This window comes from Bos indicus x Bos taurus, chromosome 13 (assembly GCF_003369695.1).
Source record: "Bos indicus x Bos taurus breed Angus x Brahman F1 hybrid chromosome 13, Bos_hybrid_MaternalHap_v2.0, whole genome shotgun sequence".
Taxonomy (NCBI): Eukaryota; Metazoa; Chordata; class Mammalia; order Artiodactyla; family Bovidae; genus Bos; species Bos indicus x Bos taurus.
Window position 1 is genome coordinate 21,700,564 of NC_040088.1, and position 55,134 is coordinate 21,755,697.

The 55,134-nt window shown below is 46.7% G+C and overlaps 2 protein-coding genes across 8 annotated transcripts; one reads left to right on the top strand and one right to left on the bottom strand.

Moving 5' to 3' along the window:
• Nucleotides 1-635: 635 nt before the first annotated feature.
• On the bottom strand, nucleotides 636-40,547 carry POFUT1 (protein O-fucosyltransferase 1). 6 transcript variants are annotated; one of them, XM_027558835.1, is made up of 8 exons: nucleotides 40,302-40,520; nucleotides 38,391-38,512; nucleotides 33,402-33,584; nucleotides 32,136-32,248; nucleotides 24,604-24,796; nucleotides 22,964-23,206; nucleotides 1,744-1,833; nucleotides 636-1,054 (listed from the first exon to the last, which is right to left on the bottom strand). In XM_027558835.1, the coding sequence occupies exons 1-7, from the start codon at nucleotides 40,432-40,434 to the stop codon at nucleotides 1,765-1,767; spliced, it is 1,056 nt and encodes a 351-aa protein (XP_027414636.1). In that variant the 5' UTR covers nucleotides 40,435-40,520; the 3' UTR covers nucleotides 636-1,054; nucleotides 1,744-1,764. The 6 variants fall into 6 exon arrangements, with proteins under 6 accessions (XP_027414636.1, XP_027414635.1, XP_027414633.1 ...); XM_027558834.1 differs by lacking the exon at nucleotides 636-1,054 and having other exon boundaries at nucleotides 1,730-1,833; nucleotides 22,964-23,242; nucleotides 40,302-40,522; XM_027558832.1 differs by lacking the exons at nucleotides 636-1,054; nucleotides 1,744-1,833 and adding an exon at nucleotides 14,761-19,816 and having other exon boundaries at nucleotides 22,964-23,242; nucleotides 40,302-40,518.
• A 77-nt stretch (nucleotides 40,548-40,624) lies between these two features.
• Nucleotides 40,625-54,845, top strand: PLAGL2 (PLAG1 like zinc finger 2). 2 transcript variants are annotated; one of them, XM_027558830.1, is made up of 3 exons: nucleotides 40,626-40,735; nucleotides 45,970-46,342; nucleotides 49,666-54,845. In XM_027558830.1, the coding sequence occupies exons 2-3, from the start codon at nucleotides 46,083-46,085 to the stop codon at nucleotides 50,894-50,896; spliced, it is 1,491 nt and encodes a 496-aa protein (XP_027414631.1). In that variant the 5' UTR covers nucleotides 40,626-40,735; nucleotides 45,970-46,082; the 3' UTR covers nucleotides 50,897-54,845. The 2 variants fall into 2 exon arrangements, with proteins under 2 accessions (XP_027414632.1, XP_027414631.1); XM_027558831.1 differs by lacking the exon at nucleotides 45,970-46,342 and having other exon boundaries at nucleotides 40,625-40,735.
• Nucleotides 54,846-55,134: the final 289 nt, after the last annotated feature.

Genomic DNA, 55,134 nt, shown 5'->3' on the forward strand with positions numbered 1-55,134 from the left:
ATCCATCAAATATTTACAACGGTCATTACCTTTTGATATTGGCATTATAGTTTATTCTTATTTTCTTCTTAACACTTTTTGTATTTTCTAAATTTTATGTAGTAAGCAGAACTATATTTATTGTGAATAATAAGTAGCTACCATTACACACTTATTAGAATGGCCAACATCCAGAAGAGCGACAACACCAAATGTGGGTGAAAACATGAAGCAGTGGGAGCTCTCATTCACTGCTGGTGGGAAAGCAGAATGGGGCTTCCTAGGTGGCCAACGGTAAAGCATTTGCCTCCCAGTGCAGGAGATGCAGGTTCAATCCCTGGATCAGGAAGGTCGCCTGGAGGAGGAATTGGCAACTCACTCCAGGATTCTTGCCTGGAAAATCCCGCGGACAGAGGAGACTAGCGGGCAAGAGTCCCTAGGGTCGCAAAGAGTCTGACATAACTGAGCATGCATGCTTACGTTTACAGGAATGCAAAATGAATGGTACAGCCACTTTGGAAGGCAGTTTGGCAGTTTCGGTGTTTTTTTTTTTTTTACAAAACTAAACATACATTTAACATACAATCCAGCAAGTATGCTCCTTGGTATTTATCCAAAGGAGGCAAAAAAACTGTCCACACAAAAACCCGCATACAGATATTTATAGCAGCTTTATTAATAATTACCAAACTCGGAAGCCACACTGAAGATGTCATTCAGTAGGTGAATGGATAAATAAACTGGAATATCCAGATAATGGAATATTATTATTCATTGCTAAAAAGAAATGAGCTATCAACCCATGAAAAGCCACGAGAAGACTTAAATGTGTACTACTAGGGTAGGCTGCAGTCCATGGGGTCTCGAAGAGTTGGACACGACTGAGCGACTTCACTTTTACTTTTCACTTTCATGCACGGGAGAAGGAAATGGCAACCTGCTCCAGTGTTCTTGCCTGGAGAATCCCAGGGATGGGGAAGCCTGGTGGTCTGCCATCTCTGGGGTCGCACAGAGTCAGACACAACTGAAGCGACAGCAGCAGCAGCAGCAGGGGAAAGAAGTCAATCTGAAAAGGCTACACAATGTATGATCGCAACTATGTGACATTCTGAAAAAGTGTGGAGACAGTTAAAAGATCAATGGCTGCCAGGGGTTAGCGGTGAGGGATGAAAATGTAGAGCACGGAGTATTTTAAAAGCAGCGAAAATAACTCTACATGATACTATACTGCTGGATATATGTCATTATGGACTTGCCAGGTGGCACTACTGGTAAAGAACCCACTTGCCAATGCAGGAGACATAAGAGACGGGGGTCCGATCCCTGGGTCAGGAGGATCCCCTGGAGAAAGGAAACCCAAGGATAGAGGAGCCTGGCTGGCTACCATCCATAGGATCGCAAAGAGTTGGACACAACTGAAGTGACTTAGCATGCAAGCACACATATGTCATTATATATTGTTCAAAACCATAGAATGTACAAAAGCAAATACTACTGTAAACTATGGACTTTCTGTGATAATGATGGGTCAAAGTAGGTTCATCAGTTGTAACAAATGTACCACTCTGGTGAAGGATGCTGATAATGGGGGCAGTTATGCATGTGGGGGACAGGAGTCAACTTTGTTGTGAACCTAGAATCTGGCTTTTAAAAAACTCTCTTAAAAAATAAACGAACTAAGTATCGGTTGCGGTTTTGATGAAGGATATCATTGGAAACCACCATTCTGATCCTGGTGATTACAATTCCTGGGGTGACCATTACCTGTAGTGTGATGAAGGTCCATCACTTCCCTTTCCTGTCCCCGAGCAGCAAGGACATCTCTGATGCCTTCGGAACAGCAAAACTCAGGCTCTGCACAAAGATAGCATCCAACATAGCAATGGCCAACCCATCAGAAAACATTTACTGAAGCGACTGTGGGCAGGGCATCACTTTAGGAACAACAGGACACCTAAGGATGACTAAGACATAGCGTTTGCACTAAGCTGGGACTCCAGAAGCATGGGGAATCTTGGCTCTACCAATTCTGTGTGACCTTGAATAAGTTGCTTTCCTTCTCTGAGCTTCAGTTTCTTCACCTACAACCTGGGTGTGACTCCTGCTGGATGACCTCGCAGAATTCCTATGGGAGAGTCGCTAATGAAATGCTAAAGTATGGGGCTTTCCTTGTGGTCCAGTGGCTAAGACTCTGACTCCCAATGCAAGGGCCTGGGTTCAATCCCTGGTCAGGGAAGTAGATCCTACATGCCACTGCTGAAGATCCTGCATGCCACAACAAAGATCGCAGACCCCGCATGCTGCAGCTAGGACCCGGTGCAGCCAAATAAATTAATTATTTTTATTTTAAAACAGAAACACTGAAGTGAGATGCTCCATTACTTAATGGCTTACGGGAGATGCAGGTAAGGGGGAATCTCCAGGTTTGGAGGCAGGCAGATCTAGGTTTGGATCTCAGCCCTGCCACTGACGGCTGTGAGGCCTTGGACAAGACACTTGATTGCTCACAGCCACTGAGTGAGGAACTGTGAGGAACACAGGCCCAAGGAGCATGGTGTGATATCAAAGCCCATGAACTGAGAATTCAGACCCGGATGCAAGACCCAACTCTGCCATTTATCAGCTACATGTGATCTTCTGGCTATTTCCAAGGAGAATCAGAAGTAAAGAAATTCAAAGGCACATTCCTGACCAGTAGGAAAGTGAGATCAGGGGGTGAAAAGAAAGGAAGCACTTGGGTTAAGAACGGAGACAGATAATCCACAGGTACAAGGTGGTGGCTGAGGGTAAGAAGACCAAGGGGAAGCCCAGGGGAGAGCTGAAAGGATATTTAAGGAGCATTTACAGTAAGTCAAGTATTTCAATCCTTACAATCACCTATTCTGAAGGCACTTTTATCATCCTCACCTTACAGGTGGGAAAACTGGCCAAGGTTACATTTTTGTCCCATGAACCCAGAGCCCACACTCTTTCCTCTGCCTACAGTCAGGTGGTCCCAGCTCATCATCCCTGTACTTCCCTCAAGTTTTCTGCAAATACTGGATGTGTCTCCAGACTAAAAAATAGCCTATTTTCCTCCTCCCCTGAGGCTTCCAGACTTGTGGAGAGCAGACACAAACTCATAGTGATTTGAGATGAAGCCTGGGGAGGCCCATTCAGCCCATTACTGCCTGCAAAGTGATGCGTCTCGGTTACTCAGTCCCTACACCTGCAGATCTGCCTGGCCTGTCTCTGACTCTCCGGAGGCTCCCCTTCTCTCAGGGACAGAGCTTGGGGGCCCCAACAACCTCACTGTTGGCCATATTTCCCACGTTTCTCTGGCCTGTCCCCATGAGCCCACAGCCCTCTTTGTGCCTTTTTTCCAGAGGTCCTTCCCCCCTCAAATTCCCTCTCCCCTGGACCCCTCTTTCTTCTCATACATGACAGATCTCTGTTCATCACCCCTCACCCACCCCCATTCCACTCCAAAATAGGATCCTGCAAGCTTCCTCTTTCAGCTCAGTTTTGTCTCAGTCTTGCACAAAGGGAAATGTTATATGTGCTGGCACCTAAGAGGAGAATGTGAACTGTACTTCTAACAATTAAAACCAAGTAAGTAAGTGCTAGTCACTCAGTCATGTTGAATTCTTTGAGACCCATGGACTGTAGGCCACGAGGCTCCTCTGTCCATTGACCTCTCCAGGCAAGAATACTGGAGTGGGTAGCCACTGTCTTCTGCAAGGGATCTTCCCAATCCAGGAATTGAACCTGGGTCTCCTGTATTGCAGGCAGATTCTTTACCATATGTGCTGACATCTAAGAGGGAAATGTGAACTGCACTTCTAACAATTAAAACCAAAGTCCCCCTTTAAAGGGCCTCCTAGGTGGCGTTAGTGGTAAAGAACCGCCTACCAATGCAGGAGGCATAAGAGATAGCAGGTTTGATTCCTGGGTGAGGAAGATCCTCTGGAGGAGGGAATGGCAGCTGACTCCAATATTCCTGCCTGGAGGATCCCATGAAAGAGGAAACTGGTGGGCTACAGTCCATAGTGTAGCAAAGAGTCAGACACAACTGAAGTGACTTAGCATGCACACACACCTCCTTTAAAACCTTGGAACTTACCTTAACCATCCTTATCAAAAATTACCTTTACAGGGAGAGCTAGAAACAGTTTATAGAAGCCCAAGAGAGGCTTTCATAACAATTTATTTATTTATTACATTTATTTAGCACAGCATATTCATTTTAAAATATTTGTTTCTATTTATTGTTTATCCCTAGGTTGGGAAGACCCCCTGGAGAAGGGAAAGGCTACCCACTCCAGTATTCTGGCCTGGAGAATTCCATGGACTGTATAGTCCATGGGGTTGCAAACAGTCAGGCACCACTGAGTGACTTTCACTTACTTACTATAAATTATTTATTTATTGATTTAGTGTTTCCTAATGCCAGGCACTGTTGTGAATACTTTACAGCCTATCTTTTCCCATATCTACATCTTTAAGAGGTGGAAACTATTATGATCTCCATTCACAGATGAGAACTGAGATTTCAAATCATTACCCAGTAAGAGGCAGAGCCAGAATCAGTCTGTTCTAATCCAGTTTCAAAGCCCATGACTTTGGTGTCTCTGGGCCCACAAACGGGTGGACTGGGGGAGCATCTGACTACAGTCATATTTTACCTGGTATGCTATATATTTTAAAAACAGAGAGGGCTTTCCTGGTGGCTCAGTGGTAAAGAATCCGCCTGCCAGTGCAGGAGACATGGATTGGATCCTTGATCCGGGAAGATCCCACATGCTGTGGAGCAACTAAGGTCATACGCCTCAGTTATTGAACCTGTGCTCTAGAGCCATGAAGCCACAACGGCTGAGCCCATGTGCTGCAGCTACTGAAGCCCACACGCCCTCTGCCCACATGCAGAGTCCATGCTCTGCAATAAGGGAGGCCACTGCAATGAGAAGCCCGCACACCACATCTAGGGAGTGGCCCTGCTTTCCCCAACTACAAAGTCTTCACAGCAATGAAGACTCAGCACAACCAAAAATAAATAAATAAATACAAATAGAAATTTTAAAAACTAGAGAATCAATTGCCAACATTTAAAAACTAGCAGATTTCTCCTATCAATTGGAATTTTCAACTTCTCTTGAAATATCCAAGGAATTCCCTGGTGGTCCAGTGGTTAGGACTCTCTCTCACTGACAAGGCCCTGGGTTCCATCCCTGGTCTGGGAACTAAAATCCCACAAGTCATGAGGCTTGTGGCCAAAAAAAAAAAAAAATTCCTAAGACTCAGCCACACTGTCTGGGTTCCCACATGGCAATAATTGGCTGGGGGCAGTAGCAACAGCCCCTGTTAAACAGAATGTGTGCATTCCACTTTGCCATTGGCTCCCTGATCCCTTGCAGACCTACCTCATTTTTAAAAAAGTTTCTTTGGCTGTGCCGCATGACATGTGGGATCTTAATTCCCTGACCAGGGATCGAACCTGTACCCTCTGCACTGGAAGCACAGAGTCTTAACCACTGTATTGCCAGGGAAATTCCATTTATTTTCTTTGACTTCCTGGCCTTTGGAAGCATGTGAGTTTGTGACTCCTGGGTCTACAATTTCTGATAGCTGTAGTTTCCTTGCAATGTGATGAGTTCCCCATCACTGGAGATGTGCATACTGACGTTTAGTGCAGGTGCTGGAAAGAGATTGCAAGAGCTAAATGGGATCAGATAGCATATATAATCCTTTCCAGCCCTGCAATGCCAAATATTTACTTAAGGCTACAGCATGTATTGTCAAGCACTAACTTCCCCTCTGATCTCAACTTACTGTTTCAACCTTTCCTTCTCTTTACCTTGGTTTCTTGATCTATTTATATATTTTAATCATATGATTATGCTGTATGAATTCTGGTAAGCTTCCTCAAATCCTTTTTGGAACAAGGCATGGGGAACAAATAAATCCTGACATAAATATTTACATAAAGGGCTTGGTTCCAGATACTGAAAAGAAAAAAGAGAACTGTAAGTTGTAACAGCCAAGGTATCTTAGTTTCCCTGAGATGCTTGGGCTCAAAATGATAAAGGACCTAGGAGTCTGGGGTGTAGCAGCTGAATGAGCATGAGGCAAGGTGGTCTCAACCTAATGTCTCAGGAAATGAAGCCTCAATGCTTTATCACCCATTATTTATTTAAAATAGATTTTAAAATTACAAAACTAATTATGGCAGTTTTTTAAAAAATTGCTTCAGATTCCTTAACATTTCTCCCATGGAGAGGGAGTATCTATGTTTTCTTTCCTTGAATCTGAGTGGGCTCGTGGCTGATTTAACCAATATGCTATGCTTAGTTGCTCAGTCATGTCCGACTCTTTGCAATCCCATGGACTGCAGCCCACCAGGCCCCTCTGTCCATGGGATTATCCAGGAAAGAATACTGGAGTGGGTTGCCACTCCCTTCTCCAGGGGATCTTCCCCACCCAGAGATCGAACCCAGGTTTCCCATGTTGCAGGCAGATTCTTTACCATCTGAGCTACCAGGGAAGAAAGATGGTACAGATGATCTTATGTGAAAAGCAGAAATAGAGACACAGACACAGAGAACAACAGTATGGACACCAAGAGGGGAAAGGGAGGAGGGATGGATTGGGAAATCGGGACTGACACATGTTCTGCTGCTGCTGCTAAGTCGCTTCAGTTGTGTCCGACTCGTAGCGACCCCATGGACTGCAGCCCACCAGGCTCCTCCGTCCATGGGATTTTCCAGGCAAGAGTACTGGAGTGGGGTGCCATTGCCTTCTCCGGACATATGTTCACTACTATGTATAAAATGGTAACTAACGAGAGCCTACTGTATAGATCAGGGAACTCTACTCAGCACTCTGTAGTGACTATATGGGAAGGGAATCTGAAAAAGAGGAGATATACGTGTATGGATGGCTGATTCACTTTGCTATACAGTAGAAACTAACGCAACATTGTAAAGCAACTATACTCCAATAGAAATTAATTAAAAAGAAAAGTAGCCTCATGGAAATACCTACATGGGGAATAACTAAAGCCTCCTGCCACCATCAGTGAGGAACTGAGGCCTCCTTTCTGCAGCCACGTGAATGCCCATCTCGGAAGGAGACTCTCCAGCCTTGATCAGGCCTTCAGACAATTACAGCCAAGGATGACTTCTTGACTATAACTTGATGAGCCAGAACCACTCAGCTAAGCTGATGCCAGATTCCTGTCTCTCAGAAATTGGGAGAGGCGATAAATGCTTATTGTTTTCACCTGCTGAGTTTCAGGGTTCATTCATTCACATCAACAGATAACTAGTAGTACCCAAGGTTCAAAATTTTTAAACATACGAAAGAAGATATAGCAAAAGCTCTTTGTCACTCCTACCTCTAAACACCTGGTCCCCCATCTTCTCCCACCTCCCCCAGCTAATTTACAGAAAGCCCTTGGGAAATGTTAGGTTTATTATCTGGAATACAGAAGCCGATACCCTTGGCTCCTCTTATAGATTATCTGACTGAAGATAGGCTGCAGCAATATGGCATTCCCCTTCCAAGCTACAAAGCCATGCCCTTCTTTCTGCACAGGAACTGGGCCTTTTCAGCCCTGATGCCACCTTTCCCTGCCATAGCCTCGATCTCCCACGAGCATCCCCACATCCTCTCTCAAGTGTGAGGGTGGGGGATTCCCCTCCTTGCACACCAGTGGAAAACATTGGTGTGAAAGACATACGTCTTTTTCTTTGACCCACAGAAATCAGAAATCAAACCACACATCTCCCAACACAGTCCCAGCCTGGTCCCCAGCCTTCTTTCCAAGGTGTCCAGTCTTTATCCTGCCCCAGCCTTATATCCTCACCCCAGACTTCCCAGTCTGCTCTTCTGACCTCCCAAGATACTGCTCATGCCAATCCTTCTTCCCCGAATGCTCTGCTCCCAACCTACCCTTTTGAAAAAAGCCACTTCTCTCTCTGTGTAAAAGCTTCCCCAGATATCCTCAAATGCCTCCTTGCTTCCAATCTGGCCCCCATCCATCCGTTGTCCACTTGACAGCCAGGAGACTGACGTAAGACCTGAGGTGGTGCTTCCACTTCTGGCAAGATGGAGAAACAGTCTCCACCCTGCCTCTGTTGCTGAATGCAGTTCCACACATTGGACAGGGGCAACAAGCAGCTCTTGAGAGTTCAGAGAAGTCAGCAGTAGAAGGCAGATCAGGGAAGAGAGCAATTCAAGGATCACCAGTCCGGCAGTGAGTTTACGTGTTTTTTTTCAACTTAAGTGTATGTATTTTATTTATTTTATTTTGATTTATTTGGCTGTGCCAGGTCTTAGTTATGGCATGTAGGATCTAGTTCCCTGACCAGGGTTCGAACCCAGGTCCCCTGCATTGGGAGCTCCAAGCGTTAGCAACTGGACCACCAGGGAAGTACCCATGTGTTTTGTTTTTTCCCTCTGGTATTCCTTGGGCTGTCTCAATGCACTCAAAAGGACCAGGACGGGGGCACAGGGAGATCCTTCTTTTCGTCCTTTCCTCCTTTCTCGCGTGTCCTCCCCCCCAGGCCATCCGTGGTGGCACAGGTGGTGGCAGGTGCCTCTGGGAGCCTCAAAGGATGAGGAAGGAAACGTTCCTCTCTAACTGGAGGCGCTGTGGTCCAGAGTGGGGTGAACCACTACTGATTTGTCCCCTACTTGAGCGCAGTCGAGGGAAATGCGTGTCAGAGTCGGGTAAACAAAGCCCCAGGGAGCCAGAAAGTCCCAGGGGTAGAGCAGGGAGGCAGGAGTTTGGAATAGTGACCCCATAAAGTTATCTGTGAACTTCTGGTCTCACCCACTAGCTGCATATGAGTGGATCTCACTTAAACAGCTCTGCACAGACTTTGAGAACTGAATCACGAGTGAGTCCGCTTGAGACCCAAGTTCCGAAAGCCCATAAGTGGTCCACAGAGCGGATGCGCATGGCACCAAAGAGAGTTTGAAAACAGGACTGACATCGGAACCAAAATCCACAGAAGGCAGGAGTTGAACCCACTTTGCCAGTTGCCTGCTAAGACATAACGATCGATATTCTCTGTGCGATTTAAGTGAGATTAAAGGCTATTAATGTAGGACAGGAAGGCCTGGCGTGCTGCGATTCATGGGGTCTCAAAGAGTCAGACATGACTGAGTGACTGAACTGAACTGAACATAATAATCAAAACGCCCAGGACAAACTACCCGCAATACAAAGAAGTAGCAAATTTCTACTAGCATGGGAAAGTCGATGAAAAGATGTCAACAGCAAGACGCTGGAATGATCTAAAGACCTTTAAGCAGCTGTTACAAAAATACCCCAAGGAGAAAATGGGGAGTTAATGTTTAATGGGTATGGAGTTTTAATTCGGAAAGAAGAAAAAGTTCTGGTGATGGGTGAGTGGTGACAATTATACAACAGTGTGAGTATACATAATGCCCTGAACTGTATACTTAAACTTGGTTAAAGTGGTAAATCTTATGTATGCTTTACCATTATTTTAAAAAATACTCCATGGAGTAAGGATAAAGATTTTAGCTTTCTTTAACTTTTCATAATAGAATATCTCAAATGGAAAATTTAAAAGTGGAACATACAATAACTGATATTAAAAACTCAATGGAGGGCTTCCCTGGTGGTCCAGTGGTTAAGAATCCACCTGCCAATGCAGGGAACATGGGTTTGATCCCTCATCTGGGAGGATCCCACACGCTGAGGAGCAACTAAGCTCGTGAGCCACAACTATTGAGCCTGTGCTCTAAAGCTAGGGAGCTGCAACTACCGAGGCCTGCCGGCCTAGAGCCTGAGCTCCACAGCAAGAGAAGTCAGAGTAGCCAACACTCTATGCAACTAGAGAAAGCCCACATGCAGAAATAAAGACCAACCACAGCCGAAAATAAAATTAGTTAATTAAAATAAATAAATCTTTTTTAAAAAAAAAAAAGCTCAGTGGATAGGCTAAACAGTAGAATGGAGATAGCACAATCTGTGAACTTGAGGACAGATCAATAGAAATTACCCAATCTGAACACCAGAAAAAAATAAACATGGTCCATGAGACCTATGGTACAGTATCAAAAGGTTAGCATAATGGAAGGATGGGAGAAGGAGTACAGTGCATGAGTGTTTACAGCACTTCATTCACAATCCACTCCCCAACTGGAAATAACCCTTCCATGGATAAATCAGTAAAGAAACCGTGATATATCTTCACAAAGCTCAGCAATGCAAAGCAACGAGTTATGTGATACCTGTAAATGGGCTTCCCAGGGGGTTCAGTGATAAAGAATCTGCCTGCTAATGCAGGAGACACAGGTTCAGTCCTTGGGCTGGGAAGACCCCCAGGAGAAGGAAATGGCAACCCACTCCAATATTTTTGCCTGGGAAATTCCACGGACAGAGGAACCCAGCTGACTATGGTCTACAGGGTTGCACGAGAGTTGGACATGGCTTATCAACTAAACAACAGCCTGTAATCCTAGATGACTCTCAGGGACATTACTGTGGGCGAAAGAAGCCAGTTTCAGAGGTTGGCGTACTACTACATGATGCCATTTATGACATTCTCAAAGGCAAACAATGGTGATGGATCAGTGGTTACCGCAGGTTAAGCGTGGGGAGAGTATCTCACTACAAAGGGAAACTGGAGGGCTTTTTGAAAGATGACGGAACTGTTCTGTATCCTGTTTGTGGTGGTGGTTACGCAAATGTGCACGTGTTAAAATTCATAGAACTATACACCAAAAAAAAAAAATTTTTTTTTACCACATGTTAATTAAAACAAAACAAAAACCTTGTGATAGTCAGTCTCAAGGTGGCCTACGGAGATCCTCACCTCCTTGTATTTATGGGCTGCGCAGTCCCAGGGAAGAGGGTTGGCCCATGGGATCAATAAAAATGGTAGAGGCAACAGTGAATGGCTTCTGAAGCTAAGTCATAAAAGACACTGCAGCTTCTGTCTATGTCACCTGAATCATTCTCTCTGAGGAAAGCAAGCCACAGCACTGTGAAGATAGCCAAGCAAGCCTGTGGAGAGGAGCTGAGCCACCCACAGCCAACCCCAACTTGCCAGTCACGGGAGTGGGTCATATTGGAGATGGACCCTCCAACCACAGTCAAGCCTCCAGGTGAATGCAGCCCTGACCAGTATCTCCTTGCAACCTTATAAGAGATCAGAACTGAACTGCTCAGCCAAGTTGCTCCAAAATTGTTGGCCCACAAAGAAACTGAGAGAGAATATATGATTATTGATGCTTGAAAAGACTATATTTTGGGTGACTTGTTATGTTGTTGTTCAGTAGCTCAGTTGTGTCTGACTCTTTGCAATCCCATGGACTGTAGCACGCCAGGCTTCCCTGTCCTTCACCACCTCCTGGAGCTTGCTTAAACTCATAACCATTGAATTGGTGATGCCATCCAACCATCTCATCCTCTGTCATCTCCTTCTCCTCCTGCCCTCAGTCTTTCCTAGCATGAGGGTCTTTTGCAATGAGTCAGCTCTTCACATCAGGTGGCCAAACAATTAGAGCTTCAGCTTCAGCATCAGTCCTTCCAATGAATATTCAGGATTGATTTTGTAGGACTGACTGGTTTGATCTCCTTGTAGTCCAAGGGACTCTCAAGAGTCTTCTCTAACACCACAGTTCAAATGCAGCAATTCTTTGATGCTCTCAGCCTTCTTTATGGTCCAACTCTCACATTCGTACATGACTCCTGGAAAAACCACAGCTTTGACGAGACAGACTTTTGCTGGCAAAGTAATGTCTCTGCTTTTTAATATGCTGTCGAGGTTTGTCATAGTTTTTCTTCCACGGAGCGTGCGTCTTTTAATTTCATGGCTGCAGTCACCATCCACAATAGGTAATGACAGTCCTGAGATATAGGTCAGATCATGTCTCTCCCCTGCTCAGGACCTCCCAGTGGCTTCTCACATTACTGACATAAAAGCCAGAGATGAGGCCCACTCAGATCTGGTCCGTGCCCTCCTCATACCTCACCCACTTCTCCTCCTTCCTGTCCCTCAAACATGCCGGGCTAGCTTCCACTCCAGTACTTGCTATTCTTTACCCGGAATGCTCTTCCCAAGTATGCATACACTCACTCACCCCCTGCAGGTCTCACTCAAATGCCACGTGGACACAAAGGTCTTCTCTGACCACCCCAGCCACTCTCCTTCCCTCTACCCTAGTTCGTTCTCCTTCATGGTTTTCATGACCTCATACTTTATATACACATTTTTTTTATTATCTGTTTCTCCCCCATTACAAAGCAAGTTCCATGAGAGGAAGGACTCAATGTATAATGGTTCAATGGTTTAATTTGTATTCCCATTTTACAGATGAGAACACTGAGTCCCAGTGATTACACACTAGATTAATATTAAAGATAGTCCGGGCACCCAAGCCTTGGGACACCAAACCTAATGCCTTTTCTAAAGAATCAACCAATCCAAAGTCCTCATTTTCTAGTTCAAGAGGAGACAAGAGTTCAGAGAGGGCTGGGAGGACTTCCCTGGTAGTCCAGTGGCTAAGATTCCATGCTTCCAATGCAGGGGGCCTGAGTTCCTAATGCAGGGAACTAAATCCCACATGCTGTAACTAAGAGTTTACATGCTGCATCTCAAGATTCCATGTGTCTCAACTAAGACCCGGCATGGCCAAATATATATATATATATGTTTTGTTTTTTTTTTTTTAAAGAGAGAGGGCCAGGAATTTTCCTGTCACAAAGAGACAGTTCACTTGTATACCACTGACCAATATGGGCAGGAGTGGGGTCTCCCCCATTGGCTGAGAGCTCAGCTCCTGTTCGTTCACCAGCAATGGTTGGGAGAAGATGGTCTCCCAGTGAGCTAACACAGCACTGAAACACAAAGGACAGAAGTCCAGAAAGTTTCCAGCAGGCGGTGCCTGGTGAGGCTTCTGGAGCCCCAGTAAAGTTTAACCCCCATATCTGGAGCCCTTGCAATAGTTCCAAAACATATTCATGCCCTTTAGCATCTCTCTGGCAGCCCCGTGTCAGCTGCTGGCTCAGAAACCGAGCCTTCGAAAGATGGTTTTGCAATTTGTGAAATAATACTATTATCATGAAGCATCGATGATGTGCCAGGTACTCTGGTAATAGCAGTTCTTTAAATTCTCACAATGATCCTATAAAGTAGGATGAAATTATATCATATATGGGCTCAACAAATTAGGGCAGAAAGAATAAATTTTGCCTTTATACTTTGGGACTTGACTGTAAAGGAAGCTGAGACTCAACTGAAGACATTATTTCCACTTGACAGATGCAAACACTGAGTCTCAGATAGGCCAAGAACTGGCATGAGTCACACAGCAGTTAGTGGCTGAGTTGGGGTTCAAACCCAAATCTCCTGGACTGTGTAGAGCCATCGAAATATACCACCAGAACAGAAATCAAAGTGTCTGGACCCAAGATAAGTGGCTTCTCCCTAAGCCACATCAAAAACCAATGAAGCCAGACAGTGTAGGGAACAGGCACATGCCAGGGAGGATGAATTGGCACAAGCTCTTTGGAGGGCAATGTGGTCATGCCAATCAAAATGACAAATGTGCACTCTCTTTTGACCCACCAATGCCACTGCTAGAAACACATGTGGGAAATGGCACCTGTTCCGTGTTTTTCATTGCGGGCTCCTTTGTGATGCCTCTAAAAGGTTAAATGCCTCTTCCCCTGAGAGCCCCATTGGTCCTATGCTGAGGGGCTTCAGGGCTTGTATAAAGATAAGGCTGAGGAACATCCCAGGTGGTCCAGTGGCTAAGACTCCTTGCTCCCAGCGCAGGGGGCCTGGGTTCAATCCCAGGTCAGGCAACTAGATTCCACACGCCGCAACCAAGAGTCCACATGTCACAGCTAAAGATCCTGAATGCCTCAGCTAAGACCCGACACAGCCAAATAAGTAAAGAAAGAAAGATTGTTTTTTAAAAAATAAAGCTGGCTGTTAATGTACCATTTGCTACAATGGTGCTATTATTAGATTTTTTTCTTTTTTAAGGTAAAGCTGAGTGAGGGTTTCCTAACTTTGATCTTCATAATTCACATCATTTACTTAATATTTTTAATCACATCTGTAATTTAAAACACAAAAATGCAAAGTATCCCCAAAATAAATATACTCAAAGCAAAACAGGGTTACTAAATTCTGGCTAGCTAATGCTGACTCCCAGTCTGCCCTGTTAGCAAGATGGATTAGCAGGTGGTAGAGTAGTTAACGGCTGGCACTAAACTGAGACTTTCTCTTTGACATTGTTAACAGGACTGAGGAATTGCTGAAAAGAATCCTCTCCTCCTGCTAGTGCCCTGGACCTCCTAAACGATCTTATATTCTGTTAACAGAGGGGAAATAGTCCCACTCTGCAGAGAATGAATGTTCACCAGTTTTTTTTAGAGGTGGATCTTCAAAGAGGGATGGGTGTCCTCCTAGGCTTCCCTCTTCTCACTGGGGTGGGCTGAGTCATCGGGAAGGAGAGAGTTTATAGGAAATGCCTTTTGTTCCTTCCCTTCCTGCTCTTTACCTGGTTGGGCTTGGCGTTCTGGGCTGATTATCCATAAAGGATTAGCTGTAAAAACAAAACAAACCTGCTTGTCCTTAAATAATGTTATTTCAAGGCAAAGGTCCCAACCTTGAAATAAATAGGGTTTCAAGTAAGAATCTGAATTAATTCTGACAACATAATCCAGAGAGCAAGACTTGCCTTCAGGTTTTTTCCTGTTAACCCCACTAAGGACAAAGAGAAAACTGAAGAAAAGGATCTTTACTCCCGAGCCAGGGAAGGAATATTGTTTATTATCATCATTAAGCTTCTCTGAAGTGAACAGAACAGCTTTCTTTTACCCTCTATCCCATTTCTCCTTCTTGTCCATTCTCCTCCATGCTTTTAGAGGGTCTGTGATGTATCAGGACAGCATTTCCCAGCTTTGGTTCCTTTGGACACAAGTTTCTCCATTTCTGCCTAATCCACAACCCTCTCTACTGGTAGTTACTTAATTTTCAAAAAGTGTAACTCTCATTGTTTTGCTCATGTAAGTTTGGCTCCATCCTAAAACAATGAACTCCATTAAATGAAGGGCTGTATATAATATTTCCCCCAGTGCAAAATAAAGAGAAAAAAGTCAACGTTACAACACAAACTGAGCATGATGGGGACCTCTCAGAGCCACACCACTGACTATGCCTGCTGGAATTTTCCAGGCGTGCCAGGCCTCAGGGAAGGCCCTCCACAAGTGCTTGCTGGCTGGCTGACCACAGAGCATCACCCCCACGACCTTCTGACCAGTGGTGTTCGTTTTTGCTCCTGGAGAGCTTGTTAAAAGATCACTGGGCTGCATCTACAGAGATTCTGATTCAGCAGGTTCAGAGTGGGGCCTAGGAGTCTATAGTTCAAACAAGTTGCCCCAGGGGATGTCGACACTGCACGTCCAAGGAATATAATTTAAGTAAGTCTCGGGCTACTGGGCATCAAAATCTCTTGAAGGTGCATCTGAAGATGCAGATTCCTGGGCACTACACACCAGACATTCTGATTCCTCAGGCCTAGGTGGGTCCCTGGAATCTACCATATTAACCAGCTCTCCAAGGATCCTCCAGAGACCACCAGTGAAGTCAGGGACAACTTATCCTCCTTGTTTCTTGGGCCATAGACCTCAGCGCATTCTGGACTTCCTCTTCCCTCCTAATTCCACTGCAGCGTGTCAGCAAATCCTGCTGGCTCTTCCTTCAAAAGTTTCCAGTATGTGGACTTGGGAATGAGACAGTAAATGAAACAAGACTGGTGAAATGCTGAGGGTTGTTGAAACTGAAAGTTAATTTTATTACAATTTTTATGTATATTTGAATTTTTTCCCAAAAGGCAGCTTTATTTTTTTAATTTTATTTTTTGGCCACATCATGTAGCTTGCAAGATTTTAGTTCCCCAATCAGGGATTGAACCCAGGTCCTCAGCAGTGAGACAGTAAAGTCCTAACTAATGGACTGCCAGGGAATTCCCAAAAAGTAGCTTTTAAGTGTTGATCTAACAAATCCACTTCTAGGAATTTATCTTAATAAAAATGTTAGATAACAGAAAAAAAAAACTTACAAATATTTTCCAAATAATAATAGTAAAAAACTTGAAATATACTAAGTTCTCATAATAAAACAACAATAAACTACGAGACATAATAAACTATGGGACACCCCTCAGTGGAATTTTATATCGTTAAAAACACTTATTCAGACCATGTACCAATATAGAAAACATGATACACTATTAAGTAAAAAAAACCAGGACATTAAATTGTATATACTGCATGATTAAAACTATGTAAAGACTTACATTTTTTACAAAACATTGAAACTTTAAAGTCATTTTATACATCCAGAGTCTGACCAGTTTCCACCACAATCAATGCCATGACCTCTGCCTGAGCCCAATCGTTTCTCTTGCAGGCATCCCTGTGACACCTCTATCGTGGTCTCCCTGCTTCTATTCTTCCTCCTTCCCATCTCCTCTCCACATGGCAGCCAACAAATAGGTAAATCAGACCATGACTCTCCTTAGTTCAGACCCCACAAGGCTTCCCACATTTGTCCAAATAAAAGCCAAGGCTTGATCTTAACTAGGCTGAAGGACGGGTCATGTCACCTGTTCTCATCTACTCTGTTCCCTGCATCACTTCTGCCACTCCAGTCACACTGACCTCCTTGCTAGTTTTCATTCCAGCTTCAGGACCTTTGCACTTGCTGTTGCGCTGCCTCCAAAACGCTGAATGAGCATGGCCCCCTCCACAGCAGCTCTTTAGAGAGGCCTTCCCCGAGCTCATCTAAACCAGCACTGCTCCCACTCTGCATCCACCATGCCTTTTTAGTTTTCTTATAGCACTTAACACCTCCCACGATATATCTGCTTATTATGCCTTCTATTTATTAGAACGCAAATTCCCTGAGAACAAAGAATTTATGTCTGATCCTCTACTAAATCCCTAGTACCCAGCACAGAGCCTGGCAACTGGTCAATAAACACCTGTTGAATGAAAGCATGTTGAATTAAGTAACCACCCAAGAAAACTCTAAGTTTCATGTGGGCTTTCTCTTTCCTGGGGGATCCTCCCTCTCTGAAAGCTTCTGGCAGTGGCAGACCCACGGCTGAAGCCCACTGGGGACAAAAGGAGGCTGACCATTTCTCCATTCAAGGTCTCCATGGTGCACACACAGAGTAAACCAGGTCTTGTGAACCAGAGGAGCAGAGCAGGCTGGCTAACAGCATTGGCCTTTGGAGGTCAAATCTGGGCTGACCACTACCAGTTGTGTGGCCCTGAGGAAACTGAGAATTTTCCAAGTGTTAATCCTGCCTTGTACAGAAAGAGTAAGTTTCTACTTCCCAGGGCTAAGGTGGGGGTTAAACCAGGGAACACCCATAAAACACTTAGCAAGCACAGTGGCCGGCAGAGAGGAGGCGTGGGACCAGAGGCAGTCACACTAACCAACAGCCACGTACGGGCCTTTGTCTCCTTCAAGTTTACAATGGGCCCTTATCCTCCTTTTATCTGACTGGGGCCATTCAACCCCGTCGTCGTCGGTTTTATCACCATTTTATAGGTGGGGAAACTGGGTCAAAGGAATAAAGTGCTCGCCTACAAAACACACCGAATCAGACTACAGGTCTAGCGCCCTCACCTCCAGGAACACAAGCTACTATGATGGCTGATGCTCATCAGGAGGATTTGGGCAGCCTATTTGAGCCCCAGACTCTCAAGCGTGTGCAGCAAATGACATCAGTCAGAGAGCCACACCTTACCAACTGCCCAATAGAGGCAGGGGCTCGCTCCAATGTCCCTCAGTGAGGCTGATGCACAAGTCTGAGCAGATAAACTATCTCTGAGTCCACCCAGGATTTAAAATATTTTCCCCAGATGGGAAATACAAATGTCCTTTCTGTATTAAGAGTTTGATGGCAGCTCTAAGCAGCAAATGCCATCTTCACTGTTTGAGATCCTTGTTGCCATTCAGCCTCTGATCCAGTATGCCCTGAAAAAAAGGCATCTCTTCCTAAAGGCTACCCACGGGACACAGCTGTGAAGCTCTGGGACTGGCTTTCATCAGTCTCCCCCACTTTCCCAGGATTGAAGGCCAAGGGAGGTCACATGGTGGGGAAGTACTCAGCAGGTAACAGACATGAATTCTAGAACCACCCAAGAGAACTGTAAGGTTCAGGTGGGTTTTCTGTTTCTTGCAGGATTCTCCCTCCCTGCAGGCCCCTGGCAGTGGCAAACCCATGAGTAGAGCCCAGTGGGGACAAAAGGTGGCTGACCATTTCTCCATCTGAGGCCTCCACGGTGCACACACAGAGTAAACTGGGTCTTGTGAACTGGAGGAGTAGAGCAGGCTGGCTACCAGCACTGGTCCTTTGGAGGTCAAATGCCATGGCCCTTTGGAGGTCAAATCTGGATTGACCACTTCTGGCTGTGTGACCCTGAGGAAACTGAGAATTTCCTCAAGACCGAAAAATCACAGAGTCTCGGGGTCATGAATTTTTACCACTACAGCATTTGAGAGACAAAGAAACTCACAACCGTAACACTTTAGGTCTCATGGGCTTGGCTGAGACTACACTGGATGGGATGGAGCAGACAACCCCAGGAATGCAATGCGATGGCTCCTGGGTACTGAGCATCTTCCATCTGGTCAGGGGCTTAGTGACCACTCCCCTGCAAGGATACAGTCAGAAGGCTCCCGCTGCAGGAGGAAGGCTGGGGGGACAGGCCTGGAACCAATTTAATGACAAAGTTCTACAACCAGGCCCTTTGGAACAGGAGATAACGAGACCTCAAAAGGATCCCAGCAGGCCAGCAAGCCCTGGCCCTGGTGATGTGTTATGAGACACTGATGGTGCCACGTTTGGGGCAAGCCACCAACCGCCAAGAGACTCTGAGAGCAATACCATGACAGCCTGGCTTGATGGCAGGTGCTCCCTGCTGGGAACGAGCTGTGTGAGCAGCACTTAGCCGTCTGCGGCGTACTGACAACACTGTGGTCAGTAACTTCTTTGTGCATAGTGTTTATGACGGAGAAGACTATGCCCCAAACCCTGGAGATGGCCTAGGAAGTGGCGGCTGACAGTGGCTCAGGCCAGGCAGTGGGGATGAGCCTGAGGGCCGCTTTCGGGAGTCATGTGGAAAAGCAGTCAATACACTCAGCCACCCCTAGCCTTATCCACATTCTGTTAAGGTCATTTTAGGTACCTACATTAATGAACTTCACTGATTTTTTTTAAGATAAGGGAGAGTTATAGGGGAGTCATGATCTTGTATCAAAACTATAAAAATCTCTTTTTCTATATATAAAATCTCTCTGAAGAGAATTGAGCATCTCAGCCTCCTCAGAGCAGAGCAGACCAAAAGACAGAGCTTGGACTACTTTGCTGGTGTGAGAAATTCCCAGGAGAAGCAATAGGGAGCATATGAGAAAGGGAGATATCTGGCCACTAGGAGCTTGGAAGTCCCGTGTCCTGGGAGATGGACTGTCTTCCTCCTCCAGGAGGTCCCTGGTACTTTTCTCTGGTCTCTGATCCTTGAGGAATCAACCGTGGGAGCACCTCTAGCTGCCAGGCCTGGCTGGAGGGAACAGCTCAGACTGGTGGTGTGCTCCAGCTAGGATCAGAATTCATCCCGCAGCTGAGGGGGCCTGTCCATGCCAAAGAAGGAGGATGGTCTCCCATGGAGGTCCCGTTCCCGCTTTACGAAGGCAGTGAAGGAGGAGACACAGTTGCCAATAAAGTGGTCAGCTTGGCCGAGGATGTACAGGTCGATCTGGGCCACCTCAGGCTTCAGACTCACCACCTTCACCTGCAGGAGGAAGGGCAGGGCGTTTTAGCCAGGGTTTAGGACAAAGTGGCCAGATCCGCCAAGGCCTGCAGCCACCCCTCACCTTCTTTCTCTGTGCTGAAGTCACAGACATAGAAGGAGGCGTACAAAGCGTTAACACGTAGGGTTGGGGTGCCTGAGAGAAGTGCTGCCTAGCAGATGGTGACCCTAACCCTAAGCTCCACACGCACACCACTCATTCACACTCTGCCTTTGCTCATTGGTGTCTTCTGCCAGGAATGCCTATCCCCACCCATTGTAGTCCTGACCATACTCTCAAGGCTCAGTTCAAGGTCTGACTTTTTCATAAAGCCCTTGCCTCAAGGTTTTGGCTTCTCCAACCAAACCACAATCTGACCAAAGAGCACCCCACCCAACTGGTCCTGCTGCCTGGATGCCTCTGAGACTAAAGTCCTGTCCAATCTATCCCTGAGATATTCCTCAAAGGTGAACCTTTTTCTTGATGGACTACCACTCCCTGGCTGGTCACCATAATCTTTTCTTCTACTGGTCTGCTTACCAAAGGAAAAGTGAAAGTGAAAGTTGCTCGGTCATGTCCAACTCTTTGCGACCCCATGAACTATACAGTCCACAGAATTCTCCAGGCCAGAATACTAGAGTGGGTAGCCTTTCCATTCTCTTGGGGATCTTCCCAACCCAGGAATCAAACCCAGGTCTCCCGCATTGCAGGTGGATTCTTTACCAGCTGAGCCACAAGGGGAGCCCAAGAATACTGGAGTGGGTATCCCTTCTCCAGCGAACCTTCCTGACACAGGAATCCTACCAGGGTCTCATGCATTGCAGGTGGATTCTTTACCAATTGAGCTACGAGGGAAGCCCAGATATCATAGGAAAGCAGCCAAAAAACACTTTCACAGATTCCCCTACTCCCTTATTCCTCCCTCCCTCTATCCCAAGCTGAGCACCCTTAACTGGTGCCCTACTGCTCTGCAGATAAAGACTACAGATCTTGAATGTGGCCAAAGGCCTGTTCAGCTGCCTCTCCACCTTGAGCTCCAGCCACTTCACACCAGGCTCCCTTCTATCTCAGGATCTTTACACATGCTCCTCCCTCTGTTGGGGGTGCTTGTCTCTTTGCCTGGTTAACTCCTACTTAACTCTGACTCTGCAGCTCAAGTCTCATCTCCTTAGGGAAGCCCTCCTTGGCCCCCTCAGTCTAGTCCAGGCTCCTCTGCTCTGCATGTGCACAGAACCACGCTCCTTTCCTTTGTGGCACACATCTCCTTCGTGTGTAGCTTTCACTCAGCGATTCTCTGCTTAACGCCCATTTCCTGTACCTGGCTGGGGCTGTGTTGGTTTGCTGGTCACTTCTGACGGGGGTCTGTCTCAATATGCATCTGGGGACTGGACAAGTGAGTGAACGAGCCCCCATACCCAAGCCGGGCCCTCTCCTGTGGCATACCTTACAATTCTCTGCAAGTCTCTTTTCCTGAGTTTAGACTGTGAGCCCTGGAGGGCAGCACTACATCTTATTTATCAGTATCCCCGGCTCAGCACTGCCCCAGCTTAATGGATGAGCAAGGATTAGTTCAGGAGAGAGGGTAGGCTGAGCCCATGAAAGGAGGTGGGGAGTGGAGAAGGGCAAGAACAGTGGCACAGGAACAGGAAGTAGAAATGGCAAGAGGTTCAAGGTGTAGCAAGTATACCAACTCTAAAAACTCACAAAAAACTCCCTGGGACTCTCCAAGTCCTTCCATTTAGTTCAGAGGTAGGGGGTGTGGGCAGAGCTGGGGCTGAAAGTGCTTTGCTGTCACACAGAGACTTCTGATGTAACAAAAATCATCATCTTGCTATTCAGATGGTAGCAGAAAAATAATACCAGCTTAATCATGGCCAAAATCCCCTGAACAATTCCACCCACGCCCTGAAACTTACCCGCTCTGTGTCATGCCCACTAAAATTAGCCCTGAGACCTCCTGGGTAAATTCTATCCTTTCTTGGGACTTTGGTTTCCTCAGTTTTAAAATGCAGAGGTTGGGTCGGAGGTGCTCCAAGGTCTCCAGCTCTGATATTCTTCTATAAAGTGGGTGGGTGGGGACCAGAATGCTGTGACTTGGCACTTCCTCTACAAGGCACTTCCTCGACAAGCCCGTAAAAGAGGGAAAGGGAGCCCCTCGACATAAAGCCAAGGGTACCCACTGTTAGAAAGCGGATGTCTGTCTTTTAAGGTCTGCACAAGCATTTAGGGGCTTTATGCACTCCAAGGTCTTACTGAATGTTCACTATTAACTCCACCGTTTTACCAATACATAATTACTTATTACCTATTCTTCATTTACACAGTACCAAGCGCATTCTACTACTTACTCCTATGTCAAACCCCTACTATTCACCCCTTCCTTAAGCATTTATGAAGCACAAAAGAGCCTACTTCTACTATCGATGACAGCTAACTTTATCAACAACTTAATTTGTACCAGACCAGTTTTAGCTTCTTGTTTGATCTTCAAAATTACCCCACAGGATAGAACTACTCTCAGTCCCATTTTATTGATGAGGAAACAGAAGCACAGAGAGGTGAAGTAAATTGTGCAAGGCTGCACAGGGAGGAGAGCCCAAGATCCTACGCTCCACAGTCCATGCTCTTAATCCTTCTGTGGCACTGGACCGCCCCCCACCCCCTCTGTCCCCCAGGGCCCACTCAATATCCTTAATCACCAAACATTTACTAAGAGCCTACCATGTGTCAGGCACTGTCCTAGCCACTGGTGAGGGTAAGGCGGGGTCTCAGCCCTGGAGGAGGTCAAAGTATCAGGCTAGACTCTGAAGAACAGAACAGTGAGTCTACCCTGGATCCTGCCTTCAAGGAGCCACAGCTCCTGGGAAGAAATAAGACATGTTTCTACATGAGTCTCACGGTCTAGGTGTCTCGGGAGGAGATGTGATCAAGTGCTGTGAAAGCTCCCAGTAGGGATCCAGTAGCAACAGGAATGAAGGGAAGCCTGCAGAGCCCCAGCGGAAGTATCTGAGCTGGGGTTTAAAGAAGGGCAGAACTAGAGAACAGGATGTTCAAGCAAAAGCCTGGCGGTGGGAGAACAGGGAGCACCTTGGAACTTCCTTTGATTCCCTTCCAGCTGCTCTCCCTCCAGGCCCACACCCCACGTGTACCTTCCCTTTGAAGAGCTGCTGGATCTCGGGCAGGTAACTCTCAGAGTCGGTGGCAATGTAGACCGATTGGGCGTTCAGCGCTGTCACCCAGAGCTTCAGAGCGCGCCTAATTTCCTTCAGGTCAGGGAGGCACATGGTCATGGTGAGCGGGGCGGTGGTGTGGCGGCTGTAGCCCACGCATTGTGGGGAGGCCATGAAGTGGGCGCCAGCGGTTCCATCTTTCAGCATGGCACACGCGTTTTTCTGTGGGGCAGGTGGGGACAGAGCTATAGAGAGCCACTGCCCACAACCCAAGAAGTAAGAGCCCAGGAAAGGGAAAAAGGCAGGTGATACAAGAGTACAACTTTTTTTTGTTTTAAACCACTGAGGAAAAGGGAAATGCATCAGCAGTTAACAGTGCTAAGGGGATATTGGCTTTTCACAATTTTTTTCTTGGTCTTACTGCATTATCTGGGACTTTCAGCAGAATTCTGAACTATGCTGGTGATAATGGGCAGCCTCATCTGATTTCTGACTTCAGTGGGAACACTTCTGATAGCCCCAAGAAGTGCATGTTTGCTGTGGGTTTTGGAGAGATAGCCTTTATCAAGCTAAGCTGGGCCCCTTGTATTCCTGGTTGGTTAAGAGTTGTTTTTCTTCTTTTTTTTAAATCATAAATGAATGCTGACTTTTTATCAAGCGCTTTCTTGGCATCCACTGAGATGACTATATGATTTTTCTTCTTTGGGCATTAATATAATAAATTTCACTACATCACTGGGATAAATTTTACTTGTTTGTGTTGCTTTTGCTTGTTCTTTAATATGCTACTGGATTTTACTCGGTAATATTTTACTTAGATCTGGGCATCTATGTTTACTAGTGAGAATGGACTCTATTTTCCTGAGCTGAGCTTTTAATGAGTTTGGTATTAGCATTATGCTAAATTAAAAAAAAAAAAAGCAGCTTATATTTTCTTATGTCCTAGGAGAGTACAGGTCCTAGCTCCTTTACTTTGTGGAGGGGCAGGAAGGGGGTCATGTGGATGTGACTGCTTCCTCAAATGACACTGAATGAATTTTGATCTAATTTCCATACTTCTGAGTATTTTTCAAGTTTCCATTAATGAGTATTTCTCACACACAGATATATACATATCTTCTTACGTAAACTAAGGAGATCGTCCGTACTGCTCCTGTTATTTTCACAGGGAGGATAACCTGATGAGGTTTCTGCACATTTAAGCAGCTGCTGAATTTGGAAGATGATATCTTCTTTTCTTGGGAGCCCCACCCAACCTCCAGAGCTTGTTTTTCAACAAGGAGTCGACTGGCTAAACACTTAGCTGGGGCAGAAGACTGTGGGCTCTCTCTGGCTTGCTGCCTGACTCAGAGCCTAGCTTGATACCTCAGTTTATCCATCTGTGAAATGAGGAAAAAAGGGCAACTGTTAAAAATGAGAACTACCAAGCAAGCACTCTGAAGCCACAGTTCAGATGTGTCCATGGTGGGACTGTGGGGCACAGCCCCATCAGCTTGGCCGAGTGAGGTCTCTTTGCCCTGGCTAGGACTTGGTGCAATGGGTTCAGCGTTCAGTGTCACAGACATGGGTCCTGCTCATGGATATGTCCAACCCAGCCATGAGAGGAAGGGGGAAGTTACCCAGTCAGAGCCAATGCGCAGGTGAATGCCCACGTAGGGCCGGATGAGGTGGGCGTGGATCTGGGCCTCCCCTGTCCTCACCATCTCGTCTGACCACACCATGTACTTCTGGAGGGGCCTGTGCTCCTCCAGGACAGGGAACTGGGCAGGGGCACCAGGCAGGGCAAGCACTGGATGTTCCTCTGGGGAAAATCTAGGCAGGAGACAAAATGAGAAGAAGTCAGACAGACGATGCACAGAGAGTCTGGTTGCCACCCCCACGGGAAAAAGGATGGCATTGCACCATGTCCCAGAGACCCTGTGGAGGGGCCCCTGTAACATGCAAGAAGCACGAGAGGTTGTGAAACACCAACGGGCTGATAAGAGACCTTGGCAGCGGCAACAGCCACAGTATGCAATACTGTCCCGCCACGAGGAATTTACAACCTTCTTTGCTTGTTTAACAATTAAAAATTTACAGTAGAGCATTCCAGCCCTTTGTATGTCATGCTGGCTTCCAATCTGTGGGGCGGTAATTCACTCCAGGGTGGGGTGTCTAGACTGAGTCTCTGCCCTTTTACTCACACGGTGGGATTAGGAAGTGCAGCTGCTAACAGGTCACACTCACAGAGAGCGTGTACAGTGGATGAGATCATTCACTCAACACTTAACGCATATCTACTGATTGCCTACTACATGCTGAGGCCCAGAGGAGAGTAACACAGGCGTGATCCCTGCTTTCATGAGAGCACCAGAGGTCTGAAGATGCCCCCATCATCCCCTGCCGAAGGCTCTCCCTTCCCCTTGTTCACAGTGCACCTTGTCATTCTTTCACCCATCTTTTCTGCTGGACTCAGGCTTCTGAAGGCAGTATCTCTGTGTGCCCAGAACAGTGTCTAGATACACATAAGAGCTCAGTAAAGATTTGTTGATTGCATGAGTGAAGAGCAAACCTGTGTTCTCTCATTAGCTAAGGCCAGACTATATTCCAGCAACACAAGATGCCCCACTCTTCCATAAACTTGCAAAGTACTTTCCAACTCCAGATCTCTGCAGACTTTTCCCTTCCACCTGGTATGCCTTCCCTCTGCCAGTCAAAATCCTTTCCCTAAAATTATGAAAAAGGTACAGTCACTCTGGAAAACAGTCTGGCAGTTTTTTTTATAAAACTAGACAAGCAATTACCATATGACCCAGCAACTGTATGCTTGGGCATTTATCCCAGAGAAATGGAAGCCTCTATTGACACATGAACACATGTGAATGTTCGCAGCAGCTTTATTCATAATAGTCAAAAACTGGAAACAGCTCAGATGTCGTTCAACAAGTGACTTGTTGAACAAACTGTAGCAAACCCACACCACAGAACACTACTGCAACTTGGATGGATCTCAAGGGAATCCTGAGTGGAAAAAAGCCAATCTTAAAAGGTCACACAGTGAAGGATTCTATTATGTAATATTTGTGAAATGACAAGTAGAGAAAAAAGAAATGGAGATGGGATTACTGGTCACCAGGGACTAGGCTGTGTGTGTGTGTGTGTGTGTGTAGGTGGGTGTGGTTATAAACTGGCCACACAAGGACCTCTGTGATGTTAGAACTGTTCTGTATCTTGACTGTGGTAATGGATATACGAACATACACATGATAAAACTGAATAAAACTAAATATACACACACAGAGAAGTGAGTTCAAGTAAAACTGGGGAAATCCAAATAAGATGGATGGATTGTACCAAGGTCAACATCCTGGTTTTGATACTGTGCTATAGTTTCACAAAATGTTACCATTGGGGAGAACTGGGTAAAGGGCACTGGGGATTTCTCTGTATAATTAATATTTCTTACAAGTGCAAGTGAACCTACAATTACCTCAGTAAAAGTTTTAGTGAAAAATGACTAAATATTTCAGAGCATGCAGGAAAAGAGAAAATGATTTAACAGTCCACATATCTGTGACTCAAATTAGCAAATATTAATACTTTACTTTGTTTCAGATTTTTAAAAATACACACCTAAATAAAAGCTCTATCCTATGGTCTCTTTCCCTCTTCCTCCTCTTTCCAGATACTGCGGTTTTATGAATGGTCGCACTTTCACTATTTGTATAAAAAGGTATCATCCTGTGTGCTCTTTACACAGTGCAATGGTGAAAGTGTGCACTATAGAGCCCAAAGACCTTGTTCTAATGTTGGCTATGTCACTAACTTGGGCAGGTGACTAAAACCATTCTGTGCCTCAGTTTTCTTATCTGTATAATAGAGCTGATAACAGTTCCCACTTCAGAGGGCTGTTGAGAAGATCAAATGGATTAATACAAGCAAAGCATTTAGAACAGTGCTTGGCATGTAAGAAAGCTCTCACAAAATTCTGTCTCTCACCATATCCATCATTGTCATTATACTGCATGTAATCTATTACAACTTTTGAAAAATTTAACTCTCTGTTTCAGAGATTTGGCCATGTTGATGGTGTGGATCACATTAACATCTCCTGAAGTTTTCCATCTGCATGAAGAAATCAGTTTGTCTATCTAGTCCCCTCCTGCTGGTCAGTGAGGCCGTTCCAATCTTTCCCCCATGCAAAAGAGCTGCAATGGACAGGCCACTCTTTATTCACACCTGACCAAACACCACAAACACCTCCAAACTTCCGAGACCAGTTGCCACACCCAAGCCTCAACTCCTAGGAGTGGGTTCCATCCCACTTCTCCTTTGCTGCTTCCTGCACAATGATGTGCTCAGTAACCACATTCCCTGTCCACTGACATGAGACTAGACCCCGAGTACTTTTGTTCACGGTGAAGGCCACATACACGAGTGCAAACCCTGTGCCAAGGAAGCAATGAGCAAGTGTTCATCAACAGCCTGGCTCTATCTAACACATGTCTTGCAGAGTTTAATTTTATATGTACATATACGGGACAGGCAGTGTTCTAGTTCTTTTGTGTACATTAACTCATTTGAGTCTCTTAAGAGCCCCCATGAGGCAAGTACTGCCATTATTCTCACTTCACAGATAAGGAAACTGAGACACAGAACGGTTAAGTAGCATGTCCATGGTCACACAGCTACAAAGTGGCAGAACAGGGATTTGAATCCAGGCAGAATCCTCCAGAACCTTTGTTTTAACTATTGTACCTCACTCCCAGCTCCCCCATCCAGTCAATAAGTTCCTCAAAAGGTGAATCTGTGGCTTATTCTTCTGATTTCCAGTCTCAGTGCAGGCCTTAACGCATAGTAGGTGCAATGAATATACTTAGAATGAATGAATGAGCCAGGGATCTCACCAGAAAGACCAGATCAGGTAGTCAGGAGTTAAAAGAAGAAGTGAACAGTAACTGAGTACCTCCTATGGGCCAGGCCCTTAAGTGACTTTCAGAGGCTACCTTAAAGGACTTCAAATGAAAAACAAAGTTGTGACTTCCTAAGAGTCAGACACGACTGAGCGACTTCACTTTCACTTTTCACTTTCATGCATTGGAGAAGGAAATGGCAACCCACTCCAGTGTTCTTGCCTGGAGAATCCCAGGGACGGGGGAGTCTGGTGGGCTGCTGTCTATGGGGTCGCATAGAGTCGGACACGACTGAAGTGACTTAGCAGCAGCAGCAGCAGCAGGGGGCTGGAACGTTAGGATAAAACCAGGACCTCTGCCCTCCTTGACCTCCTGGAAAGAATCTGCTGCTGACCCTTGGTGAATTCCAAGTCTGGAATATGTGACCCTTTTACCTGGATCTGGATCAGCTCACACAGCCATCTTGGTTGGATCTGGATGCGACATCCTTACTGACATGACAAGCAGTGAGAAGCCAAACTGATGCACTCCTTTGCTCCCAATGAGGAGACTGGTGTTTGGAGTGAAAGTGGGGAATGAGGGTCCTGTTTGGAAAGAAAGCTTGACTAGCTCCATCTTTTCAAATCCCTGGCTGGTGACCCTAAGTCAGGCCCTGAGCCTCGTAGCTGTCCAGCTGAATAAGGGACACTTTCCTACTATGGGGAGCAGTGAGCCTGTGGGGTGTTTTACCATTACACTGACTCCACTGAGACCCCCCTACCAAGCTGGGGTTTCTCCATGCACAGCACCTATGTGTGTGCCCAACAGATACCAGTGAATGGACATTATGCAGGGTACAGAGGATGTAGGCACATGAACGAGGCAGAGTCTAGCTCTCGGTTGTGGCATGAAAAACTGCCTTTCTCTGCAGCTGTCTTCATGACTGGCTCCTTCTCATCCTTAAGGTTTCAGCCCTGCCAATTGCATGTCACCTGTTTATATCCACTCAGGAAGGCTACAGCCAGGGAGAACGATAAGCGACATGCTCAAATACGTGTTGCATTCATGCCAAGAGAATGGTTCAGCCTGATAATTCACAGTCTTCCAACAGTGAAAGTGCAATAAATGTCTATTGAATTAAACCTCCATCAGGGTATTCATAGATTCAGAACCAGCAGAGATGAAAAGATCCTCAGTGGGGAAGAAATAACCTTATTCTCTTCTTCTAGAACCCAACTTTCAAGCTGGACACACAGAAGCCCAAAATACATTTCTCAGTACTTCTTGGGGCTAGGTATGGCTGCACATCTAAGTACTGGCCAATGAGCTGGTGTAAGCAAGCTGTAAGGAGGGCTCCTTAGAAAAGTGAGGAGGGGCCCTTCTTCTGCCCCTTTTGTACCCCCAGCTGCCTGGGGTTTCATCAGTTATCTTGACCCATGAGGTGACACTAAGGATAAAAGCCAGTAACGGAACAGCTAAGCAGAGATGGGAGCCTAATTCCTAGACACAAGGGAGCCGCCACGCAGCCCTGGGTTGCAGTCCTCTTTTACATAAGAAAACAATAAACTTTTGTCTTGCTAGTCTGCTGTTAATTGGGGGTTTCTCTTACAGGTACCTAATTTAAACCTGGTACACCCAGACCTGTGACCACTGAAACTTTTAGCTGATATACAAGAGGGTTACTGATTGGTAGTGGGAGAGGGGAACTGAACAGCTCTAACTTGGCCCCCCCATGGCACAACAAGCGCTTCTCCACAGCTTTAGAATTCAAAGAACAGTTTGAAAACGACTGATCTTAGAACTTTTCTGGTGGTGGAGTGGCTAGGACTCTGCTTCCAATGCAAGAGGCCCAGGTTCAATCCCTGGTCAGGGAACTAGATCCCTCATGCTGCAACGAAAGATCCCACATATGCATGCACACATGCTCAGTCATGTCTGACTCTGTGTGACCCCATGGACTGTAGTCCACCAGGTTCCTCTATCCATGGGGATTCTCCAGGCAAGAATACTGGAATGGGTTGCCACTTTCTCCAGAGGATCTTCCCAACCCAGGGATCGAACCCGAGTCTCCTGCAGTACACATGGATTCTTTACCACTGAGCCTCCAGGGAAGCCCATAAAGATCCTGCATGCTGCAACTAAAACCCAGTACAGCCAAATAAATGAATATATTTTAAAAACCAAAAACAAACAAAAAAACAAATGTCATCTTATTAATTGTTTAAAAAAGAAAGAAAATGATCCATCTTGCTCAATCCCTTCATTTTATAGATTGAGCACTGTGGCCTAAGAAGGGAAGCAACCTACAGTTACCCAGTGAACAGGGAAGCACCTGACTCTTGCCAGTGCTATTCCCCAGACACCCACACTCCTGCAATGGAAGGACAACTTCCGACAGCAAGAAAGTACACCTAAAAAGTTGGCTCAAAGGCAAAAGCTTACCCAAGCCCTTACATTAATTCCTACAACTCAACAAACTCAAACAAGAGGATGGGGCAGCCATGAACAAGTGTTTCAGCAACAGTCTGACTGATGCATCCATGTAGCATTGTCCGTTCTGCAACCAGGATTGTGTGCTTTTTTGGCTTTTTGGAATTTGCTTTTAGAACTGGTGTCATTTCCCCCCAGCATTTTAGAAGCAAATCTCCATCCTCTGAGGACAGTCTGCCTTCTGGCAATAGCTCTGGATTCATTCAGAGCTGAATGGGGAGGACCAAGCAGGTAATTAAATGGAAATCAACAATTTCCTATGCAGGATCAACTATGAGGGGGGTAAGACTCTGCCAGGATTGAGTCTCCTTAGTAGCTCATGAATTAGCTCTGAACACAAGCCCCAAATAGGAACTGGGAGCTGTTTAAGGCACAGCTCTTTTCTCCACAGTGATGAAGAATGCGTGCTCTGGAGTCAGGTGGCCTGGGTTCAAATCACAGCTCTGCCGCATCGAGCCCAGGCAAGTGATTTCACTTCTCTCTGCCTCAATTTCCTTACCTGTGCAGCAGAGATGACAGTAACACTTGTGTCACAGACTTGTGAATGTATTAAATGAGCTATTATCTTGGAAGACTCAGGTAGAGAAGACTTAGTACAACAACTGGCACACAGTATGCACTAAATAAATATTAGTTTTTATTAACTATGAAAGCCTTACACACAGACCCCAGCTGCCCACTCAACAGCTGCATTACTTTGGGCAAGTTATTTAAATAACCTCACCGATCTCGGTTTCCTCACCAGTCAAATGGAAATGGATCATAATACCTTCATGAAACTTTTCAAAGGCTTAAATAAAATAAAGTATGTGAATAACAGTAACAAGTAACATGGACCGGCCCATCTATGTTATGTAACAAGTAACATATGAGACCGGCCTGTCTACCATGTGTCATGTGATTTATACACTAGGAGGCAGATACCATAGTGCTCCTTCCATTAAACCAAGGGGGAAGGAAGCTCAGGTCAGACAGTTTGACCGGCCACTCAGGGTTATCTGATAAAGAAAGGGCTACCTGAGAGCTCAGGGCTGTCTAATGGTAAATCAGTCTTCCTTTGCCTTGCTGGGACCACGCAAAAATTCATAAGCCCCTCATGGCTCCTAACCCAGGTCTGACGTCTAAGCCCCTGCTCTTTCTGGCCATGCTATAGCATCAGTGGCAAGTGTACTATGTTAGTGTCATCATTTTATCTAGACTGCAGGCGGCTGAAGGCTGAGACTGGGTCTTCCTCATTTTTATGTATCACCTCTGGCCTTTGAGCACTATGTCTCATACGTGACAGACGCTCTATAAATATTTCACAGCCTGTGCCTATGCCCTGCTAACCTATTTTTTTTTAAAATAGGGTTTACTGGAATGCAATTAATAAAGCACATCCAATTATTATCAGGATGACATCATTTCTCAGTCTGCACCTGAAGCTGTTCTTCTCTAGAAGAGGCTTCCAATTTTCACCTTGTGAAGAGGAAGGTAACAGGGGAGTGATTCTCACGCCTCAAGGAGGAAATTGAGATGCATGTGACTGCACAATATTCTTTTTATGACATCCTTTATCGGCTGATAAACTCTTGCTCAACCTCGTGGCAGGTCAACGTCCCACCGTGTCAGGCGTTGAGATGGGAACAGATCACATAGAATCCCAAGTTCAACAGACAGAACAGCCGCACCTTTGGTCTCATACATCAGGGTGCAGGGTGTGGTAGAGGGAAGAGGACCAGGAAAGTGCTGAATGCCCGTGGGCCCCCCACTCCTCCCCTAATCCCAGCAAAAATGCCCCCTCCACATACCTCTGGATCCACTGGTCTTTGTAGGAGGCACTGAAGGAAATGCCTGCAAAAAGCTCGGACTTGTTGAAACTCACATGAAACTGATCCCAAAATGGGCCAAAGGGATTTCCTTCCTGGAGAAAGAGAGTAGCCAAACGCTTACTGGGCAAGAAGGAAAGCCAGGTGGGATTGGGGCCAAGGAACTGTGGATGGGGAAACCCTGTACTATCTGACTCGGTCTGAAATGCTCTCATAGGATGGGCAAGTAGGAATGTCACTTCATAATTCCTGGGCTGGGGGCTGAGGAGGCTGGCTCGGCCTCCAGGCTGGTTTTCAGCAGGAAATGTTCACCACAATATCTGAAGGAGTCTTTCCTGCTCACATGCCATGTCCTGCCAATCCTGCAGCATTGGTGGGGGTCTGGGGAGGGAGGTGACCTTGGACTTGGGACCATGGATTAAGAGCTCCAAGAGACTTTCAAGATCAGCTAATCCATGCTCTTATTTTCAAGATGGAAACCAGGGCCCAGACAAGGTAAGACATTGGCTCAAGCTCACAGAGCAAGTGAGGGCAATATTGGGACTGAAAGCAAGGTTTCCTTTCTCAGATTTCGTGGCTTCACCTACCCTACCCAGACTTTAGCAAAACACTGAAAGACATATTGGGGATTGTCTTACTCCCAAAGTGCCAGAAATTTACAAATTTCTGATAAATATGACAGCCTCGCATTTACCTGCTGAGAGGCAAGAAAATATACAAGTTAGGAGGGTGGAAAATGGAGTCATATTACCACAACTTATTTGCTATATGATTTGGGGCAAAATATTGAACCTCTCTTTGCTGCACTCAGTGTCCTCTCTATAAAATGAGGATAATAATAGTATTTTCCTCATGAAACAGTTGAAGGACTAAGTGGGATAATACGTGAAAAGCTCTTAACATGGTACCTAGCATGTTATAAGTGCTGTGTGAGTACTAGCTATCATTACTGATGTGGTACTTTTCAGTTTACAAGCATTCTTATTCCTGGCCCTCATGATACTTCGTGAGCAAGACACAGCAGGGACTGGCGTCTTTATTTTGTAGGTAGAAATAAAGGCTCAGAGGAAGCAAACTCCTCTGCTCAAAGTGACACTGCTGACAAATGCCAGAAATGCGGCTTAAATCTCCATCTTTCTAGTCCAGGCTCTTCTGGTGCCTTCCCCCACATATTGCTATCCTGCAGTGTCTCAGGGCCTAGAGGAACTGGAACAGGCAGAAAGGGCCCCCCTGACCCACAGAACCCACCTTCATGGGGCATGTCTTCTTATCAGGACTTCGCTGGGCTGCCACCTCAAAGCAGTATGCCACCCGCTTCTCAGGGGGCCAGTGGGTGGGTGCCAGCTTCTCCATGAAGTCCTCCAGGCTGATGACTCGATGGTAGGCCTGGAGGGGCTCCAGCTTGAAGTACTTCTGGTAGGACACATGGACCTACAAGAAAAGTGGGGAAAAGCAGGGGGTGGAGGGTCCTCCCCTCAGTATCCTAGTGGCTGCTTCAAAGACATCCATTAAAACCATATATTCTAGGACTTCCCTGGTGGTGCAGTGGATAAGAACCCGCCTGCCAATGCAGGGGATATGGGTTCAATCCCTGGTCCAGGAAGATTCCACATGCCACAGAGCAACTAAGCTGTGTGCACCACTACTGAGCCCACACTCTAGAGCCCGTGAGCCTCGACTACTGAAGCCTGTGCACTTCAGGGCCCAAGAAACGCAACTACTGAGCCTATGCGCCACAACTAATGAAGCCCTCACACCCTAGAGCTGCACACCACAGCTACTGAGCCTGTGTACTGCAATTACTGAAGCCTGTGCGCCTAGAGCCTGTGCGCCGCAACAAGAGAAGCCACCACAATGAGAAGCCCTGTGCACCGCAACTAGGAGTAGCCCATGCTCACAACTAGAGAAAGCCCGCACACAGCAACAGAGACCCAGTGCAACCACAAGTAAATAAGAAAATTTTTAATTAAAAAAAAAACCAACAAATCCATACACTCTATGACCCAGAGATCTTAGACTTCATGTCAGTGACAAACTTTTGACAAATGACACCAAGCTTAGAACAGAGGCTGGGAGAAAACATCTGTAAACTAAAGGACAAATACTAATGTACTTCATGTTCAAAAATGCCTACTGATTTGTAAGAAAGAAGATAAATGACATAAAAGAAAACATGGGCAGGAAAGGAGTGAGCAGCTCACAGCAAAGAGAACCCAAATAGCCAATACACTCAAAAGATGTGCAGGCTCACTAGAATTAGGAAAAGGAAAATGACAATAACTACAAGACACCACTTCTTACTCAAGAGACCAACAAAAGTTTAAAAGCTTAACTCTGGGCTTCTGTGGTGGTCCAACGGTTAAGAGTCCACCTGTCAATGCAAGGGACATGGGTTTGATCCCTGGTCCAGGAAGATCCGACATGCTGCGAACCAACCAAGCCTATGTGCCACACTACTGAGCCGGTGCTCTAGAGCCTGTGAGCCACAACTACTGAGCCCACATGTCGCAAATACTGAAGCTCTCACACCCTAGAGCCACGCTCTGCAACAAGAGAAACCACTGCGATGAGATGCCCGCGCACCACATCCAAGAGTAGCCCCTACTCGCTGCACGCAGCAACGAAGACACAGCGCAGCCAAAAATACATAAAATAAATATTTTTTAAAAGCTTAACTCTAATTATTGGAAAAGATATAGCTGATAGTAGAGGCATACATTTTAAAGCCTCTAAGAGGTTATACATTTAGAGTATAACTTTTTAGAGCATCTATTAAAAATAGAATTTTAAATGCACCCTCTATCTCTAGGTATTTGCCCTAGACAAGTTCTTGCCCTTTGTACCAGGAGAGGGATAAAGGACGCTCAGTGCCATAATGGAAGCAGTACTGGAAAGAACTTGGAAGAAGTTCCACTGAAAGACACTAAGAAAAAAAAAATAAGAAAAAGAAAAAAAAAGATACTTAAGTCCATGATAGTGGTTGCCTCTGAGCGTGGGGGAGGGACTAGGAGTAGCCTCTAACCAGGATAGACTTTATCTTTTAACAACTTTATCTGTAACCTTTTGTTTCTTAACAACAAAAAAAGATGAAGCAAATACAAGAAAATGTTAATGATTATCACTGCTAATGGTGAGTACATGGATGATGATTACATTAATCTCTGCATTTTTCGAGACTTAAGAAAATTTCTTGGAACACTATGAAATACAATTTAGACTTTATCCTACAGGTCAGAGTTCCCAAGCATGTTCCACTAGTTCAGGTGGGTAAAGGGTTCTGCAATAAAAAGCCTCCAGAAATAAACAGGCCCGAGAAAAGCTACGTTAAGCAGGTTTCTTTATGACAGCACTTCTCAGGGCCTTTAATACACTAACGTGGATTTTGAATCTCCAAATTTGGGGGGAATTAAGAACTGAGAACACAATTTCCCAAACTCACTTAACCACTGCACTGGTTCTACATAAGCCACTGGTGTTCCAATGAGCAGACTTTGAGAACCTTACTTATTAGCAATGAGGTCATGCAACGGATTTTAAGCAGAAATAATATGAGATCTGCTTTCCTGAAAGATCTCTCTGGTGACAGAAAAGAGAATGTCCTGATGGTAAGATTAGAGGAGGGAGAGAAAGATTAGGGGGCTACTGCAATGGTCCTTTTATTGTTCAAGTATTCATTCAACACGAGTTGGAGGAGAAGGGGGCAACAGAGGATGAGATGGTCGGATAGCATCGCTGACTCAATGGGCATGAGTTTGAGCAAACTCTGGGAGATAGTGAAGGACAGAGAAGCTTGGTGTGCTGTAGTCCAGGGGGTCGCAAAGAGTCAGACACAACTTGGCGACAAAACAACAACAATTCATTCAACATGTATTTTTGTTGTTTTGTTTCAACATATATATGTACAGTATACTAACGCATATATGGAATTTAGAAAGATGGTAACAATAACCCGGTGTACGAGACAGCAAAAGAGACACTGATGTATAGAACAGTCTTATGGACTCTGTGGGAGAGGGAGAGGGTGGGAAGATTTGGGAGAATGGCAATGAAACATGTAAAATATCATGTAGGAAACGAGTTACCAGTCCAGGTTCAATGCACGATGCTGGATGCTTGGGGCTGGTGCACTGGGACGGCCCAGAGGGATGGTATGGGGAGGGAGGAGGGAGGAGGGTTCGGGATGGGGAACACATGTTTACCTGTGGCGGATTCATTTTGATATTTGGCAAAACTAATACAATTATGTAAAGTTTAAAAATAAAATAAAATTAGAAAAAAAAAAAACATATATGTCTGAGCATCTCTCGTAACTCTGAGAGATGGGGAAGCATGGACAGGTTAGAAAATGTAAAGAAAGGTGAAGTACACAGTAAAGGGAAGCATTTAGGATGACGTCTACGTTCCTGGCTTGGTACCCAGGTGAATGGAGATGACATAAACTAAGGCTAGAAATACAGGCGGGAACAAGGTTTGAGGGGAAGGTGCTGGCTCTGTGGGTCATCCAAGCAGACTCTAGGGCTGAAGAGTTTGAAACACTGGGCCTGTGGTCAGAGAGTCAGGGCCACAGATAAATTTGGAAGGTACATGGAGAATAATGAAAGCTGCAAGAGTCAACAGAAACTTAGAACAAAGCCAATAATGGTAATAAAAGCAACTAATATTTATTGAGTGCTGGATTAGCGCCAGGTGCTATACTCATCATGTTTCATGGACTTGACCCCATAATTGTGAAAGGTAGGTATACAGCCATCCCTAGTTTACTTATGAAGAAACTCGGGTGGACAGAATCTAGATAACTCATCTGAGGTCACACAGCTAACAAGCAAACAGAAACAGGAGACACACCAACATTTAAACAGTGGGTGGGGAAAAAGGAGCCCTTGCTGTAGCACAAAGAGGAAAATGCAGACAGGTCAGGCTAAAGCAGGAACAGGCTGTGTCTTGGAAGCCAGGGGAGTAAGGAAGTTCAAGAAGACAGGCTCATGGGGCCAGGTGCCACCGGGAGGTCAGATGAGATAGAGATCGAGAAATGACCCCTGGGTTTGGCAATTCTGAGGTCTCTAGTGACCTTCTGTGAGAACAGTCCCATTGGGGAAGGAAAGTCCAACTGAAGTAGGTTGAGTAACCTGTAGAACGCAAGAAGAGACTCTGAAAGACTCCTAGCTGAGAAGAAAAGGCAAGTGAACCAGAAGGAGATGAATGGGCCATGTCTGAACTGTAACAGTAAGTGCAAAAAGTCAGAGCATCAGCTGTGCCCAGTTACTGAGGACTCTCTGTGTCATAAGCACTTTACATTGATCGGCTCAGCTGATTCTAAGAGGGAGGGATACCACCATCACTAACTCACTGAGGGAAGGAGCAATAATTATTTCCAGCCTATTTTAAAGATGAGAAAACTGAGGCACAAGGAAGTCAAATACCCTGACCAGGTACACAGCTAGTAACTGGCCAACTCAGGCTGTGACCTCATTACTCTGGCTTTTATCCTCTGTTAAAAATCTCTCTAAAAATGGCATGCACAAGAAAAAATAAAAACTATGCAGAGAAAAGGCTGTAAGAAAGAAATATGGGTATTTTGCATATAACCTTTTGAAGTTTATTAAGAACTTTCAAAATCAATTCACTAAATATTAACTCAGTTCCCACTACCAGACCCCTGGAGTTAAAAGTGAACAAAAACAGACATCAGGCCAGTGGAAGTCATAAAGAATATGCAAGTAATTAAGACAATGCTGGACTTCTCATTCTAAGGGACCCAGTGATGAGGTGGGAGCCAGACTCCTCTAGTTTGTGACCTTGGACATGTTATTAACTAACTTGTGCCTCAGTTTCTCCCTCATAACTGATAATAGCACCCATCACCTGTGACCAATGGGTGGGACCAGACAAGGCTGGAAATGGAGTCTGGAGCTTCCAGTCACAGGCTCTGGAGTCACACAGACATGGGCTTGAATTCCAGTTCTGCTTGTGTGAATGTGCTAAAATACCTAGCCCCTCTAAACCTGTTTCTTAATAGAAATGTGGTGAAAGGAAAATAATTAATCCTCACGCAGTGCTCAGAAAACAGGTGCTGAATAAATGTTAGTGAGTTAGCCAGGGAGTACAGTTCTGGGTGGTGGAGAGGGCAAACTCAGGGGGATGGGAGATAAAACCCTATAGAAGGACTTGGGGTCAAGCAGAGGTGAGCATGACTAGGGAAAGATAGACAAGGGCAAACAGCAGGCAGGAGGTACTCACGTTGGTGAAAGGAGGCTTGTGATGCTGGTACTCAATCCAAGGAGGTACAGCCAGGGTGCGGTTCAACAGCTTTGCAAATGCCAGGGAGCCCAAGAAATGATCAGCCTGGTTCCCAAAACGCCCTGGATGGTATATTGCAGGTGAAGTGAGGACTGGGGCATTGAGGACTTGGGGTATGCAAGATTCAGAAAAGGAGCCAGGGATGGGGAGGACCAGGATACCAAGGAGAGCCAGGGGAGCTGGCAGCATGGGACAAAGTCTGGACTCCTGGGTCTGATGGTCAAGGCCCTTCAGGCCCTGCCTCTTCTGCCTTAGTCATTCCAGGTTCTTGCTGTTTCCCAAACGTGCTCTGCACTTCCCATCCCCACCCCCACGTCTTTGCTCTTGCTATTCCATCAGCCAGAGGTGCCCTTCTATTTCCTCCCCTCTGTACACAACAGGTAACTCCAATGCCTCACTCACTGGGATCCTTTCACGACCCCTCTGCCATATTCAGTCCCCATCCTCCGTCTCCCACCTTGGATAAGCTACTTGTGGTTCTTCCACTCTTCCTAGAATGTCCTTTCCCATTTCCTGGCCTTTGGCCCTTTCCTCAGCCTGTAAGTGCCTCGGGGAGAAGGGCCCTATCTGATTGTTTCTGTCTTCCCCAGCATGGCATCCATTCACTCATTCCACAAAGAATGTTGAGAGGTCACAATGTGTCAGTATCTCTGCTAGGTGCTGAGACACAGGAGTGAGCAAGAAGGTCAAGGTCTCTGCCTTCAAGGCATTCACAGTCCAGGTAGGGTGACAGTGAAGAGAAGTTGCTCAGTCGTGTCTGACTCTTCGCAACCCCATGGACTGTAGCCTACCAGGCTCCTCCATCCATGGAATTTTCCAGGCAAGAGTACTGGAGTGGGGTGCCATTTCCTTCTCCAGGGGATCTTCCCGAACCCGGGTCTTCCGCATTGCAGGCAGACGCTTTACCATCTGAGCCACCAGGGAAGGCAGGGTGACAGTAAAGATAAACAAATATGTTTGGTGATGGAGGAAATGATGAGATTATTTGGGCTGAGGTCACTGAAGTCCTTTCTGACGACACTTATAAGCTGTGGCCTGAGGATGGAAAGACGTTGGTCTGGCACAGAGGCAAGAGGAGGGTGTTCCCAGTTAGGGAATAGTGCAGGCTGCAGGACTAAGCCTGTGTAAGGAACAGAAAGGGATAACTGTGCCTGCAACTGGAACGTCTCCAGAGAAGGGTGTGGTGGAGATGATGCACAGAGGGACAGACCATCATGGTTAGGAGACTGGAGGGTTTTAGGAATGAGTGACTTTAAAATGACACTCCACCACCCCCATTTAAACTGCACCCCTCTGACAGCTTTTAGATTCTCCCTTACTGTGCTCTATTTTAATTTTCCCATAGCACTTACTCTCCTTTAAGATATGCAATTACTTACTGTTTATGCCTATCTTTTATGGTCTGTTTTTCTCAACTAAAATGAAGGCTCTACAAGGGCATAGAGCTTTCTGACTTATCACCACCGTATCCTTAGAGCAGAGAACAGGGCTGGGCACCCAGTAGGTGCCTTTATAAACATGTGTTGAACGAATCGCCCAGAACCAGCATTGGGTCAGTGACATCAAGTCCTACACCACTAAGTCCATTTACTGGACTCGGGGCTGGCTCAGGCTTTGCGCAAGACACGTCGTAACCTCTCCCGGCCTCGGTTTTCTCATCTGCCAACTGGAAGGCTGGACAGAGAAGCCCCTCAGTGTCTTTGCCACAGGGGCAGAAAGCCGAGGAGCAGGCCCTGTCCGGCGTTGGAGTCCGTTCCCGGACCTGTCAAGGCGTCTCTGGGCGCCTCAGAGGAGTGGCTTCTTTCCGGGCCTCGGTTTCCCCACTTGGACAGAAGGCTCGGGAGGCCTTACCCATGCATGGGCAGTAGAGCAGGTAACCGGCCGGATCCCAGGAGCCCACGGGCAGCCCCGGGAGCGGCAAAAGCAGCAGCAGGAGAGACACACGCGGCGGCAAGAGCGACGGTGCCCACGCGGCGGCGCCCATAGCGGGTCCAGTGCCAGAGCGCGCCGCGGCGCGGAGACTGGGAGGGAAGGAAGAGCGCGAGCGTCCGCCCCGCTCCCGGCGATCCCCGCGTGCCGCCCGCGCGCCGCCCCGGCCGCTCTAGCCGGCGGGCGGGCGGGACCATAGAGATCCCGCGGCACCGCCCCCTCCACGGCCCCAGCGCCCGCTCGCGCGGCTCCCACAATGCACCGCACAATGGCCCGACCGCCGCCACTACCGGGGCCTGAGCGGGCCTGGCGGAGCCCGAGCGCGGCCCGGCCCGCAGCGCGGGGCTCGGAGCGCGGTGAGTCCCAGCGATGACCCCGGGGGACAGCGGGGAGCGGGGCGGGAGGCCGTCTCGCTGCGCCCGCGCGCCGGGCACCCGGAGCGGCAGCGCCCCTCATCGTGGGCCCGTCAGCGCGGTCGCCCACACCCCCGACCCGAGGCCCCCTCTACGCCAGCCCGGCCCAGATAGGCCCCGGGGTGACCAAAACTCTCCTCGGACCCGTTACCTGGGTCTTGGGGACTCGAAGAAACCCTCTGGCCCAATCCCCACCGAGACCGAGAGACTCAGCCCTGGAGGTCCCCTACTCCCGACCCCCCCCCCACCCCCACCCCCACCCCCAACCCCCGGCCCAGGCTCCCTGGAGACCCAGATAACGCGCAGCTGACCTTACTAGGGACCCGGGTCTGGGGGACGCAGATAAGCTGCACCTGCTCCCTCCCCTCAGACACGCCTACCCGGACCCACATAACCCCCTTTACTGCTCCATATAGTCCGCTCTTTCCCCTCTATTTCCCAGAACCACATAACCCCTTTTGAGGCTTCCCTCAAATATTTGATCCTGGGGAACCCAGATGAGCTCTACCCATAGTTTTCTCCTCGGCGATCCTACTCCCAGCCTCCAGACAGCTTCCACTCGGTACCATTTTGAGACTCTTCAAATTCAGGGAATTCGTCTTTTATCTTAGCCCCTTTAACCCTCCAGCCGGTGTACACCATCCCCAGCCCGTCTCTCTTTCTTTGCGGTGGGTGTGGTGGGGGTCTCTTTGGGATTCAGATAACTCGCCCCTCCCTCCCTCCCGTTCCTGAGACCTCCTCCAGTCTTCTCCCTGAATTTCTGTCCCTTGTCTGGCAGCCGTCCACCCGCAGCCCTCCCAGTCCCGGGGCGTTTCACACCCCTCCTCCCCGCCACGCAGTGTGGTGGTCTAGAAACTGCTCAGGAGCCAAGCTGTCCCCTGCAAATCCTGTCCCAGGCTATGGCCCCGTCTCGGTGGGGAAAATGGACCTGCAAGGTGCAAGATAAGGGGATATTGGGTGTGGGGAGTTGGTACTTTAACCTATAAGTGTTCCTATCTCCTGGCTTGTGTGTTTTCCCACCTGTCTGCCTGGGACTCGGAAAGAGCCTAGGCTGGGGTTTCTAACCCAACCCCCCAAGGTGAGGCCACCGGATTGGGGTGGGGGTCTAATCAGGTTTCCTCTTGGTGAAAATAGGGCTGTTGTGAGTTGCAGCCATTTGCTCAAGACCTCCTTAGGAGTGGGAGTCATGGGGAATCAGACGGAATCGCGAATCAAAAGGACTCCAAAGAGGGTCCATGTACACTGATAGAACTAGCAGCCCGGGAGTAAATCCACCCCTGTTAATCCTGTTTGATGTCTCTTGGAATGATGCAAGCCATTGAGACTCTCCAGCCTCCCTGTAATTTAATTCTCTCACCACTGGGGAGTGTGTGTGTGTGTGTGTGTGTGTGTGCGCGCGCGCGCGCGCGCGCGTGTGTGTGTGGCGGGGAGGGGGGGCTTGCGAGGCAGCTATACCCATTCCCCCCTTTCCTTCTCGCCCTTCTCCAGCCAGTCAGTATATCTTTCCTTGCCCAGGTCAGGACTTGGTTTTTTGTTTTTTGTTTTTTTAAAATCTCTATTTATAATTTCCCAGTTGTTATTTTGGGTTCTGCTTAGGGGAAGATTCTGTCCACCCCAAGGAAAGTTCCTGGGTGTGTTTCCTCCTCGGCAGGTGTTGAATTGAGTTCTTCAGATCCCCAAGTAGCTCTTGGGCAGGAGGGATAAAAGCTATTTTAGGGTAGTCACTGAAGTGGAGCTGTTAATCCTCTGTGGGTCTCTAGTTAAGAACACTTAGAGATTAACTCTTTCCTTGCTGCATGGGGGCTATTTCTTAACAGTTTGGGGGGAGATTTGGGAGATTTCAACTCTGGTGAAGGTAGGAACATGCAACTCAATACAAAAGCAAAGATAATCGCTGCCTTTTGTTGGGTACTTAGTGGAAGCCAAGCCGAATGCTGAGCCCTTTGCATACCTGACTAAAATAATCCTTAAAACAAACCTGTGAGGTAAGTATTTTTAGTTTTATAGATGAGGAAACAGGCTAATAATGGAGAAAGAACGTAGTTTCTATAGAGATGATGTAACACCATAAAAACTATAGTTTCATCATAGGGCAGCAGACACCATGGCACACAGCAGAAGACAGATGGATGAGGGAGTAATCTGCCTCCTTTAAAGGCTTCCAAGAGGCCTTAGAAAACTTATAACTAGGGAGCCTTAGTAATAGAGATTCCTAAACTGAAGGAACTCAGGCCCAGGATATGGTGCTGGAGAAAGATAACGTAAAGGGGGACTGGCTCCGGGGGATGTGCTGAGGGTTAATTGTGGGGGAAAAGAGGAAGGCTGCATTCTGGGGAGGTGTTGGGAAGGGAAGGAAACTCACTCTGAGGCCTGAGAAGTCACATTAAGGGAGGAAAAAAACGTACTACTCAGGCCCTGTGCCGAAAAGGAGACACGATTTAGACCTCAGAGACTGCATTGTTTGTATTCACACATATTCTGTCAGATGTTTCAAGAGTGTTGTTTCACTGAATCTTCCATGAGAATATTGGTAGGTAAGGAGAACTAATCTCTCTTTTAGAAATTGAGGAAACTGAGGTTCAGAGAAACTAACCTACCCGTGGTTTCACAGTCAGTAAGTGGCAGCTCTTCTGATAGTAAGTCCAAGGTTCTTTCCACAATACCTCCCTCTTGATATCAGGCGCCAGAAGGAATCTTAGGATGAAAATATACCAAGTTATACCAGTAACTGGGAGGGATTGATTGTGTTTGTTTTATGGGAACAGGTTCTGTCAGCTTCTACAGTTGTTAAGGTTAGAGTGTGAGACCAGAAGAACAGCTTTGAAAGAGAAGCAGGATTTTTTTTCACAGTTTTGTGGAGAAGAAATCCAAAGAAATAGGCCTTCGGATAATGTGGGAGAGGCCCAGGAATTTTCCTGGATGAGAGGAGTTTGCAGACAAAGGACAGAGGGAGAAAAACTAGATTTCCTAAAGAGTTCCTAAGGTAACTCTAAAGCCAAAGCCCCAGTACGTGCAGATCAGGGCAAGCACATGGCTGCTGCCTGCCTTCTTTGCTTCTATCAATGCAACCTCGTGAGCTCTTCTTAGCCACCACCAGCCTCTTTCCTAGAAGCCCATTACTCACTCTTTCAGTAGCAGCATACTACACTGCTGTGTCTTGTTTGTGCTTGTTCAGGAGAACAGATGAGGTGGATGTGTGGGAGGTGGGGGACGTACTGTTCTCTTTCTGAGTTTGTGCGGAATTTCCAGGGCTAGGCTTCCCTCTCACGTCGGCCAAGTGATGCGACTTGCTTCCTTCCCTCTGGCTGCCATTCCCAGCTTTCCAGAGGTGGAGGTGCGTGATTTCACGTCGGGGGTGGGGGGCAGAATTTGACTTTGAAGGTGGGGGAAGTTCCTTCCAAACTAGATTTTCAAATTCATGCTCGCTCTCTACCCAATTCCAAGCTGCCTAGTAATCACTGATATTATAAACAGGTAATTCCACCCTTTGGAAGAAGGGAGGACTTAAACAATAAAAGCCAGACATCAGAGGCCTTTGAGGTTTATTGTGAAGTAGGCAAATATGCCATGATTCGAAGGCTCAAGTGGGACTAGTTTTTAGTGTTAGCACGTGAGTCATGCAAAATGTAGCCACCTTTGTGCAGATCTTTCTAGGCACATCTCCACTCGTGATGGGGAAATTGTTTATCATATTACATTGCAGTGTTTCTTCAATAAGAGGAATGGTTCCTGAACAGGACATAGCTCATGTTAATGATGAGCAAAGCTCTCTCGGGCATGAACCCGCTGATCCCATCATCTCGTTCACGGCCAGCCTGTTGGTTGAATGGTCACTGTAAGCAGCAGGTGCTAATGAGCTGAGCAAGCATTCTTTGGCCCACAGCTAGTTTGTGCAGTTGGAGCCCTCCCCAGATTCTCGTGGACAATCCCCACATAGCCGCTTTGCTCCCTTCACATGGAAAAGCCTCATGACCAAATTTTGGCATGAGCTCTTCAAAGGAAATTCCCCTGTTGTAGCAAGTTACATTGAGGTTGGTAACCTGTTTGTGTGATGAGCTTGTGAGTGTGAATGTGGGTCTGCTGTGCCCCCTTTGAGAAATAATGCCCTTTCTCTCTTACTCTGAATTGATGTCAGTAAAGAAGTTGTGTCACCTATGCCCACCTGCTCCCACACAACCCAGTAGAAAGACTTCAAGATATTGGCTCCCCCTTTGGAACTCAGTTTAAACTAGAACTGCCTAAGCATGTTAGCCTGTAAGAATCCACTTGTATACAGTGACTTATGTACTCATCTAAAAGAAAGTTGAAAGTCCTTTTCTAGATGTTAGGTGTATGGAGATGAACGAGATATGATCTGAGCTCTCAAAGTATCTGAGTTCGGTGGTGGAGTCTGAGTTCTAATGCAAGTATGTTACCTGTTCACAATGGAGACATGCATGTGTTCTGTGAGGGTCTGTAGGAGGGGCCGCTCAACACCTTGGTTATTGGACGGGCTTTGCTAAAGAAGTGTGGTTTGGGCCCTGAGACCAAGAAACCCAGAGTAGTGGTGGAGGACAGGATGGGACCAGCACTGGTTTAGTGGAAATGCTGAGTCTGCTGTTGCCTCTTCAGATGAACCTCTTGATGTTGATGCACTGCTGAGAAACACATCTGGCACAGAGGCTGACCCTCCAGGGTGTAAATTTCCTAAGTAAAGGCTGCTTTCTCTTATGATGCCTTTTGGGCATTTTATTGCTCCTTAGCACCTCCACAAGGAGGAGAATTGTAGAAAGTGAGGAGGAGGAGGCGCTGCTGTCTAAATTTAGTGGAAAGGATGTAAAAGCGAAGTTGGAAGGGAAAGGGAGTTTAGGGCTTTTACTTCCTCTGATTATCCTATTTCCTATTAGCCTAGGTGGTACTAGTAATAATAGTTACCATGTAGCACTTACTAGGTGCTCAGCCTTCTGCTGAATGCTTTATATTTTTATCTCATTTAACCCTCACAAGGTCCTTATGATGTGGGAGATTATTAAGCCCATGTTGTAAATGAGGAAACAGCTCAGGGAAGTAAGTAATTGGCTGAAAGTCACATGGCTTCAAAGTGGAAGGGCTGGGATGGAACTGGGGCTCTGTCTGCCTCCAGAGCCCATGTTTTCATGGTATTGGGCTCCCTAACACCAGGTGTTCTGATGTTTCAGGTGAAGAGATTGTTTTCTGAAGGCTGCGTTGGAGGCTGTGACAGAGCACAGAGCCCTGTGGAGCTGATGGGGAGGCTTTCTCAATAACATGGCCCTTCGCCATTAGCCTTGCCATGACCACATATTTCACCAGCGTCCCCCCCTGGATTCAAGATGCAAAGCAGGAGGAGGAAGTGGGCTGGAAACTAGTGCCCAGGCCTCGGGGCCGGGAGGCGGAGAATCAAGTGAAGTGCCAATGTGAAATCTCGGGGACACCCTTCTCAAATGGGGAGAAGCTGAGGCCTCACAGCCTCCCCCATCCAGAGCAGAGACCGTATAGCTGCCCTCAGCTGCACTGTGGCAAGGCTTTTGCCTCCAAGTACAAGCTGTATAGGTAGGTGATGCTCCCATACCTCTTCCTGCCCTGAGGTTCCCAGGGATAAAGCCAGAGAGACTCCACTGAGTGTGGAACTTTATCTGTGGCAGAAGAGTAGAGGTTAATTTGTCCCATAAGCCCATTTGAGATCACTCACTGAAAAATAATGGTGGTATTTTTTATTCAAACACTAGACTCTGATGGGTACAATATCAGATAGCTATGAACAGACTAGATTGAGTTTTTTGTTTTTTTTTTTCAATACAGGCTTACCTCATTTTATTGCACTTCACAGATACTGCATTTTTTTTTTTTTTTTTTTTACAAATTGAAGGTTTGTGGCAACTTTCAGTGAAGAAAGTTGGCCCAGTTTTCCAACTTTCCAACAGCGTTTGCTCACTTCATATCTCCGTGAAGCGTTTTGATAATTCTCACAATATTTCAAACCCTCCACCATCAAAAAGATTACAGCTTGCTGAAGGCTCAGGTGATGACTAGCACTTTTTAGCAATAAGGTATTTTTTTTTCTTTTTTTTTAAATAATTTTTTAAAAAGGTGATATGGACTGTACTTTTAAAGTCTTTATTGAATTTGTTACAACATTGCCTCTGCTCTTTTATGGTTTGGTTTTTTGGCTGAGAGGCTCACGGATTCCTAGCTCAATCAAGTCTGCACCCCCTGCATTGGAAGGCGAAGCCCTAACCACTGGACCACCAGGGAAGTCCCTAGTAAAGTATTTTTAATTAAATATATACATGTTTTTTTAGACATAATGCTATTGCAAACTTAATAGGCCACAGTATAGTACAAACATAACTTTTATATACACTAGGAAACCAAAAAATTCATGTGACTCCTATTACTGTGACTTTTGCTTTGTTGCAATGGGCTGGCACCAAACCTGCAATATCTCCCAAGGTATGCCTGTGCTACTTTCCCTACCTGTGTCAGGTAATGGTGAGAATATTAGCCCCAAATTAGGCATCAGCCTTAGAAGTTTAGAAAGAAAAGGAGACCCTCTGGTCCAATCTGTAAATTGTAAAGTGCAGGCTCAGAGTGGAGAAGTTAACTTACCCAAGGTCGTATTGCTCACATGATTACTTATGACTGTAGAGTCCTCTGGGTTAGAAGATTTCCTGAAACTTGTAAGCTCAAGAACCCCTATCTAAAGTGAAATGGAATGTGAAAGCCCTGGTGTAAAGCAGATATGACAGAGCAGCTCTGAAGGGAGCAGGGCCTACTCAGGAGTAGTTTTGATTTTATCCTTGCCTTTGCATCAGAGGACCATGAGTGTGCCCTTTGCCAGTGATGCAGACTGCCTGCTGCACAGCCATTCATCCCTCGACCATCAGTTACTGAGCTCTTGTCACATACCAGGCACAGTCTTCAGTGACAGGGACAGACAGTTCCTATCGGTGAGCCAGACAGATGCAGGGGTGGGGAGGGGTGTTGCTGACCCTCCTCGAGTTTACTGTCTTAATAGCAGGGACAGACAGCACACAAGTAAATACGTAACAAGATGACCACAGAAAGCCTCTAGTTCCTTGTCTGCAAAACAGTTGATAGGAAGGAACTAAAACAGGTAACAGAGTTGTATGTGACCAGGATTGCCCTCGTGACAGTTCTGTGTCCTCAGCTGTGTGCTCCTGTGTCTTAGGTGGTTATCAGTTGGGGGTATCCATGTAGACTTTCCTAGTGGCAGTCTGAGTGTCAGTGGGAGGCTCCAGGAAAGGTCCTGGGCCAGGAGACAGGAGCCTTGACTCCACCCGGAGTCACCGTAGAGTTTTAGGCAGTTTACTAAACCTCATTGGGCCTTCGTTTTCTCACCTTCAAAATGAGGGAAATAGACTGGATCGCTCAGCATCTTCCTCTTGTATGTTACCATGCCACTTATGTCACAGGAGATTAATAGTAACCTTTATAGGTGTGAGCACTCACAAGAACATGAGGATAGTGGGTATGATTGATACCTTCCAGGTGGAAAGAATCACTGGGTCCTGTGCAGAGACAGCAGTGGCATATCTAAGTGAATCCAGGTCTCGAGAAGGTCTGGGTTTAAGTGCATTGTAAACCCAGAAAATTGTCTGCCACTTACTGGTGGGTGGGGGTGTCCTGTGCGTCAGCTTCTTATGTAAAACACAGGGTTAATGACACAGCTCACATAGGGCTTGTAAACGATGGGACCTCAAAGTCTTGCTGAGCTGATTCTGAATACCATGGAGCTCTGGATTGTAGTTCTGGATTCAGAGCTGGTTTCCAGCCAGATAGGAGCAGAAAGCAGGTAAACCAAGGGGCACTGAGGTCCCATATCACAAACACATCTTTTGAAACGTTTAAATGCTTTATGTGGCAAACAATTTAAATGGTACAAACGGACAGGCAGTGAAAAATTGTCACACTTGAAGCCACTGTTCTCCTCAAAGGCAAGCATTGGGGTCAGTTCTTTGTGTATCCCTCTTGAGACATTCAAACATGTATTCCCTTTCTTTTTTATTTTCACAGGGGATTGTGTTACATACACCGTACTGAACTTCCTTTTTTGACTTGGCTCTCTGTTTCTTGGGAGATTGTTCCAGATCAGGAAGTTTAGATATATTTCATTTTCCCTTTATTGTGTCATTTAAATTTTTATAAATACACTTTTTGTTGCAAAGGAAATACATTCATGTAATTCAAAATTCAAAAGGTATACAATGAAAATTCTTCATCACACCCAGAAAAGCTGCCCTTTCTTCTCCCCATGGGTAGCCAATGTTAGTTTCTTGTGTATCCTTTCAGAAATATTTTAAGCTCATATGAGCAAACATGCATAAATTTTCTCTCTTTTCCAGTGCGTGGTACCATTCCATAGGCACTATGCTGTCTCATAGCTTTTTCCCACTTTATCTAGGAGCTTGTTACCTGTTGTATGTATAAAGCTGTCATTATATTTAAAAGTTAAGGTGGGAATTCCCTGTCGGTCCAGTGGTTAGGACTTCACGCTTTCACTGCTGTGGGGCTGGGTTCCATCCCTGGTCAGGGAACTAAGATCCCATAAGCGGCACAGCCAAAAAAAGTTGAGTCATTTTTATGGACTTAATTACTTATTTAGCCAGTTCCCTACTGATGGACATTTAGATTCTTCCTGATATTTTGCTACTGAATTCAGTGCTGCAGAGAATAGCAGCATATGTGGTTTTGCAGGTGGCAGAGGATAGAATGTAGTTGGCATGGCATTCCATTCCATTGCATGCCTCTACCACAGTTTTTGTGTCTAGTTGCCTGTTCGTGCACAACTCCGTTGTCTAGCCAGCCCTTATGATCTCCTTTCTTTCTCCTCTGTCCTTCATCCCTGTCTGCAGGCACATGGCCACCCACTCAGCCCAGAAACCCCACCAGTGCATGTACTGCGATAAGATGTTTCACCGCAAGGATCATCTGCGGAACCACCTGCAGACCCATGACCCCAACAAGGAGGCCCTCCACTGTTCTGAGTGCGGTAAGAATTACAATACGAAGCTGGGCTACCGGCGCCACCTGGCCATGCATGCCGCCAGCAGCGGTGACCTCAGCTGCAAGGTGTGCCTGCAGACCTTCGAGAGTACCCAGGCCCTGCTGGAGCACCTGAAGGCCCACTCACGCCGGGTAGCGGGTGGTGCCAAGGAGAAGAAGCACCCCTGTGACCACTGTGACCGGCGGTTCTATACTCGTAAGGATGTGCGGCGGCACCTGGTGGTCCACACAGGCCGGAAGGACTTCCTGTGCCAGTACTGTGCCCAGCGATTCGGCCGCAAAGACCACCTGACACGTCATGTCAAGAAGAGCCACTCACAAGAGCTGCTCAAGATCAAGACAGAGCCAGTGGACATGTTAGGCCTACTCAGCTGCAGCTCCACAGTCAATGTGAAGGAAGAGCTGAGTCCCGTGCTGTGCATGGCCTCTCGGGACGTGATGGGGGCCAAGGCCTTCCCTGGCATGTTGCCCATGGGCATGTATGGTGCCCACATCCCTACCATGCCCAGTGCGGGCGTGCCACACTCCCTGGTGCACAACACGTTGCCCATGGGCATGAGCTACCCTCTGGAATCCTCACCTATCTCTTCCCCAGCTCAGCTTCCTCCAAAATACCAGCTTGGATCTACCTCATACTTGCCCGACAAATTGCCCAAAGTGGAGGTGGATAGTTTTCTGGGGGAGCTTTCTGGAAGCCTGTCTCTCTCATCCGCTGAACCCCAGCCCACCTCACCTCAGCCGGCAGCAGCTGCGGCCCTCCTAGATGAAGCACTGCTCACCAAGAGCCCCGCCAACCTCTCCGAGGCTCTCTGCGCTGCTAATGTGGACTTCTCCCACTTGCTGGGCTTTCTTCCTCTCAACCTGCCCCCATGTAACCCATCTGGGGCCACAGGAGGCCTGGTCATGGGCTACTCTCAGGCTGAGGCTCAGCCCCTGCTCACCACTTTGCAAGCTCAGCCTCAGGATTCCCCAGGAGCTGGGGGACCGCTGAACTTTGGGCCATTGCACTCCTTGCCACCTGTCTTTACCTCTGGCCTGAGCACCACGACCTTGCCTCGTTTCCACCAGGCATTCCAGTAGCCGTAAGGAGGCCCTCAACTCAGTCCTGGCTCTGTCAGGGAGCCTCAGTACTTTTCCCATCTGCATCCCCCATGAAGGCAGCTGAGCTTTCAGAGCTGGGTTCAAAAAGAAACAATTCCAGTATCTGTATGGAGCACTTGGTTTGGGGGCTTAAGCTCCAGGATTAGTTCCAGGAGGAATCTTGAGCCCCAACCCCATGAAAAGATGTAATACAATAGGACTTCAGGTATTTTTACTTTTTTTAAAAAATCTGAATCGGGAGCCACACCTAGCCTTCTCCCTCTCCAAAGCATCGGAACCTCCTTCTCTTTGAAGAAGGGAGAGGTCTCTTGAAGACACAGAGGGTTTTACTTCGGATGACCTCGAGAGAAGTAGCCCAAGAAGCCCGTCTTCTGGTCCCAGCCTGCAGACCCCACAGCAGTTGGTCAGGCCCTCCTGCAGAGGGTCCATCGCCTGCTTCCAGTCAATAGGCAGGAGGGAAGGCCTCTGCCTGTTGTTCCCCATTATCTCCATCCCTCCTGTCCTAACGCCTCCATTTTCAGTCAGTGTTTTCCAGCAACGGTACCGTTTACACAGTCGCTTCAGACACACCATTTCACCTCCCTTGCTGAGCTGTTAGCCTTAGAATGATTGCAGTGAACATTGTTTACACACCGTGAATCCATTCCCACCAGTCCATTCCAGCTGGCACCAGCCAGAACCACTTGGTACCTGGTGTTAACTGGAGCCCTGTTTACAAGGCGGAGTCGGGTCCCGACTTCTCTTCATTTGAGGTCACATTTTTCCCCTGTGGGGAAATAAACTGACTTTGGACTGCTTCAGTCTCTGCCATCTTCCATGACTGTGTCTGTTCTTGCCTTCCTTGGCAGAGTCCACAGGAGACAGGCAAGAAGATTGGAGCAGTTTTCTCACAGGTCTGCAATTCTGTTTTTCTTCAAGTACATCATGACCCCCTCATCCTCCTTTTGAACTGGAGAGAGGGGAAGAAATGAAAGGCATGCCCACTTCCACTCCCCACCCCCCCCATTCCTTAATCCCTACCCTAAATATCATGAGTTGTTATTGGTCTTGGAAGGAGGGATTTGGGTTCTAGGCTGGTGTGGATAGCAAAGGAGAGGGTGTGAGCCCCTCATATGTCTCTCCTACCTGTCCCGTTTTCAGGAAGTTGTAGAATTGTTGGAAGAAGAGTTTTCAGAAAGTTAGGACTGGGCAGATAATTAAGTGCTAATCATCATCGTATCATGTATGGGGGTATACGTCATGTATGGGATGTATCATGCGAGGTATACATCATTGCCTCCCATACCAGACTTTTTTCTTCTCCAGTGTTCCTCCTCTCTCTTCCACTTTGCAGTCCCTCGGGACTCCAGGCCACTGTGCATAGGCTTCTCCGCTCTCCATCAAAGAACTTCCACCTTCCTCTTGTGGCCCCTCACTTTTGCCCTCAGTACTCAGCAAGTTTTCTTGCAATAAACGATTAATTCTCTTTTGACTTGTGGGGCTCCCTTGCTGCAGACAGCACAGCTCTTGCCCAACTGAACCTCACCCTGCTTCATCTCAGTTCTGCATGGGCTTTGCTCTTCCCGCTCGTGGAAGGGAGGCCTCTCAGGGACCACCAGTATGGGGCCCTCTTGAGACACTTCCACTCTGATTCAGAAACACACTTCTACCTCTTTACTGTTAACTCCTACAGATGGCAGCCAGCAGTTTCTGGGCACTTCTCTCGGCAGGTGCCTCATACTGGCTTCTGGCTTCTTCACTAGGGTTTCAGGACAGACTACCAAGGAACTGCCTCAGCCTCTTCCCAGTTCTCCCTGTCCCCCTCCTGTCTAGAAATCACTTTGGTTTATGAGCAGGTACAAGACCCACGCTTCTGTTCAGTGAAGGCCAGTACTCTTTCTTTGAGGTGAAAGCCTTAAATGTAGCTTCCTGGCCTTGATTGGAAGCAATGTGTAATGAATAAACATGTTTTCATTTAGGCAGGCTAGCTTGGGATACCTTTTTTTTTAAAAAACAAAACCAGATACAAAGATGTCTGGCGAGATTAGAATCAGACTAGGTGATTTACTTCTAAAAATTAGCTTCAGTGAGTCCCAGGGACTAATTAAGGTTTACTTTTAAAAGCGTCCACCTTGGTACGCAGCCCCCTTCTGCATGCTATGCATGTTATTGGGACTCGTATATAGGAGATGGTAAGTGAGGACCCAGTTGGGACTCAGTGCCGCCATTGTCCTTGTCGTCTCTGACCTTCATCACTAGACCCAGCAACCCTCACCCCTCCTTGCCACCTTTTCTGTACCTTTTGTTTACAGAGGTAAAGGGGCCTCTGGCTATGGAATATGAAGTCTCGGACTGTTAGAGGAGTCCCTTCTCTGCCTTCTCTTTCCTGTCCCTTCCTTGAATTCTCTCCCCCATTAGTGATGCTGGGAAACTCATAGGACAGGCAAAGCAACTTTAAAATCTTGTAACTTGGGGCCTTGGCCCTCCTCCCTCCTCTTCCTTCCAGTCCTGTTCCTCCCATTCTTCCTTCAATGCTCTTCCCACCCACAAAGAATTTTCCTATCACTGTGAACTTTGCTGGTGCAGAGGAACATCTGCCTGCACCTTTTTTTTTTTTGGACTGTAGATAGCCAGCAATTCTTAAACCTCCCTTTCCAAACAAAAAAGAGTCCTTGACCTCTTGTTCAAAGGATAAGAACAGCTTTATCCTACTCAGTACCAAACCCACTTCAGTACCCTTACTGAGGCCATGAGAGCCTAGGGGTTTCTGCCCAGGACAGGAGCCATGGCATGTCGGCAGAGACCAAACAGGGACCAGGAAAGGGGGGGATGTCCCCTTCCCCACCGCCTCCAACGTCTGTCAGCGATGAGCTGCCCTGAACAGTGGCAGGCACCTCCCCCTCTGCACAGAAGCTAGTCAGGGTTGAGTGCGGTCCTGGGGGCCAGGGGGTAGTAGCATGCCAGCTGGGTCAGCTCAGAGGATCTGCACATCTTGGGAGAGGGGAGAGGAACAGTGAGTTTTTTCCCCATTACCTTTTTGGCATTTTGTTTATGAAATCCGGGAAGCAGGTGTGATTCCTTTTTTGCTCGTAGATATTGTCTTAAGTTGAATTTCTACTCCCCTAAACTTTTCCCCTAGTAGCCCTTTAAGTCCCTATGCCGCCTCCTTTTTGGTAGCTGTTTCTCCAGCCCCGCTCCATCTCCCCTCTTATCTAGGAGCTGTTTTTAAGCACGACTTTTTTAACAGTTTATATTGTACAGGATCAATATTTTGCTTTTTAACAAGGATATTTATGTAATAAGAAACTTTTGCCTTAGGCAGGTGTTGGCCAGAAAAGTCCAGATTCCTCTGGGACCCCACCCTGGCCTCTCCTGGAGCTCTGAACCTGCTGTGGAAGGAACTGGCTGTGACCTCACCACTGGAAAGTAGGGTCTGTGGTGAGGGAAAGGGGTGTACTGGTTCTGACAGGAGGAGGATCCACCATGGTAATCAAGTGCCTCTGTGGAGGGGTTGGAAAAGAAATGTTCTAGTTCAGTTTCTTCAGATGTTCGCCTGCTTCCTTAGTGGATTCTCCCCATAATGCACCTCTCCAACTCTCACCATTTGGCACTGGAACTCCTGAAACACCACTTCTCATACACCCCACTCCCTCTCTCCCAGTGGTCAAGGCTTTGGAGCCACTCTTTCGTAATACCAGATTATTTAAAGAGAGAAAAATACAAGACAAAACCTTCTAGCACTTTGTAAACACAGTGAATAACCTCTTGGAATATTTTTGGCTTTATATAAAACAAGGTTTTTAATTGTAAAATATAAGTGCCATTAGAAAATGCACAGGGCCTATCTTTGTTAAAGTAGATTTTTCAATGTTTTACAGAATGACATTTTCAAAAAAAAGTTTTTATAATGAAGTTGTTTATTAAAAACTTCTGAATGATGTGTTTGGAAGTTGTGAACCTGTCTCATTGGGAGGGGGTTGGAGAGAACCTGAGGAAGAACTGGAGTCTAGACATCATTAGCATCCAAGGGGATGGTGGGTGTGATAGAGCGCACAGTGAGAACCCTTCACATTAGCACCTACAAACTCTGCATTTTGAAATGAAAGATCTTTGAGGTAAGTGGCATCATGCTACTTAATAATCTTGGATGCAAGAATCAAAAAATCAAATGGACTCAATGAAATTTCATACCACTGCAAATGCCAGATGGAATGCAGTCTTGAGGTTAGTATTGGTTC

Excerpts from the sequence above, each read along its gene's own strand:
- POFUT1 (XM_027558832.1), bottom strand. The coding sequence starts at position 40,434 with ATGGGCGCCGCCGCGTGGGCACCGTCGCTCTTGCCGCCGCGTGTGTCT. Across the intron at positions 32,249-33,401 it reads AGAAGACATGCCCCATGAAG|GAAGGAAATCCCTTTGGCCC; the intron begins GTGGGTTCTGTG and ends CTCTTTCTCCAG. Across the intron at positions 19,817-22,963 it reads AGCAGCTCTTCAAAGGGAAG|GTGAAGGTGGTGAGTCTGAA; the intron begins GTACACGTGGGG and ends TTCCTCCTGCAG.
- PLAGL2 (XM_027558830.1), top strand. The coding sequence starts at position 46,083 with ATGACCACATATTTCACCAGCGTCCCCCCCTGGATTCAAGATGCAAAG. Across the intron at positions 46,343-49,665 it reads TCCAAGTACAAGCTGTATAG|GCACATGGCCACCCACTCAG; the intron begins GTAGGTGATGCT and ends CCCTGTCTGCAG.